This window comes from Raphanus sativus, chromosome 5, assembly GCF_000801105.2.
Source record: "Raphanus sativus cultivar WK10039 chromosome 5, ASM80110v3, whole genome shotgun sequence".
In the NCBI taxonomy this organism is placed as follows: domain Eukaryota; kingdom Viridiplantae; phylum Streptophyta; class Magnoliopsida; order Brassicales; family Brassicaceae; genus Raphanus; species Raphanus sativus.
This window is the reverse complement of record NC_079515.1, coordinates 1,736,331-1,798,857: the sequence shown is the minus strand read 5'-3', so window position 1 is coordinate 1,798,857 and position 62,527 is coordinate 1,736,331. Positions and strand designations below refer to the sequence as shown.

Genomic DNA, 62,527 nt, shown 5'->3' with positions numbered 1-62,527 from the left:
ACACGTACCCGTTAATGCGTATAGAATATACATGTAACTGTCTACATGGATGTATGAATATTGAAACTAACATCAACTTGCATACTTGGTTAATTTATGGCGGACTTGTCGAATCTGAAGATTATTTAATCCTAGAGTATTATTCCACGGTGACGTACGTTTACGGCCAACCGGCAGGAGGCTACGTACGCGGTACGGTTCGCGCATGAAAATGGTGGACAACTATTATGAACGTATGATAAATGTTATATGTTTTCTTAGTCCGTATAAAATTCTTACATTTGACTTACAAAAAACATATAAAATTAAGAACTCTTTTTAGCTACTGTTTTAAATAGACTTCCTTTAGGATATGTGCCCGATCTCACACCGACTTTCTCAGGATTGGCCTATATATATGCACGTTACATAACTTGTTAAACTATAATATATGTGTGGGTTGTATAAGTTGACTTCTGAAGTTTAGAGTTTCCTCGTTGGTGCCCATGCATGTTGCAAGCAATCAATGGAAAGAAAGATACATACAGATACTCATTGTCCACGCTATTTAAATATTTTAGATACTTGCATATACACCGTATTCAACTCTCTTTGTTTAGCTGCTGCACATGGTATCTCATTTTCAACTCCTTTGGTTGCGCCCAATATGAATCTCCAGACTAATAACTGAAATCGACATTAATGCAAAAGAAAAATTAAGCATCCTTATTGACCTTCGCCAATGTATTATTTTATTATATTGACTTATGATATATCTGTTTTTCAAGGAATATTATTATATGTTGAATTAGAAACTGCAATAAAAAGATTGGTTTATGTGCACCAAAAAAAGGATTGGTTTATTTGTGTGGCTATGAATAGGGGTGGACATTTTATCCGTGAAATTTGATTCGATTCGTTATCCGTTGCTATTCGATCCGAAAATTCCGAATATCCGTAAGCTTCCGAAGCAAAGCAAATATTAAAATTCAATATCCATTAAAATCGAAGCAAATCACAAATATTAAAATTTTGGGAAGCGAATATCCGATCCGATCCGTCAATATACAAATACATGTATATTTTGATTATATTTAAAGTTTTAAATGTATAAAATTATATAATTATTATTCTAACATATGATTTGATAGATTCTATTCACATTATTATTTTATATAATAAAAGTATTACATAAAAGGAAAAGAAAACATTTATGACAATTATAAAAATTTTCTTAAGTTTTGTGTTATTATAATTGTTAACTAAGTTTAAAATTTACAAAATATGTAGATTCACTATATCTTTTAATTTTTATCTTTTAAATCATGCAAAAAAATATTTTACAAAATAAATTTATATCGAATTTTTAAGATTATTTGTATTAATCAAAACAAATGAGATACCCGTAAGTATCCGCAAATATCCGCAAATATCTATTTATTTTCCGGATATCTGTTTTTCCGAATATCCGTATTTTTCCGAAGCAAAGCAAATCGAAAAATTAGATATCCGTAACATTCGAAGCAAATCACAAATAGCTTAAAAATCTGGATATCCGATCCGTGCCCATGCCTAGCTATGAATATATACTGGAGGCTTCTCTCACAATTTCATACCAAAAAAAAAAACGAATATAGCGACTTGTTCGAGGCCATTGTCAAATACGAAAGAAACTAGTGATATTTTATTTCTTATGATATTCATACGTTCAGTATTAGGAAAAGAGAAAAAAAAACATATACGTTCAGAACACATAATTAGACTGAACGCGTGAAGCTTAAAAATATATAGATTCCACCAAACCCTTACCAACAAAACTTAAAATATTAAATTCAATCCTTACCTATATTTTTTAATAATATTCACAAGAAGCTTCATCATCACCGTTCAAATCTTCCCCCTTTTGCACTTTTCTCCGTGATTATGTTATGTTTATGTTCAAGAAGCTTCATTATCTCAAATATTTTATTCCTTAAAAAATCAACAATATGTCATCAATGGAAACCTCAGTTTGTATATTCTTGTGGGTTCTTAGTTGTCAGTGAGTCAGGTGACTACGATTGGCTCGATTATATTAATCTGATAAATTTTTCTTATTATTATTAGCCTTTTCGATTCCAGCTTTGCTTCGCTTTAAAGCTTTGTTCATAAAAAAGGAAAATAAACTCATAATCCGTGATTCGAGCGATTTCTCATCGATTTTTTTCCTTCTTCTATTTGTCTTATTTGTCTCACAAATTCATCACCATATTCGATAGAACAATATCAGAAATTAAATTAAAGGGTAAGAGCATAACTTCCTTTTTAGGTTTTATTCCTTTGTAATGTTCGCCTGCAACTTATATACCTAAAAAATAAAAAGATGTGATTTTGATTACATCCCCATCTTTTTAACTGACTCGAATCTCTCTCGGTTTCTTAGTAATCGATCTGCATGTCATGTTCTAAGACCGATTCATCCGACCCCAGATTTTGCTTAAAGTGTCAATTTTTAAAGGTTTCTTATCTTGCATGTCACTCCTGAGTCTGATTACTGTCAAAGCTCTGTTTTTCGATTCATCAGAGCCCAGATTTTCAATAAAGTTTCGATTTTTAGGGTTATATAACTCTGCAATTGCATGCATGTTACTTTTTGGTATCTGAATAGTGTTAAAGCTCTGTTTTTTTTTTCGATTCATGCAGGTTTCTGATTGGAGAAGAAGGTGAAACTGAATCGATTCGTCTCTCTCTGTATCGGATGAATTATCCTTTGAGTTACAAGAATCTGAGACTCGTTTCAAAATCCATCGCTTTCAAATGTCTTGTACTCGTTGGTATTGCTCTGTTCTACAAAGCTCTGTTTCTCTCTTCCTCTCCCAGAAACGTTCTCTTGACTCGAGCTCGTCACACCTCAGATTCCTCCTCAACCGATGGAGTCAGGACAGATAAGTTTCTCGAGGTTCCTCAGATCGTATGGGGACTGAACAATCAGAAGATAGCTTTCGCCAGAGCTTGCTTGACTGCGAGAACCATGAACAGAACGCTTCTCATGCCTAGCTTGAGCGCTTCCTTGTTCTACAAGGAAGTAGACAAGCTTCTTCCGATTCCGTTTGATAAAGTGTTTCAGTTCGAAAGGTTCAACTCTCTGTGCAGTGGGTTTGTGAGGCTAGCTCGGTTCTCTGACGTTAGAAACAGAACACAAGTGTTTGAGTTAGAGAAAGGTAGTGGAAGAAGATGGACAGTGGAGAGAGACTTGGAACAGTTGAAACAATCTGTATCTAGGGATGAGTTTGAAGTGATCCGTGTCAAAGGGAAGAACCCCTTCTTGTGGCATGATCATTGGGCTGTTAAGGATTATGCTAAGGTCTTTGAGTGTATGGTTGTGGTTGATGAGATCTCAAGAGAAGCAGACAAAGTTGTGATGAAAATCAGAGAAGCAGGGGAGAATGCAGCAAGAGGACAGGGTCCTGTTCCTTTTGTTGCGGTTCATATGAGGATAGAGATAGATTGGATGATACATTGTAAGAAGCTAGAGCAGAGGCAAAAAGTTTCAGAGATTTGTAGTAGTAAAAGGGAGATTATGGAGAGAGTAGGGAACATTTCAGGTTTAAAGACTCCCACAGTTCTTTACCTAGCAGTAGCTGATAGCCTCTTAGAAGAGAAAGAAGAAGAATCATCGGTTTTAAAGGGTTGGAGGGAAGGGTTGATACCTTTTGAGAAGAAGAAGCTTGGGGTTAAAGAAGAGGTTTATGGAAAGTATTCGTATTTGATTCAGTCTGCTATAGATTACGAGGTGTGTCTAAGAGCGGATGTGTTTGTTGGTAATAGCTTTTCGACTTTCTCTAGTCTTATTGTTCTTGAGAGGACGCAGAAGGCGAGAAGGTTAGGGTTTGTGAGTTCTTGTGAAGATGGTGGAAACGTGTGGAGTTCGTATGCATATAACCTGGCTGGAGAATCAGAGGGAGTTCCAAGGAGATGGATGACGAATATGACTCATTCTAGCTTGCAAGCTATTAGCTATGGCTCAAACTCTGTTTCTTGTTCAAGTGAGTGAAGTTGATATGGAATTAGTTTTTGGTCTCTTATACAATTCGTTTATTTGTTGAGGTACAAAGCTGTGTAGATTTTAGATCTTTTGTTCTTCAGATTTGTCTTCTACTAGTAACTACTGTGTGAAAAAAGAGTAAGAACTCAAATCTTTTTTTTTTGTCACGAAAACTCAAATCTTTAGAAACAATTTTTTTACTTATTAGACAAGACATTCATGAACAAACAATCTCTTAATTCAAGTTTCAAGAATTACAATGGAATCTACAAGAAGTTTGGATATTTCTTCAGCTAAAGGTTTGCTATGTTTTTCTTGTTGCCGTTATAGTTAAAGAAACATTTCTGTGAATACAAAAATGTCATAATGACATACATAAGCATTTGACATAATATTTTGGAATCTAAGAATTGAATTTACTTGATACATCAATTAGAGATCCATTGATTAGTTTGCACCTCTTTTTCTTCTTTGATTCAATCTACGAAGTTCACAAATGAGGGTGCTCGGCTACAATTAAGATCTTTTGAAACAAGTTTTCGAAAATTTCTAGTTTTGAATTGATTGATATTGGAGTTTCAATCCATATATCTTGTGTAGTCTGCCAAAAAAAAAGTTTCATTTTAGTTTATGATTTACAAAATATTTTGAAGATTACTAATAAGAATAAAAATCTGTAAATGACAAGAAACATAGTTTCTGAAACTTGAAATGTGTGGAGTAATCATGGCTTCGAGTTCACTAAGATACACTATTTTGGACAACTATAACTATTAGTTTATTTGTGGGAGGGAAGGGGTATAAAGTTGTGTAGATCTTCTTCTTCAAATTGGTCTTCGTAATTATTGTGAGACAGAAGAAGATTAAGAAGTGAAATCTATAGAAATCAATTGTTACACCATACATTTATGAACAAACGATCTCTTCATTCAAATTTCAAGAATTCTAATGTGATCTACAAGTTTGGATATTTCTTCAGCTGAAGATTTAGCTATGTTTTTTATTGTTGTTGTTATTGTGGAAAAACATTTTTGTGAATCCACATCAACCTAATAATTTTAGAATCTAAGAACTGAACATAATTATTTTTGTATCTTTCATTGAATAAACAAATAATTACCTCCTCTAACTTGAGTTTCTATGAATTTGTATGCAGATGCTGTATTCTCTCACCTCAAGTCTTAAGGGCCACAATGTCTGTTTGATCTCCTATGGTCAAATTGGTTCATGTAAGTCATTCACCATGAGTAGAGAATTAGAGCAGGAAGCAATCCTCTACAAAGTGGTTGAAGACCTTCCGAAGGTCTAAGAACATTGCTTCTCCCAAGAGTCTTTTTGTGAGCATGATTGAAGTGCGCCAAGAATTAACAAAGGATCTTTTGGTACCAAATTCCAAAAGACTCCATATAAAAGAAAGGAATGTCATTGGTTTGCGATTTACGTAATGCTATTATTAGTTTTAATCAAAAATAAATATCTATACATTTGAAGAAGCATATGTTTTGAAACTTGAAAAATGTAGAGTAATTGTGGCTTCGATTTCACCAAGAACCATATTCAATGGATAATCACAAATTGTTTTAGAGATACCATGAAGTTTTCTAAAGTAATTATATACAAATTTTATAATCTTACAGTTTTTGGGCAATATTATTGTGAATTTGTTGTGTCAACACACAATAAAATAAATGTAGACTGTACTTGGGCTCAATATTTTTTTTCTCTGTTACCGTATGATTCATAAAAAAGTTCCAAACTTTATCTTTATATATGAAAATTTATGTACTATTTTCACTGTTACAATTTGATTTATAAACTATCAACTCAATGTATTGGTTTCACTGTTACGGTTTCGCAGTAATTGTTGTGCATCATGAATCTAAGTATAACCAAAACATAAACAATAAATCTTGAAATGACATAAATTCCTTAACATCTTCATACATATTCATTAAGATGTGGGAAAATCTTCACATATGACGTGTTACTGAAGCATTCAACACATCTAAAGAGTGTTTGAGTTGCAGATGTTATGATATAGTTCTAAGTGTATTCTAATGAATCTTGGGGCTCAGTGGGATTGAACTTCTTGTCATACGAGAATCTTACGCTCGGTGATTCTTCTAGCAAAATTGAAGGTACACATGGTGTCACTGAAGTTATAGTAAGTGGGAGAGACTTTGAAGATAATCTCAATCTTTCAACAATCTTCAAGCAGGTGGGTAAACTAAGAGTTTCTAAAGAACGAGATATATAGATGTTAAAAGGCAAACACAAAAAAAAACAAATGCATGATGAAATTAGTTGCATTCTTTGATTTTGGAGTTCATTATTTCAAGAGGTTGTATAGTGAAAGAAGTGGTTCAAAATAAGTCGAAAGAAAGATAAACTTAAGCCTTTCTCATGATGATGTTGCTTGTACTTTCTTCCGAGGGAATCATCAAAAGATACCATATAACATTAAATATGAGAGTTTTTTTGCTCTCCAAAACGAATTTTAAAACTTCAAATTTTAGGTTTCATTTTTTTTGGTCTTTACCATTACAGATCACATAGAGAAATAGTTTTGTGTGCTATTTTTCTTGTAATTTAATATTTAATTAGGTATTTCTATATAAAATTTTGTATTTTAGTGTAACATTTTATTAATTAACATTGATGTAATATTTTTATATATGTGCTAGTTATTTATAATTATTTTATGGATTTAAATTATTTATAATAAATACAAGGAATTTGCATAATATACACGCTTCTGAAGTTTTGATTTTGGAGAAAAACATCTTTAAACCTCAAATATAAAGATTTTGCAAATTGCAAAATGAACTTCAAAGCATGTTTGTTTTTGATCATCCCAAGTTCACCTGTGTTATAGCTTTGTCTGCTTGTTAGTTACGTTTAAGTTGAGAGAATTTGAATCTTGGTTGTTGGAATGAAACTCAAGTTATTGAGCACACTATGTGTCATCTTTTTTTTGATAAAATTTTAAATTTATTAATCATCTCAAAAAAAAATATGTACCTATGATTAGTCCAAAAACTGCTTTTTTCTACAAGAATTCTAGAAAGCTAAACTGCAGAAATATGAGCTGCGAGCCACCTGATCATCAGTCCATGTAGTCTCGGGTTTAAGGAGTACTTGGTAGATGTAATGCGGTTTCTGACTGTTTTGTCGATCATCTTTGCAAGCTGGCCGACCATCTTACTACTATTATTGTGCTTCCTCTCATTGCGCTCACGCCAGAAGAAGTAAATGGTGACTTGCAGAACCAATCTCAGGAGCCAAAAAAATTCCCTACTACCTTCACCCAAAGAGTGAATGTATAAGGACATGCAAAGAATAAGTGATCCCTAGTCTTGTCAGGCTCTCCACAGTAGAGGTAATGCTGCGGTTGACCACATCTGCTTGAGAACCAAACAATCTTACCCCACTATACTTTCTCCTTGTGCAACCTGATTTGATTCCAAGTTTTGTAGGAGATGAACTTGGTGCCATAGTCATTATCACCACAGTTCCATAATACTTCATCCCTTCCATCTGTTAGGGTTAATTAGGTGAAAAGCCTTTATCTCTGTTAACAATCTTTGAATATGTCTATCACGACACCGGCGGAATCTCCACTCCCCTTCTCTTAGAACATCACAAATCCATATGTCCCTTCTAATACCCAGCTTCTACGTGCCAATTTCACCAGTTGATTTTGTGTTTTTGCAGGTACGGTCCGTTCTGGATATGCACGACTTTGATATTCGTGGCAGCATCTATCGGCACATTTGTCACATACGTAGCACACAAATGGAAAGAAACAAGAATGGAACTACGATATCAATCTGGTGACTTGGTCCGCAGGAGTGTTCTAGGGCTATGTCACGATTATTCCTCTCGCCTTATATATCGTTCTGAAATACTTCTCTGCACCGTCAGGCTTAGTTCAACTCTTCTGTCTCTACGGCTATTCCCTGTTCATCTTCATCCCTTCATTGGTACCTAATCTTCTCCTTCGAAACATCTGAATATGAAGAAATGAGACTTTGACATCCTTTTTACTTGTTTGTCTCTCTGCAGTGCCTGTCGATTATTTCTGATAATCTGTAGATCCATCAATAAACGTTTTACTACTCAAATCTATCCAAAATTTTGTACTGTTTCCATTTCATTTATTTATTTTGTAGGAAACAGTGTAAGAATAATAAAAATCGATTTGTTTGCTTATGTGTGTGACTCAGAAGCTCACAACAATGTGAAAAGAAGAATAAAAGAAGAGAGCCTACAGATCTCTGACACGAGCAAAACATGTTTTGTTTACTTTTAACCAAATCGTAAGATTTGTACGGATACGGCGATCTTCACTGGAAAACACTGACAAATTCTTCTTCTACATTTACGTCAATAAACATATTCGATTTTTTTCTATCCCATTTTTGTAATTGAAATACAATTACAGATAAATGATTCTTCTTTCCAATAGGCTTTTTTTTTTCTTTGTTGTTTTTAAGTGCTTGGCTGTAATTGTAATGGCGAATTTTCAATACGGATAATTCTAAAAAAAATTAAAAAGGACAAGTAATTTGCTACTTGGCGTATATTCAGATTTTTCCTCTTCTCCACATTATTACCATCATGTGGTGGGTCTCAATCATCGAGACTTCCTTCCACCTTTTTCAAAAAAAAAAAATCTTTATTTTTTTAAATTTAATTAAAATTAATCTGTGTTTCTTTTGTGAACATGGACGTTGAATATGATAGCCAGATTCACACACTAATCTCATTGCCTCAATTATTTCTTTCTTCGTGGCGTGAGATTTGAGGTATGTGTTGTGGCGTTAGGTATCTTGTTACGTTTCTCAGTTTGTTCATCTTTTACATCTCAAGCAATCAATATCAATCACCTGCTCCTCTACGCTTTCTCACCAAAAAAAAAAGATTAGACATTTGGTGATATTTTATAGTTGGGGGAAAATTGATTTCTTTTTTGTCAGAGAGTGAATTGCAAATGAGAGCTCCAACAGAATTTTACTTTTGTTTATTTATTGCAAGTTAAAGCTTTGTTTTTATTTTGGCAGATGAATTGTGTTTGAATGTTTGGTGGTGGGTGTGGAGGAGATGGACCGGAGGAGCTGGTTATGGCGGAGGAAGTCTTCTGAGAAAAGTCCTGGAGAGACAGAGAGCACAGGCTCTCTCTCTTCTCATTCTGAAAGATTCTCAGACGATCAGGTAACTAACACCTTTCTCTCTTTTTTTTTCTTGGTCTCCCTGAATCCAAAGTTTTGAGATTTATGTAGTAAATGCATCTTTTTCTGATGAACTTGATAGATTTTTGTTATGGTAGAAATGTGATTGAAACTAGAAGAAGATTTAGTTTGTTCATGTTCACATTGGTACTTGTCTTTGTCATTTTGATCTGTTTGTTGTTGCAGTGTCTTTGTTTGATCGTTGACTCCACCATCTATCATTGGAGTTACTGTTTATGTTTGTATGTGACTAAAACTATGAGAGAGATTAATTGTTAATATGGTTTTGATGTGTGTTGGCATGTGAAACACACAGAGATCTCACTCACCGGAATTAATATCTAAACCTGTCACAAGAGAACAAGAAGAAGTTGAAGAAGAAGAAGAGGCAACGGCTGATATCAAGATTCTAACGGAGAGGCTCTCTGCAGCTCTTTTAAACGTCAGTTTAAAAGACGACCTCGCCAAGCAGCATGCCAAAGTTGCAGAGGAAGCTGTGGCGGGTTGGGAGAAGGCAGAGAACGAAGCCGCGGCTCTGAAGCAACAGCTTGATGCTTCTGTGAGCAAAGTCTCTGCTCTTGAGGATCGAAACACTCATCTCGACAGTGCACTCAAGGAATGCGTGAGGCAACTCTGGCAAGGAAGAGAAGAGCAGAACCAGAAGATCGAAGAAGCAGTAAACGAGAAACGCTCAGAGTGGGAAGCTGCAAAATCTGAACTCGAATCCCGAATAGAGGAGCTTCAGGACAGACTTGGAACTGCTTCGGTTCAGGAAGAAGATCTTTACCCGAAACTAGAGGCGTTGGAGAAAGAGAACTCGGCTTTGAAGGTACAACTACTCTCGAAATCAGAAGAGGTCAAGATAAGAACTCTTGAGAGGGACTTGAGCACTCAGGCTGCTGAATCCGCCAGTAAGCAGCAGCTTGAAGGGATTAAAAAGTTGACTAAACTCGAAGCGGAGTGCAGGAAACTGAGAGTCATGGTTCAGAGATCTGTCAACAAGTCTTCTGTAGATAATCAGTCAGACTACTCAGGGAGATTCTCTTTTAGTGATAATGAAGTGCAGAGTCCTACACAGAGATCTGTTGGGAAGAGTTCAATGGCTCCTTCAGTAGATATCGGTTTAATGGATGATTTTCTTGAGATGGAAAAGCTAGCTGCTCGGCAACCTTCTGAACCGGGAAGAAAACACTCAGAGAGTAAACCTGATGCACAATCAAGGCAGCTAAAACATGAACTTGAAACCTCACTTCAGAGAGTTTCTGAGTTAGAGGAAAAAGTAGAGATGGTAGAGGTGGAGAAACTGCAGCTGGAGATGGCTTTGAATGAGTCCAAAGAGCAAGTGGAGACACTGCAGAGTCGAGTGATGGAGACAGAGGAGAAGCTGAAGAAACTGGAACCAAAAGCTCAAGGTCTAGAGCTGTCTTTGGATGAATCTAGAAAGCAGATTCATGATCTTCAAAGACAGCTAAACAGAACACAAGTGGATATGTCAAAACTAGAGACTACGAGAGCAGAAAACAATGATCTAGAGCTGTTGTTGAGTGAATCCGGAAGTCAAATTCAGGATCTTCAAAAGCAGCTAAACAAAGCACAAGTGAATCTATCAGAGCTAGAGACTATGAGAGCAGAAAAGCTGGAGCTGACCATATGTTTAAACGGGACACAGAAGCAGCTAGAGACATCGCAAAGTCGGCTAAAGGAAACAGAGAGAAAGTTAACAGAGCTTCAAACTCTTCTGCGTCTAACAAAGGATGCAAGAGAAGCTGCTGAGGTTGGTGTAAAAGCTGCAAACGCGAAAGCAGAAGCTGTTGAGTCAAGACTCAGAGACGTGGAAGCAGAAGCGGAATCTTTGGTCTTGAAGATCGAATCATTGGAAGAGAGTATAGAAAAGGAACGCGTGTTATCAGCAAAACACATTTCAAAGTGCGAAGAGCTGCAAGATGAGATCTCAAAACTAAAACACGAACTTGAGTATCATGGTGAAGCAGAGCATGAGCCTAATCATGTGAGAGCTTTTGATGATGATTATACGCTGAAGCAGGTAAGACTCTCTTGTCATCTATATGCAAATAATATTACATAACACCTTCTATGTACACGTATGTTATGAAACTCTTTTGTGGCAATTACAGGAGAAGGAACTAGCAGTGGCTGCCTCAAAATTTGCAGAGTGCCAGAGAACTATTGCTTCACTGGGTCAGAGATTACAGTCACTTGCTACATTTGATGATTTCTTGATTGAACCTTGAGGAGAAGCTCTCTGATCAGATTATTGATCATTCCCAAGAATGGTAATAAGAGTCAATAGCCATTGAAATCAGAATGATGAGCAGTTGAATCTCTCTGCTAAAGAAACTTGGAATCATATCCAAGAATACAAGTGTAGAGGACACATGAACAACGGGGAAGGCTAAGCCAAAAGAGGGTTGAGATACATATGTCAATAGAACACTAAGGGAAAGAAAATGGATATAGTTTTTTTTCTTTCATTTTATTTTTATAAATTATTATCCATTCAATCTCTATGGTTTAAGATCATATCAAATATCAGCAGAACTAAGTACAAATTACAATCTAATACGTAAAAGTAAATATATAATAAACTGTGAAAAGTATTTTCATTTTGCTTTTGCATATATTAATACATTCCATTTCTTTCCTATTTTAATCAAAATCTAAAAATTGATTCCTGAATATGTTGTGTTATTTTAAACAAGAAAATAATATAACAATGGAGCAATCTTCATAATTAAGCTGTATTCATAAGCTTTAAATAAATTACTAACGATTTTTTATGCATCTATGAATGTTTTTTTCCAACTAATAAGTTCCAAATAAGCATTTTGTGTTTTTGTTGTGACAGGCTAGCTTTCATGCAAGTTTGTATATATCTCTAAATCAGACTATCCCAAATAATTAAGCTGATGTTCGCCACGTGGACTCCTTCGTGGCTGCACCGTTGAAGTAACTTCCGCATGTCAACCAGTCTAAGATGCAACGTGGTACATCATTCAACATGCTTCATGGCTTTAAACTCGTTCATTTGCTTATTTGTTTGGATCAATTTTCTCGGTCACCAAACACACAAACAACACTTTCCCCTGTAAAATTTCTAATCAAGTGAAAAAGAAAAGAACGACGAGAGATGGCTAGTGGGTTTCCGCCGCAGAAGCAAGAGAAACAACCAGGGGTACAACATGCTATGGATCCAACTCCTCAGTGCTTTAGCCCTAACTACAAACCATCCAACAAACTCCATGTAATTACCCTTTGTATCTATGTTTACATAACATATATTTAGTTTTGTTTTGTGTTTAAGTCAATGTTTTTAAAATTGTATGTTGACAAAACAAAATTATATAAGCAAAAGCTATACAAAAACTAGGTTTACATTTGTTTTGGCACTACGAAATCTAATATCTTATAAAATTAGAACCGTTAGTGTTAACAAGTGTATGCTTGTATGACAAGGTTCGTTTTGAATTTATGGCAGGGAAAAGTGGCGCTAGTGACCGGAGGAGACTCAGGGATAGGTCAAGCAGTGTGTCACTTCTACGCGCTTGAAGGAGCGAGCGTGGCCTTCACGTACGTGAAAGGCCGAGAGGACAAAGACGCAGACCAAACGCTGCGTCTGCTTCACGAGGCTAAGACGAGGGAAGCTAAAGACCCGATCATGATCGCCGTGGATCTAGGGTTCGAAGAGAACTGCAAGAGGACCGTTGACGAAGTTGTCAACGCCTTTGGACGCATCGATGTGCTTGTGAACTGCGCAGCTGAGCAGCACGAGGTTTCCATTGAGGAGATCGAGGAGGCTAGGCTTGAGAGAGTGTTCCGCACCAACATCTTCTCTCAGTTTTTCTTGGTCAAGTAAGTGATTACATGAAACATTAAAAGAGGTTTGGTAATGATCCGACCGTACTGAGGAATGAATACCTTCTCTCACCTATTAAAAAGCAAATTAATTTTGTATCATAAATTCAATAAAGTTGCAGTAATAATAACTCAATAAATCCAACTTACTTTTTGAAAACAATTTATTGTTGTTAAAATAATATAAAATTTATAGAACAAATAAAATTATAGCTTGGTAAACAAATTTACAATTTACAGTTAGATAGGCCAATAGCAAATTTATGAAACACATAAAAATTCTATATTTCTGAAATAATTTACAAAAAAAATTCTAGTCATGAAAGGGAGGGTTCTAGTTATGAAACTGAGAGAGTATATGTATATATAGGTATGCGGTGAAGCACATGAAGGAAGGAAGCAGTATCATCAACACGACGTCGGTTGTTGCATACAAAGGTAGCTCGAGCTTGCTAGAGTACGCCTCTACAAAAGGAGCTATTGTTTCCTTCACACGTGCGTTGGCTCTTCAGCTCGCATCAAAGGGCATACGTGTCAACGGAGTAGCTCCAGGCCCGGTGTGGACTCCACTCATAACAGCTTCCTTCTCTGAAGAAGCGATCAAACAGTTCGGGTCAGAGACGCCGATGAAAAGAGCCGCTCAGCCTGTGGAAGTTGCTCCTTCTTACGTCTTCTTGGCTTGTGAACATTTCTCTTCTTACTACACCGGCCAGATCCTCCATCCAAACGGTAAGTTTCTAATTATTACCAGTTTGTACATTTTCTAAGTCCATTACAGTTCTCTGCTTCTGTCTAGGTGTATATATATACTAGTCTTTATTGTATTGTGACTAGCGTAACGCAAACGCGATTTTGTGCAGGTGGTACCATCGTGAACGCTTGAGCTTGTCGAAGGCGCTGTCTCTGTTAGTGTGGATGGTATATGCGTCTAGAAAGTTGGTACAAAGAAACACTACAGTTTATATAAAGTAATGTAGTAAAATGTTATGTTTGTTGTATGATGAATAATGTAAAATAATATATGAATAAATGTTGTGTTTGGTTTTGTGAGGGCAAAAAACGTTAACTTTACACACAAGTAATCAGTTTTGCACACTTGAAGCCTATTGAGTTGTGTGTTTCTTTACACATTACAAGTGATGAGTACTTTTTTTTTTTACCTTAGTCGGTGTCTTCCTCAAAAAGGAACAAGTTGGGAGTTCTTCTGTTCTCTTCTTCTACTCCTGCTTCATTGGCTACACCGATCTCTCTTGACTTGTTCTTATCTAATCTCTGCTTATAAACTGCGTCGTAAGCCTCCATGTTTAGCCCCGACGCTAGGAAGAGTTCTAACTCGTCAACAAACCGGTCTGTTCTCGCCAGTAAGAAAGGACGAGCCGCCTCTGCGATGACCGATTTGAACGGTTCTTGGAAGGCCTCTCCGCTTCTTTTTGCTTCTTGCTTGTGTCTCTGTTCGGTTCTGAAAGGAAGGAAAGAAAAAGCTTAACTGTGGGTTTCATTTACATCCTAAAGACGAACATAAACGTTGTTTGCAAGAGATAATAATTACACTTCTACTTTGATCAGTTAAGCCATAAAGCAAATCAATCAAAAGACGCTTAGATCCAAGAGTTTTACCTTTTGCAGAAAGAATCCATTACACCGACCAGATGATGCAGAACGATATCAACATCTTCCTCCTGAGCAAGGAGGACAGTTGTCAACAACTGAGCAAAAAGATAAAAGCACAAAAAAAAAAAGATCCATCAAAAGAAACTGCAAGCGTACCTGCATCAGAGCTTGAAGCTCCCTTCTCAACCAGAACTCAAGCCACCGATTTCGCTGGAGTAACTTCTTCAGTTTCCAAAACCGAGGAACATCAAACACATCCGCCAAGAAACCTGGTTTATAGTACCAAAAAAAAGAAACAGGAAAACTTAAACTTTCTTCATGGACCAGCTGGACACAGTTTACACCAGTCATACATATTATAAAGCTACACACACCTGATTCGGTGTAGTAACATTGCAATCTATACCTCTGTTCCTTTGTTAGGACAAAGCTGCACAAACAATAATGTAGATAAGCTCTTTGCTTTTACTGTCAATAAGATTTTAAGCTTTGATATCAAGGAACCTACCCATCTGTAATATTAGGATCAACATAATGCCGGTCAAAAGAGTGCCCGTCGAAGTTGTATATGATTGAGATGTTATCCCTCTGCACATTATCATACTCATTCCTCTTAAGTAATCAAGTGTTTGAACCTATACTACTTAATTAAAAAAAAAAGCGTTATCAAGAAAGCAGCAAACCTTACAGAGAGGACACTTAACAGAAGACAAAGGCTTTGTGACCTTGCTGGAAACAACTTTGATCCATTGTTTGATACATCTGAAACAAAACTTGTCTGCAGAAAAAGACAAAAGGAACAGACTTTTTCAATCTACTTTTATAGCTAACACATTCCTAAACCATAAACATATGTCTTAACCAATAAAACCAGATTAGGACAAGAGAGAGGCGTACGGAAACATGTATCAAGATATGATTCTTGGAGTATGGGTCCGAGGCAAATTGGACATGGATCTCCTACGTCGATTGAACTGCTCCCGACGTCGATCTCCTTCGCCGCCATTCCTCACGTCTCTCTCTCTCTCCAGAGTGTTAACCGCCGACGTTATGTAACAGAGCTACCTTTTATTAATGTTATTTTCTGGAAATTGCAAGTTTAACCTCCAACTATTTTAAAATCTAAAAATTAAACCTGTAACTCTTAAACATTTCAATTTCACCCAATTTTATAAAGGAGCTTTGATGAGTTTGTTCCAGTGATGAAGAAGCACTACAAACTAATTCTCTCCCACCTGGAGAACTGCAGAACACTGGTGGAGCTGAACCAACTCCACGGCCTCATGATCAAATCCTCTGTTATCAAAAACGTCATTCCTCTAAGCCGTCTCATAGACTTCTGCACCAGCTCCCCAGAGACCATGAATCTCACCTACGCGTCGTCAATTTTCCAAACAATCGATTCTCCGAGCGTGTACATATGGAACGCTATGATCAGAGGCTACTCAAACAGCCCAAACTCAGATAAAGCGTTGACCTTTTACAAACAAATGCTTCGTGAAGGGTACTCTCCGGATCACTTCACGTTTCCTTATGTCCTTAAAGCGTGTTCTGTGTCGAGAGATGTTAAGTTCGGGGGATGTGTTCATGGGTTTGTCGTGAAGACAGGGTTTGAATCGAACATGTATGCTTCCACTTGTTTGCTTCATATGTACATGTGCTGTGGTGAAGTGGCGTGTGGTTTGAGGGTTTTTGAAGGTGTGCCGAAGTGGAACGTTGTTGCTTGGGGGAGTTTGGTGTCTGGGTTTGTGAATAACAATCTGTTTAGTGAAGCTATTGAGGTGTTTGGTGAGATGGAGAGTCATGGTGTGGAGGCGAATGAGATGATAATGGTGGATCTTCTGGTTGCTTGTGGGAGGTGTAAAGATATTGAGAGAGGGAGATGGTTTCATGGGCTTCTTAAAGAGTTAGGCTTTGATCCGTTTCTTCAGTCGGGAGGTGGTTTTAATGTGATCTTGGCGACGAGTCTCGTCGATATGTATGGGAAATGCGGAGACTTGGGGACCGCGAGGTATCTGTTCGACGAAATGCCTGAGAGAAGCTTGGTTTCTTGGAATTCGATTATTACAGGGTATAGTCAGAACGGTGATGCGGAGGAAGCGATGCGTTTGTTTTCGGATATGGTTTCTTTGGGTGTCTCTCCTGATAAAGTAACGTTTTTGAGTATCATAAGAGTTTCCATGAGACAAGGATGTTTACAATGGGGGCAAACGGTTCACGGTTATGTGTTGAAAACCGGGTTTGTGAAGGATGCTTCTGTGGTCTGTGCGCTTGTGAATATGTATGGTAAAACGGGTGATGCAGAGAGCGGGAAGAGAGCGTTTGAAGATCTGGAGGAGAAAGATACGATAGCTTGGACGGTTGTGATCATCGGGTTAGCGAGTCACGGGCACGGGAACGAAGCGTTGAGTGTGTTCCAGAGAATGGTAGAGGAAGGTAATGCTAAACCCGATGGAATCACGTTTGTGGGGGTGTTGTATGCGTGCAGCCACGTAGGTTTGGTGGAGGAAGGACGGAGATACTTTGCGGAGATGAGAGATGTTTACGGCATAGAACCAACGGTTGAACACTACGGATGTATGGTTGATATCTTGAGCCGTGCTGGTTGTTTTGAAGAGGCAGAGAGATTGGTAAAGACTATGCCGGTTCAACCCAATGCTAATGTTTGGGGTGCGTTGTTGAATGGTTGTGAGATTCATGAGAACTTCGATCTAGCTGATCGAATAAGATGTGTAGCAAATGAATCAGAAGAACTCGGTAGCGGAATCTATGTGCTTTTATCTAATATTTACGCTAGAGCTGGACGGTGGAGTGATGTGAAGCTGGTTAGAGAATCAATGAACAGCAAAAGAATAGCTAAAGAGTTAGGTCATAGTTCTGTTGAAACAACGTTCTAAACTCTCATGGTCATGTTTTTATTCTTTCTATTTAGAAAAAAATCCAATAGTAGTTATACAGAATAAAAGAGACGAAATTCAAAAACTCTTAGAAGCTTTCTTCAGTCTTTTCATCATTTGTATGCATCTGGCAAACTGTAACCAGGCATGACGATCTTGTCAGCAAACATCTTGCCGGTCTTGGGCATGACATGCCAATGTAACGTCAAGTTGAACTCTTTTCCACGAAGGTTATGTCCCTGAAAGATCCGCAATCAACTCAACACTCTGGTTTTGAATAAGTAAAGAAGCGGTAAGACTTGGTGGGGGGTTTGTTTTAGTGGTGGTACCTGATCAATGAAACGGTACTTGTTTGAGGTTTGAATGCGGAACTTGGCATGTTCCTTGTCAGGGATAATAGCATCCCATAGAGAAACCTGCAGAAGAAATGAAAATATCATCTCAAGTCGATCCATAGCTTGTCCCTAAACTTTATGAGGCTTTGCATTGAAAACAAAGTGTGGACTATAATAATAAACCTGATTCAGGGAGTTCATTGGGGTTTCGTATTCAGCTGCCACGAAAGCGAAAACCTGCAAGCATTTTTCATAAAGGAAATATCCAGCAAAAGCATACAAGTAATAGTAAAAAGGAGAAGGACTCTTTTAAGTGTTTTGAGATGTTATTTAAAACCTGTTTGGTGTTCCAAGTAAAGAGTGACTGCAAGTCTGCACTTATGTCCAATGTCAAGCTAACCTGCATCACATGTAAACCGCTCTGCTTGAGTGATAACAAGAAACCAGATTCGAAAGCTTAAAGACTCATGAACTACTACTACACTTGGAAGTAACTTGAGCAATCCACAAACACAGGTGAGCCTTAGGTAAAGATCGAAACTTTACCTCATCATTGCCATAAGATTGCTTCTTAAGCCGATTGATGTTAAGTATCTGCAATCACAGGACCAAACCAATATCCATTGAAACAAACAAACTTCAGACATTTTCAATTTAAGTTCCTCACATCAAAACAAAACGAAGTTTTCAATTCAGAATCAAAGTATTCATTTGCAGATCCATACATAAAACCTTAGGAAAACGAAAATTTTCCATTACCTGGATCTCAGCAGAGGGATTCTGGTTGCTGAATTTGTCAGAGAAAGAAGCGATTGCGCAGATGAAGGCGAGGGCCGTGACGGAGAACGTGAGCAGAGCATTTGCTCTGTATCCAAATGAATGCATCTCTGAGCCCTTTTTCTCTACAATTACTTCTGTGTGATTGTCGATCACCGGAGTGCGGAGGAGGAAGTAACAGAAGATGAATGAAGACGACGACGAGCGTTTTATTTTATTTTGTTTCATATACTACCATTTAGTCCTCTAAATTGCTGTAATGTGATTGGCCAAGACACGTATTAATTTGTAAACCGGAATTCGTACACCGAAATTTGGTTCTATGAATCTTTTCTATTCCGGTTCAAACTCGGTCTAAGAATATTCATTCAATGAATTTTGACTATTACAAGTCTTATCAGTTATCACACACAAAATTCTACATTTGACTTTGCCCATATACAAGGAAACATTTCCTTACATAATAATAATTACTAGTAAACATCAAATTATTATGGTTGACTGTAGATAAGTTGACTGATTAAACCGGAATTTAGTTTATTAGGCCCAATGGGTTACCCAAAATATCAATTTCATTTAAAAGCCCGCCTTTGAGAGAAACTCGCAAAAGTTTTTTAAGATAAGGACCCAACGTTTTCTGCTGCCAAATTATTTGAAGTGGTTTCTCAGTTCACATACTAGTCTCACTTTTGGCGAACACTATTTGATAGAAACACGAAAACCTAATTCTGAAAGATTTTATCCACGCTTCCATATAAAAGAAAACAACATAATCAACTCATAAATCTCTCACGGATTTGGTATGTACGGTGTGGACATAAAGCTAGTGGCACACTATAGAAGTTAGTGCTCTTGTACCCTACTATAGAGGGCGGCTGCAAAATCCTTTTCACACGAAGGAAAACAAAGCTAAATAAATATCTCACACTTTGCTACCATCTTCGAGATATTATAAACATCATTCCACTAACAAAATTAAAGCACATTTTGTTTCCAATCCTCAAGAGAGTTTTTAAAAGAAAAGGACATTCCCAAAAAAAAAAACATAAATACTTCTAAGACAAACATATTCATATCCGTTTTTTTCTCTAATTATAAAATTAGATACGATCACATTATACTACAACTACCTGGATTCTCATCGCTGAACATATGAGTATAAGAATCCGAATGTGGAGGCGGCATTGGCGGTGGATGAGCATAGTTCACTGCCGGATAAGGACGAGAGTACATCATTGGATGGTACATATCTCCACCGTGACCACCACCGTATCCTCCATGAGCTGCAGCTTGTTGTTGTTGCTGCTGTTGATGCATCATCATTTGCATGTACTGTTGTTGGTTCATTTGATGACTTGCCTGAGGTTGTGGTGGGTAATAACCTCCACCTCCACTCATTGGTAAGCCTTGAACCGGCGGGTAAGAGCCGCCTTGATGTCCCATCATACCCATCTGACCACCTTGATGTCCCATCATACCCATCGGACCTCCTTGACCCATCATACCACCCTGACCCATCATGCCCATCGGACCTCCTTGACCCATTGGGCCACCCATTCCCTTAGCACTATGATTGCCCTTGTTACCTCCTCCTCCTCCGCCTGCTTTGTGGTGCTTAATGAGCTCATCAATATCATGGGACCCATGGCCTCCTCCTCCTTTTGACCCACCACCACCACCACCCTTTTTAGGCCCATTATCATAATGATGAACTCCCCCACCACCGGAGGATTTGACCTTATCACCCCCACCACCGCCTTCTTTCTTACCACCTCCCTTCTTCTTCTCATCTCCTTTGCCACTTTTACCATTTTTGAAAAACCCTAGAAGGCCACCACCACCACCACTTTTGGCATCTGTTTTTCCATTTTTGTCCCCACCTCCTTTACTCTTTTTCCCTTCTTTATCACCTTTCTCACCTCCTCCTTTACCTCCTTTCTTCCCATCTTTTCCCATTTTACCCTCACCCATTCCCTTCATTTGTACCGGTATCTCAAACCCCCCACCGCCACCTTTCTTCCCCTCTCCTCCACCGCCACCGCCACCCCCGGCTTTGAAAGCATTCATCATCATCATCATCTCATTAGGTCCCTTAGGTCCTCCACCACCACCCATTTGAGGCATCATCTTGTTAGGCATCATCATCATCTTGTTAGGAGGCATGTGATGATCACCACCTCCTCCATGTCCTCCCACATCATCATCGTCCTCCTCATCATCGAACTCATCGTCGTCATAATCATCCTCACTGAACTCATCATCATAATCATCATCACTGAACTCACCGTCCTCCTCTTCCGCAAACTTAACAGACTTCTTCTGCTGATCCTTAGACGCCACAGGAGGCATCATCATCTTCATATCTTTCCCGCCATGACCACCACCACCACCACCAGCTTGAGCAGCCTTCATCATCATAATCTGTTGAATCTGCTGTGGTGTCAACTGCATCGGTTGACCTCCATGTCCATGATTCTGACCACCACCACCACCACCACCACCGTTAGGTTTCCCCTTAGCTTGGTTGCTCTCTTTTCCACCTTTTCCATTCATACCGAGATTACCAAACTGCCCATTCAGATTAGGAAACCCTTTTCCTCCTCCTCCACCACCACCGCCTCCGCCTATGATCTCGGCGTGTTTCCCTGATTTGCTCAGTTTCTTAACGAGGATAGCTGGGTCAACGTTTCCTGTGACAGTGACCTTCCCCTGTTCCACATCTGCTTTTACAGAGTACACACCTGTTATCAAACACAATTAACAAACCCATGTCAGAACCGCGGTAAATCTCAAAACTTTGAACTTTATATGGTTTAAATTTAGTAACTTTTATGTCTAAACGAAATTGAGAATGGTTAATGTAATTTTTTGAAACATTAACATTTAAAAAAAAAAAGTAGCCCAGTTGATAAATCTTGGGACTTTTGGACCTCATTTGAAAAACAAGAAGTTAAAAATCATTTTCAAAAGAGATCTCTTTTCAAAACCTTTGTATAAAGCTGGAAACTTCAAAATTTTTAACAGATCCATATGGCTTCTGAGAGAGAAACTCACTTCATATGGTCTCAAACAGACACTAGCTTCACCAAATTAACAATTCAAATGACCATACAAAGCTACTACCTCTCAAAGAAATGGGGCCAAGAAAGAAGAACACACACCTTCGATTTTCTGCAACTGTTTCCTCACTTTATGCTTACAGCCTTCACAGTGTACGTTCACTTTCAGAACACATGTCTGCCAGAAAAAAAACAAATCCCAGTAAACAGAATTAGCACAGTTATATACTCCAATCCTGGAGGGAGAGAGACAAGAAGAGAAGGAGACGTATACCTGAAGCTTCGTAACATCTTGTTTATTCATAGTTTCTCTTAGATTTGTGGGTTTTTTCACAATCTGTGTAGAGAGAGAGAGAGAGAGTTTCAGCTCTTCTTTTCTCCTATGTGAAGAGAAGAGATGGTAGTAGATAGATATGATAAGAAGAGGGGTATTATAATGTAATAAAGTCGGTTGTTGCTGTGTTTTAAGGACAGAGATGGAAAGAGAGGGACACTAATAAAACACGCTCAATACTTGTGTTTTGTTTTCTTTTATCTCTCTGTTTCAGGAGGGTTTCTTATTATTTATTTGGTCTGTAGAGAGAGAGAGGGCGGTGGCACAGGTAGCAAGGATATATCTTTCATTTTGATTTGCAAAATATCTTCTTTTTTTTTTCCTTCAATTAACATTTTAATATTGTTTTTGATTTTAAAAATTTTAAAGTGTCATGCTTTTTCTGGTACAGAGTAGAGGGAAAGAAGCAGAAGAAGAAGCTTAAAGGCAGCTTCTTTCACTTTGTCAGCAGAATTAAGTACAGCCTCGCTTCGTCTGTATTCATTCATCTTCCTGAATACGATTTGATTAACACACAAATTCGAATATCTTAAGGTTTTTTTTTTTTTTACAAAGACGAATATCTTAAGGTTCCTTACCTACATTCTTAGCTGTATTCGTTTTTTTCCTAATGAAAATTTGCTTTTGTGGTTTAGATGTAAACCGACTTTATTAAGAGTCAATAATCTAGGTGTCATGTTGTTACCATGCAGTGGTTTTATCTGCTGTTCTAAAATCAACTTTTAATTCACATTTTGTCAATATGTTTTTATTTTTACACATGTACTAATTTTTAATGATTTTTCCATAAATCAGTAATAAGGAATACGTGTTAAGTAACAACAAGTTTTAAACCTTAAAAATTCTCTTAATGGTCATAGCGTATATCATTTGCTTGCAAATTAATTTGACTACAATAATTTAGATATGACACTGATATTTAACAACAGAATTTCAGGATCATAATAATGGTTTTGTGATCAATGATTTTAATGAATCGTTGACAAGAGTGTTAAGGATCCAATCGCAAGCGAGAATAGCGCCTTTGTCAACAAAATGGATTTGTTTAACAACATCACACACGCAAACAATGCAACCATTGAATTCAGACATTATTCTATGACTCCTATATTGGTAAGTTATGCGATCTAGATCTTACCTTCTCTACTAATATACCTCATGCAGAAATGTTTCTCATGAACTGTTTGATTGTTTATATCTATGATTTGTGTTTTTAGTCAAAAAAAAACTTGGCTGAGACAATAAGTTAAAAATCACATATGTCAATACTCAATATAATTTAGTGGTACCAAAAGATTGAAAAACCTGATTATAAATCGAGAGAAAGCCAGCAATAAATTATTTGATTATAATTTTTATATGTAGTAGGAAACCGAATCAAACAACTTACAACTCTATACTTTCAGTTTGTTTTTGGTACTAAAACATTTATATTAGAAAATTTAAACTTAAAATATAAATAAAATTACGAAATTAAGGAGAAAATCTATTTTATTTGATAGTTATCTCAAAATACTCTGGATTTTCATTCATAAATATTATAATGCTCTAAATACTTTTGAGTAGAGTTTTAAATATTTAACATAATCATTCAATACAGAAATTTTCATTTTTTGTAAAGATATTCAAGTTGATAATCCATGGTACTCCTCCACAACCCGGAAATTTATAAATGGAAAACTAAAAATAACTTGATTTGACAACTTTTGTTGTGGACGATGCTCGATAAGTTTATATAAATAAGAGAAATACACATTCAATATATCTGTTATTTGATATGTATATATAATAATATAAGAAGAAGAAGCGAAAAGAGACAATAATTTGATGAGTTTTAATGGGTCATGGAGACAGGTAGGTCGCTTCCACTCTTTGCTGTGGATAGAGCTCTCTAGGGCCAGCTTTCAACCACCAATTAGTTTTTTTTTTTTGGGGTAAAAACCACCAATTAGTTCGGAATCAATAAATATTAATGATGTATTTTAATTATCTACTTGTAATATACTGAGGTTCTGAGTTAAAAATAAAATATCACTTAATTGCTAATGCATGTGATATTGTGATTGTGACGCATGTGCACCACTTCAGCGAGAGTATCACAATATAGTAAGCAGTTTTTTCAAACATATCTATAAAAGTCGTGTACATAAACATGAAGGGAAAACACTATTACTAGTTTTGCGATTTTTATTTTAAATCACATCGTGCATCTTTACATTTCGCGTAACTCTGACTATTTTAGTTAATTTTATCGCTGTGCTAGCTTACTAAGCACATACAATAGCTTTGCTAACACGTGTAGGTACGTGATAAGTAATTTTAAAAGGGAAAACCGAAAAGGATTAAACTCACCAGATTTAACTATTTAAGTAAATGAAAGTTTAAAGTGATTCATGGTTCGACCTTAACTAATGTTTAGATGTGACAATACTCTGCTATGGACCTAGCAGTTAGAGCATCTTCAATAAGCCCCTCATTTTTAATGGGGTCCACCCTTAAGATAAATGAATGAAGGGATAGTTCTCCAACAATCACCCTCAAATTTATTTTTAGAAAAATTCACAATTTACACTTTAGTCCTAAATACTATTAATAATTAACTATAATCATTAAACTTTCAAAAATAAAAATAACATACTATTTGAATCATATTAAAATAAAATATTTTTGAGAAAAAATATATAATTAAATATAACTATAAGTAGTATAAAAAATATTAATAAAATAATTTTAATCAAGATAGTTTTAAGAAAATATAACGATAAGTACTAAAATATGATATATAAAAAGTTATTCATGCTACTATCAAATATATATAATTGTAGAGACTGAAGTGAAAAATAAATAGTGTTTTAAGGGTTTCAACAGTACCCTTCAAATTTGAGGGTCTATTGTTCATCCCCTTATAATTTGAAAGGATAAGAGTTTGTTAGAGTGCAAAAGCCTTAAAAAAATGAGAGGATAAAAGTATGTTGGAGATGCTGGTAGACACACTAAGCTTATATAGATCGAACCGTGTACGGTGTTGCTGGTCGGTCCATGACAACCTAGAGGTCAATGATTTTTCTCCAACCAAAGAAGTCAAACTAAAACACAGAAAAAGCTGTAAGAAAAATCGAAGAAGAGATTAAATTGTTTTGAGAGGTTTGAGCAATCATTTTCAGTGGTACATTAGACCCTTCTTTTTCTAGATATAGCTATTATTAAATTTCTTTGTTGTTTTATCGTCTTCTATATACTACCAAAATTAAAACCAACCTCGTGAAGAACATTGCTGTCAGCTTAAGTTATCTTTGTCAGTTTGCGTATTTACACGCTGTTGATCAATAGATTTTACTCTGATTGTTTAGATTATGTGCTCTTAAACGAAAAAATTAGAATTCGTTAAGCAGAGTGTATGGGTAATTAACTTTGCATGTAAGACTCCATTTAAAAAGATAGACAAATCCAAGCTTGTACTATTCTTGAATAAAAAATGTATTAACAGTTGGAAACGAAGACAAAAATGATACAGAATAATGCCATCGTCATGTTATAGAAAATATATAATCATAGCTCTGTTCCCACAAGATTTCTACAGTTGAATTTCTTTATGTAAGGAGAAACTAGGCTTTACTTTTCTTTTATCTTTTGCATAAAATTATCATAAAAATTATATTTTTATTTGCTTTTAGTACCACTACTATACACATTTGACTAATCAATAAAATCGGAAATTGTTTGGACTCATTATAAGATGTGGGGTATTTTTGAAGCACATGCCAATGAGTGTCCAAATCAAACTGTTTCTTTTTTTTGGCTTTTTTGGACGCTGGACCTAATCTATGTTCTCATCTATTCAATTCAATCAATTGTAGTAAATATTTATTCTCTTCATTTACTTTTGAATAAACTGCTATGTTTTGAAAGTATATGTGTCTTCATGGTTTGTGTTTGTATCGATAGCCTCATAGGTTTAGCTTCTAACAAAAGTAAGGGAATATCCTACCAGCCCAGTGTGTGTGTGACAAAAGCGAAACAAAAACACACGCACAGCTTAGCCACCGCGGCTGCTAAGTGCTATATATCTTCTTTTTTTGTAACAGGAGTGCTATATGGCTATATATCTTCTTGATTGGTAACAAAGAGCAATCCATACATCAACGAAAACATATTCGTTTCCGTTTTAAAAGATCTTTATTCAAACCTTTCACGAATCACGACGTTATAGGACAATCATTAACAATTGAAAACAACGTTAAACAAAATTCCCAAGCATGTCACGTTAGGAGGCAAAATTCAACTGAGCATGTGTGAAACTGAAAAGTAATTGGCCTATAAGAAATAGAAGAAAATATATGACAAGAATTGTTTTTAGGAAAGAGTGACCATATAATCTCTATTTTCTCTACTTTTAAATTGGACATTAATTAAGATGACTATAAATAACCGAAGATTTTTCTAACTGCAATCTCCAAAGTACCTGAATTTGAAAAGAAGAAGAAAAAAAAGATATTTTCAGAATAATTTTTGAACTATTTGGCAGCAATTTGATTTCCCTGCCATCAGCTTTTATCTTATCTTGTACGAGCCTGCTTACATATCAACTGTCTGCAGGTTTTAAATCTTCTGACTACTAATCGAAGTAGAATATCAATTTTATTTGTGCATAGTTTTCGTTTTTAAATGTTCTGCCGTTCTACGATATTTACCAGCTAGAGCTGTAACTATGATGACAACTGACATCCAAAACAATTACGTAACTTTATGTCTCTTTCGTATTCTAAAATATAGTTTTGAACATGTTCATTGTTTGAATTGGAGTAGCTCATATCAGCCGAGAACAAAATACAATACTTTCTAATAAAAACTGATATGAACATTATATAATAACATTCCCATGAAAATAGGGAATTGTATACTGACCAACAAAAAGACCAAACATAAGAACTAAAAGTATCACGTGTTAGGTTTGATTTTGAAAGTCAAGTGACGAATGAGAAGATACGTGCGTGAGAATGCAAACGAAGTTTGTTAGTAGTCGAGGTGGTAGAACAAGTTAGAAAAAGCAACTTTGTCAACACCTTTGAGTTCATTTTTCAAACTCTCTCGAAATGAAACTGAAGACGTGAAACACATGTATTGAAACATTTGCGTCTCACTCAATAGAAGTTATCTTTTTCTTATAGTTCGAAAAAAAATTTATAACATGTTGGTAAAGTTTTTGTTAATTGATTACTCTACAATACAATATCTCTATGGAGATCGACATCACATAAGAATTACCGGTCATTGGTACTGACAAAGACCAAAGATATTATATTTTGATGAAACCATCTATAAATTTACACTCAGTTTGTAACAGATTAACATCTATGGTACAACAATAGAAAGCACGAGAGCGATAGTCAATAAATAAAGATGTACTGTAAGGATGTCCACAGCTGGAGTCTTTGGACTTCATATCCAAATTTGGGTCACGAACTTACGTACATGAATCATGACATCTATCAATGTGCTATATATATTATTTAAAGAAAGTTTTGTAGTGTTTGGTTAGGTACAATTGCAATCAACTTTGTATGCATGTACATATATGTGCAATAGACATATATACCCTTAATTGCCAGGACACCTACCCTTACATAAACATAAAGGACAAATCACTAAAATATATACAACATATGACCCATTCTTGTTGATGATAAGATTGGGATTTTAGTGGTTCTTGTTGGGTTGACCAAAAAAAAAAGTGGTTCTTGTTGGTTTTTTTTTTCATCTTGGGTTAGTTTTGATAGTGTTTCTATTTCATGTAGTAACTTCACAGGACATGAACGTAACTGCAATATAGATTAACAATTTTATAATCAAGAAAAAATGTTGTGCAAATTATATATTAAAAACCTAAAAGAGTTAAAACCATAAAAATGGTTGGCAACGAGCAATGGCATGAAAGTTAGGTGATACGAAAAGTTAATATAGTACGTATGTCGCTTCAATTGAAATATCAGAAAATTTATTATTCTTAATCAAGTTCACAGAATTTTTAAATAACTATGGTGGACGTTAGAACAAACTGGTTATAACACACGAATCAAAGCCTCGTGTTTCATCGAGCTTTGAGTAAAAATCTCGAAATTTTATGGGTCAAGTCCATAAGAAAAATAGAGTATTGGGGCATGGTCGATAATAGTGCAAAGTGAGCAAATCCCAAGGATCAAGAAAAGAAAAAGAGAAGTTAGAGAATGCTTTATTGGGTTTGCAAAGGAGGAATGAAGCAGATTGAAAACAGCTAAAAGTTAGAGAATGCTTTATTGGGTTTGCTAAGGAGCAATGAAGCAGATTGAAAACATCTGCTGTCGTCCCAAAAAGAGGGAAGCCAGATTCCAAAAACTGCATCTACAGTGTTTACATACCATACACATTCATGTATGTACTGTTATGTAATAATTTTATAACTTCTGAATAGGTTCATGCTATTAATATCACTTTTGCTTCTGTCACCCTCATGTTCCAACATCCTCAGTAACTTCACTTTTTATATATACAGTTCCCATATATAAAAATATATATGCACACACATTAAGATCATGAGATGTTGCTTTGGAAGAAAATTCAACTTTTACTTTTTCAGGTTAATTTATTTACCTGTTTACCCAATGTCTCTCACGACCGGTTTACTTACACTTCAATTATTCTCTGCCTTTTTCTTTTACCAGTCCTTTGCAACTTTACTTCTTCTTCTTTTTTTGGGCTTATTGCAAAAGTGACTCAAAACTTGAATTCAAACAGAAAACTAACCTTTTCTTTTGACTCATTTTTTTTTTGAGTTTTTAACCCCACATCTGCATTTTATCTACGAAAATGCCATTAACCCTTTTTTTTTTTTTTTTCGAAAATGGCTTCTTTACTGTCTCAACCTCATTTTCTTCAAGTATTTACAATATTGCCACTGCCATGAATAGTGGGAACAACCTTGTACGAACTGTTTGGAGCTTTTAATGCCCTTTAATGCACGTAAATCTCTTTACACTCTCTCTGTTTCAATTGTTATGAACTAAAAACAACATTTCTTTCACTTTCTCTCCATATTCATCCAAAAAACTGAAGCTTTTGATTCAAAATTGTTTGGAGCCATATTTCTTTCGTTTTGACTTACGGTTGCTTTCGTTTGAGGTTCTGGGTGGTTGGAGAAGACCCTGTGTGCAAACAAAGTCATCTCACCTAGTTGAAGGTACGAATTTGAATTTTTTTCAAAATCTGTTCGCGTAGAAGACTTACAAGTAAGTCATCTGTATGTAGAAGACTTACTGATGAGTCTTCTGGTCAAACGGACGACTTAAACTAAGTCGTCCAGCTTTGTTTGGTGAAAAAAACAGTCCAGACGACTTATATATAAGTCGTCTACGAGAAACAGGCTAGTTTTGCATTTGACCGAATCGTGTCAGATCTTTGACTATTTCTGGACGACTTATAATTCAGTCGTCTCTCGGAAAGTTAAAATTTCAATATTTTATTAAACTAGACGACTTACGTGTAAGTCGTCTTAGGTTAGTTTTGTAGTTGAAAAATAAAACTTCATAATTTAATTTTTACCAGACGACATAATATAAAGTCGTCCCGTCAGAAGACTTAATTTAAAGTCGTCCGGGGAAAGCAAAGTCGTCCAGAATTTTTCCCAATTAAGTCGTCCAAACCTTGCTTATCCCGGACGACCTTAAATTAAGTCGTCTAGCTGGACGACTTTTAGTTAAGTCGTCTGGAGAAAGTTAAATTTCAAGTTTTATTTTTCAATTACAAAACTAACCTGGGACGACTTACGTGTAAGTCGTCTAGTTTGAATAAAATATTGAAATTTTTACTTTCCAGAGACGACTGATTTATAAGTCGTCCAGAAATAGTCAAAGATCTGACACGATTCGGTCAAATGCAAAACTAGCCCGTTTTTCGTAGACGACTTATATATAAGTCGTCTGAATTTTTTTTTTTAACAAACAAAGCCGGACGACTTAGAATTAAGTCGTCCCTTTTAATTTTCAATTGCAAAAGTGACCTCTTTAGACGACTTACCTTTAAGTCTTCTGGACGACTTAAATCTAAGTCGTCTGCGATAATGTTTGTTGAACTTCTTCATTTTCTCTATGTTTACTAATGTGTTTTATTTTGAATATTTGCAGATGATTTTTAAGTTACATGCAGTGTATGGAGAATGGTTGTTGAGAGATTTCCGTTGGGATTTTGTGGTTGATGATCTCAAAGGAGCAAGATTGTTTTTATTGAATGAAGATTCAACACATGCTGAACTTGTTGCAATGGCTCAAGAAGATTATAACCTGGACATGAGATCAGTGACTGTGGAGATTAGCTACTCATTACCAGCAGAAATGATGATGACTCCAAGCAGTCCTCCCATTCATGTTACAAGTGATAGACAAGTTCGAAACTTGCTCGAGATACTCAAAACGCATAGAGTATGTCTTTGTGTATCAAGCCGCAGCAAGGTGGAAACGGTTTCAGAGAAAAGAGAAGAAGCTGGTGATAATGATGAAGCTGGTGAATGGGAAGAAGATGTTGGTGATAATGATGAAGCTGGTGAATGGGAAGAAGATGTTGGTGATAATGATGAGGCTGATGAATGTTTTGAAGATGTTGGTGATAATGAGTCTGTTGAAGATGAAAATCAAGATGGGGAGGAGGAAAATGGGGAGGAGGAAAATGGGGAGGAGGATGCTGATAACACTATTGTTGGTGAAACGGATCAGAATGGTGGGGATTACAGTCTTTATGGAAAGGTTCTAGATGAGGACGAGGAAGATGATGATAATATTTGTTTTGAAGAAATTGAAAAGACATATGCTAAGACAAATGCTATTGAAGGAGGAAAATCGGATTGTACCAGCATCTATGTCAACCAGAGTTTTGTTAGCAAGGATGCACTGCTTTCAGAGCTGCGGTTGACAGCAGTGAGGGGTAGGTTTTCTTTCAGAATATACAAATCAACAAAAACTCTCCTTGTGGCAATATGTCGGGTTAGCGGTTGTGGATGGAAGATCAGAGCGAGTGTGAAACATGGGTCAAACACGTTTTGGGTAACAAAGTATGTGGAAAAACATTTATGCTCAATTGGAGACCGAATCGCTCAGCGGAGACACTGTACTCCAAAGTATGTTGGTAGTCTTTTCATTGATCGTGTTGGGATCATTGATGGGATAACTCCACAGCATATCACTGATGCAATGAAGAACATGTTTGGCATGACGCTTGATTACACCACTTCATACAGAGCACTGTTATATGCACAGAAATTGGTGAGAGGATCAGCAGAAGAAGGGTATTCGCGTCTGCCTTCATATCTCGAGCAAATCTCCATTGCAAATCCTGATTCTATCACGGCTATAGAACTTGATTCTGAGAAAAGATTTAAGTATCTATTTCTCTCTTTTGGAGCTTCTATCAAAGGTTTTAAGTATCAGAGAAGGGTCATTGTGGTGGATGGAACTCACCTAAGTGGAAAGTATGGAGGTGTTATGTTAGTTGCAGCCGCACAAGATGGCAATTTTCAGATATTCCCATTGGCTTTTGGGATCGTGGATGCTGAAGATGAACCTTCTTGGGAATGGTTTTTCACAAAATTGGCTAGTTGTATATCTCATGACAAGCCTCTGGTGATAGTCTCTGACCGGCACGCGGCCATTAAAAGTGCGTGTGAGAAGGTGTTTCCTTGGGCAACCCGAGGAATATGTTATTATCACCTTCAAGATAACATTGTCAAAAAGTTTAAAGGGAAACATCTCATGTACTTGGTGAAAGGGGCTGCTTATGCGCACACGGTTCACGATTTTAACCGGTACATGGCTGAGATACGGAGTGCAAACCCGGAACTTGCAACGTATTTGGAGAAGGCCGACGCCAAGCTATGGTCAAGGGTTTATTGTAAGGGGAACAGGTTCAACATAAAAACAAGCAACATCGCTGAATCTATTAATTCCGCACTGAAGCGAGCAAGAGGATTTCCGATTCCGTTCCTGCTGGAGTTCATAAGGCAGAAGTTAGGAAAATGGTATTGGAAAAGGAGACAAGATGCTTTGAGTCTCCCAACTGTACATAGCCGGGGTGTTGAATACTTGCTTGCTGTTCGATCAGAGATAGCGGATACGATGACGGTCGAACCAATTGATGGATGGCGTTTCTTTGTCAAAGGTGGCAAAATGGACTGTGCGGTTGATTTGGAACATGTAAAGTGTGGTTGTGGTGTCTATGGAGTGGAGAAAATACCTTGCTCTCATGCTATAGCAGCTGGAACACATGCTGGTGTGCATATCGACACACTTGTATGTCCACTTTACTCAAAGAATCATCTGTATGCAGGATACTCAGAGAATATATATCCTATCGTGTCACAACATATTGAGGAACGAGAATGCTTTCCTCCAAACGTAAAGCGTGGTCCGGGGAGACAGAAGAAATCAAGATGGCAATCTTGGTTGGAGCTATCTAGGATGAGGGGACACAAACCCAGGAAGAAACACAGGGCACGGAGATGCTCAAACTGCAAGGAAACTGGCCATACGAAACCACAATGTACACAACCAGTTGACTAGTTGTCCAGACGACCTAAATATAAGTCGTCCAGTCTTGATTACCCGTCCAGACGACTAATTTCTAAGTCGTCCAGTGTTTCGTCTACCTTCTACGAAGTCGTCCAGTGTATTAGACTACCTTCTACTATCCCTTCAAGTGTATTTTTTTAGACGACCTTTTACGAAGTCGTCCAGTGTATTTAAGTCGTCCAGTGTATTTAAGTCGTCCAGTGTTTAGACTACCTTCTACTATCCCTTCAAGTGTATTTTTTTTTAGACGACCTTTTACGAAGTCGTCCAGTGTATTTTATTTTTAGACTACCTTATTTTTTTTAGACGACCTTATTTGTAAGTCGTCCAGTGTATTTTATTTTTAGACTACCTTATTTTTTTTAGACGACCTTATTTGTAAGTCGTCCAGCTGGAAAACCTTCCAGACGACTTATTTGTAAGTCGTCCAGCTGGAAAACCTTCCAGACGACTTATTTGTAAGTCGTCCAGCTGGAAAACCTTCCAGACGACTTATTTGTAAGTCGTCCAGCTGGAAAACCTTCCAGACGACTTATTTGTAAGTTAGAAAATCTATACAAGTTAGAAAATCAAATAAATCATACATGCCCACAAACATACAAATAGATTTGTGTAAACAAATAGTTCAAATATACAAATAGATTTGTGTATACAAATAGTTCAAATATACAAATTGATTTGTGTATCTATACAAGTTAAAAAATCTATACAAGTTAAAAAATCTATACAAGTTAAAAAATCTATACAAATTGATTTGTGTATCTAATCATACATGCCTACAAACATACCACCATCCTCATTATCTTTCAGATGCTGATCAACAAGCTCCGTCCATATAGCCAAAGCCATAGTATCCCTCATAGTCTTCGCATTGGACCTAGCAAAGTCTTTAGGGCTAAAGGGGACCCCAAGAGCATGACATTCAATGTACTTTGCAGCGTACACGCCACAATCACCATTGTTGGCCGTGGGTACATCTTTGAGGAGTCTCTCATAAGTGTATCGCTCCAACCCATGCATCTGGTCTCCGCACTCCACAATCAGATAAGGGACCATCTCGAGAAAAGGCTCCATTATCTCATCCCATCTTTCTGGTATGGTAGTTGAAGGTATGCTGTCCCAGACGACTATGTGCCTCTTAGGGATCGATATCCAAATAGCCACCCAATGTTTGTTGTCCAAGTTCAGTGGCGCATAGATATCATCAATGTCCTCCCCCCACTTCTTGTTTGATTGGCAAAATGAAGGCATTGATCCGTCATACAAACTCGCCGCCCCACTAGGTAGCATTTTTCCTAAACCATTGTGATCAGACGACGATGTTTTGAAGACCAGATACTGTTCTCTCCAAGACTGGGTAAAGTTGTGATCCAGGAAGCACATTCGCTCGCTCCGGAAACATTGTGGGTTCTCCTTATACCTCTGCCTCAGCACATTCATCCAAGCATCTATATGCTGCATATAAAATAATACAAGTTAGAACCTTCCAGACGACTTACAAATAAGTCGTCTGGAAGGTTTTCCAGCTGGACGACTTACAAATAAGTCGTCTGGAAGGTTTTCCAGCTCGAAAACCTTCCAGACGACTTATTTGTAAGTCGTCCAGCTGGAAAACCTTCCAGACGACTTATATATTTACAAATCTATACAAAGACAAGTTACCAGACGACTTATTTGTAAGTCTTCTGGAAGGTTTTCCAGCTGGACGACTTACAAATAAGTCGTCCAGCTGGAAAACCTTCCAGACGACTTATATATTTACAAATCTATACAAAGACAAGTTACCAGACGACTTAAAGATAAGCAGAAGACTTACTACGTCTTCCAGCCATGCTTTGGATGTCCGGAGTTTTTGATACCACCAAGTTGGTGATGTACGTGGTTTGTCCTCTTCCTTAGTGAAATAATCACTGCAAACAAAAAAGCAATCAGTTTTGGTAGACTAAATCAAGCTATTATGGGTAAAGCAATCACTTACGGATCAGTTTTCAACCAATCAGCGAGCTCCTTCATCTTAGGTCTGTTTAGTGTGGGAAATGGATTATACTTTCCCACTCTAAGGAGTTTCCTTCTCTCTGCCGTATAAGGAGATATCTGCGTGGGAGCAGGTTTCTTCGTTCGTTCACTCCTTGCACGCACAGAAGCAGTGGGAGCTGTTTGGTCCAATACAACCAGGCTCGGTTCTGAAGCTGAAGCTGGATCGGTGGAAGCGAAGCTCGGTTGTTGATCGTTGGAAGCGAAGCTCGGTTGGTCAGTGGAAGTGAGAGGAACAATCTCTTTGGAGGTGACACCATCTGCTTTATCCTCCGGCAAGATCTTATATACCGAGATCGCCTCATCTGCTGTATCCTCCGGCAACAATCTCTGCAATAAAAGAGAACAAGTTAACCCTGGACGACTTAAATAAAAGTTGGGAGAGGATTTGGTTCCAGCTGGAGTTCAGACGACTTATTTGTAAGTCTTCTGGAAGGTTTTCCAGCTGGACGACTTACAAATAAGTCGTCTGGAAGGTTTTCCAGCTGGAAAACCTTCCAGACGACTTATTTGTAAGTCGTCCAGCTGGAAAACCTTCCAGACGACTTATATATTTACAAATCTATACAAAGACCAGACGACTTAAAGATTTGATATTAACCTCTTTGGGCAGAGGAGAAGGCTGTTTCTTTTGTGGAGAAGGCTTTTTCGTTTGAGGAGCAGGCTGTTTCGTCTGAGGAGCAGGCTGTTTAGTTTGAGGAGCAGGCTGTTTCGTTTGAGGAGCAGGCTGTTTAGTTTGAGGAGCAGGCTGTTTAGTTTGAGGAGCAGGCTGTTTCGCCTTTTGAGGAGTAGGCTTTGCCTTTTGAGGAGCAGGCTGTCTGGTGGGAGGAGTAGGATGATTGGTTTGAAGTGGAGGCTGATCCTTTTGAGGAGTAGTCTGTTTGTTACTAGCCCCGGTTTCTGGGGCTTGTGGGGTAGGGTGTTTTTTACTAACCCCGGTTTCTGAGGCTTGAGGGGTAGCCTGATTGGTGACACCAACCTTCTTCTCCACAGCTTCCAATCTATCGGAGATCTTCCTAATCTCCCTGATGCACTTCTTAAACCCCTCTTTCATCATGTCACCTAAGTCCTTGAACATGTTTTCTAACTCCTCTCTGGTCACCCAACTAGCCTCTTCTCTAGCCTCTTCTGTAGCCTCTTCTGTAGCCTCTGTAGGAGCCTCTTCTCTAGCCTCTTCTGTAGCCTCTGTAGGAGCCTCTTCTCTAGCCTCTTTAGGAGCCTCTTTAGGAGCCTCTTTACGAGCTTTCTTCCGAGGTCTCTGATTGTCTTCCTCCACCTCCTCCACAACCATCTCTTTGGCTCTTTTCGATGGAGTCACAAACTTGGGTTTTGTACCAGTGACTTCCCAGCAATCCATGGTCCACTTCCACGGTCTCCGATCATACATCACTTTAATGATGTTCTCCGCGGGCACGTCATCAACCTCAGAGTCCCATTTTGGCCACATTTCACTAATGTCCTTCTCAACAAAGTTGATCACGCGGGTCTGCAGTAAATAGAAGAAGAATCGAGTTAGATATTTGAAACAAATACTAAATAGACGACTTAATTATAAGTCGTCAACTAAGTCGTCCAGCTGGACGACCTTCCAGACGACTTATTATAAGTCGTCTACTAAGTCGTCCAGCTGGACGACCTTCCAGACGACTTATAATAAGTCGTCTACTAAGTCGTCCAGCTGGAAGACCTTCCAGACGACTTATAATAAGTCGTCTACTAAGTCGTCCAGCTGGAAGACCTTCCAGACGACTTATAATAAGTCGTCTACTAAGTCGTCCAGCTGGAAGACCTTCCAGACGACTTATAATAAGTCGTCTACTAAGTCGTCCAGCTGGAAGACCTTCCAGACGACTTATAATAAGTCGTCTACTAAGTCGTCCAGCTGGAAGACCTTCCGGACGACTTAATTAAGTGAAGATGGAAAGGTACCTGACTCAAGATAGCAGCTTTCATGAATCTGCGGCCTCTGCTGCCGTCGTAAGCCAGAATCGGTGGAGACGGACTGTTTGCTCTGGGTAGACCAATACTAGCACCCAATCCCGGAATAGCTTCGTACGCCCAGACCTGAAGAACTTGTATAAAGCCATCCACGGTGTAACAGCCAGTAATATCTTTGTTCCACAAAGAGTCCATCAGCACCTTAAACGCGACTCTCCCCCATGGATAATTCTCAAACCTTTCTAAATCCATCACTAGCCTTGCGAGAGTAGCTCGTGTAGCGCTTGAGAACTTTTTCCCTTCAATGAATCCAGTGAAGATGGAAAGGTACGCGAGTCGCTTGCGATCTTCCCTGGACCAATCCCCGCATCTCTTCAGTGCTGCTATTATCTGATCAGTACTTGGCCCAGCTTCCCGATGAACTCCCATCATCTCCCAGAAAGAAACCATCTGTGGGGTAACTTCACATTCTGGTGTCTCAAGGTCCTCGATGTAGTCGCAGTTTAGACCAGTGATGTTTTCAAACTCTAACAGTGAAAACCTCGCAGGTTCTGGACCAACGAGACACCACATCTCGTACTTCTTCTTAATGTCCAGCTTTAAACCGAGCAAGTGGTGAACCAGCCTTGAAGCCCAACCAAATCCCTGCTCCTTGAACTTGATGAAAACTCCCAATCTCGACTCCTTGAGCTCTTCAAATTCAGCATCAGTGAGAGCTTCCCTAAGAGCAGTATGCAACTTCGTGTTATCCGTATGATACGAAATGCTATTGTGGGGTTCTGGCTCTTCCCCTAATGTGTATAACCTACGGGGGAGTTCTGGAATATCCATCCTTTTTGTCTGCAAAATAATCAAAGACAACAATAGAAGTCAGAACACAAGCTAAATCAATCACGCCTTAATTGTTACTCCAGACGACTTAGTAGACGACTTAAATATAAGTCGTCTAGAAAGTCGTCCAACTGGACGACTTAGTTGACGACTTAGTTGACGACTTATATTTAAGTCGTCTGGAAAGTCTTCCAAATGGACGTACTAAGTCGTCCAGGTTGAAGACTTTCCAGACGACTTACTTACAAGTCTTCCAGTAGAAAAATTTCAAGCGGACCTGATTAGTCGCAGAAGGAGTTCGAGTACTCGTCATTGTGGTTATAGATCTGAAAAAATAAACGTGAAACGGTGAGAATGAGTAAATTGAAAGAGACAACGTTTTATGTTCATCTTTTCCACGAGTTTGATGACTTACCGGCGTTAGGGTTTACAGAGAAACGGCGCTACGGTTTACAGAGAAGAAGCGGCGGCGCTAGGGTTAGAAGAAGCGGCGGCGCTAGGGTTTAGAAGAAACGGCGGTGCTAGCTAGTGTTTAGAGTAAGCGGCGGTGAGAACGTTGGTGAGCACGGTGGCGAGGGCGACGGTTTGTTCGGAAATAGTGGAAGCGGGGGCGCTAGGGTTTAGAGGAATCGGCGGCGCTAGGGTTAGAAGAAGCTGCGGCGACAACGGTGAGAATGAAGTGAGATAGATAGCCGACGTTGAGAACGATGGTTGTTCGGAAATAGTGGGAATTCGAATCGCCTTTGATATCGCCGGTGAGAGAGAACTGTTAGGGTTTCTGTTCGCGGAAAATGAAAAAAAAAAAAAAAAATCACCTTATATATTGGGTAAATAATCCGGTTAGCTTTAAAAGTACATTGGTAAACTTTAAGGTTTGGTCCGGTTTAGACGACTTATTCTGGCTGATAATGTACATCAGACGACCTAATATTTAGTCGTCTGGGAACAGAAGACTAAATATTAAGTCGTCCAATACCCTAAAATGAACCCCTAAACTAAAATGACTAAATTAACTTACTAACCACGTTATAAAATCAAATTATACTTCAATAGTGTTTACTATACACAGAAACGAACACGCCTAGGTAATTTTAAAAATTTTCAAAAACGGTTTTAATGCTTTCCAAAATCTAACCCTAAGAACACATACAATACTACAACATATGTTGATGAAACATAAACTAAAGAATATCATGACTCACTACTTTCACTCATCTGGGCTGAAAACAATTGAAATTTGTTATATATTAATTTATATCTCTTAAGACATATGTTAATTACATAATTCCAATTTTTCACTTATCAAAATATTTTTTACAAAATTTTTAAATTATGTTTAAGAATAACTGTCCAGACGACTTAACTTAAAGTCGTCTGGACGACTTATTTTCAAGTCGTCTGTTTACAGACGACTTGCGAGGGGTAGAAACGTAAAAAAAAATCCGTTTTTTTGTTTGTTCACAAGGAGATAGTTGTAATTTCAATAGCCTTTTAAGTTACTTTTGCCTTTGACCCAAGTTGGGGTACTCTTTTGGGTTTGACTCCAAGTTTTGAGTCACAATTGGTAATTCTCCCGTTGATTGCAATCTAAAACCATTTACACCGAAAGAGTTTCTTTTTAAATGTTTAGAAAAAGAAAAGAAAATTAAAGAGGGAAGAGTGGTGCACAAAGTTCAAATGTTTGTGTCTATGATCGACAAGACATCGTCTCAATCATTTCAGACATGTCAACAAAACTACAATTCTAAAATATGAAATTGCAAAAAGCTGTTAAACGGTCGTATTGCATGCATTAAACACGCACTAAACCAAACCTAATTCTTGTCTATAAACTGAATCTAAACTCAAAACCAAACTAATAATAAACCTATCGTACATTCTTAATTCACTCGTGAAAAGTGTTGCCACATCGCGACATCTAATCATTTCAAGCTTCAAGCTAGTTCTCATCTTTCAATATTAATTTTTTTTGTGTGCGCTTTATATAATAAGACTTTAATAGCCCAGAAAAATTAATACAATTCGTAAAAGCTAAAACAAAATTAGTAACAATCGTAAGAAATAAATACAGAGGCTTCAGTAACTAGCAGTTACAAGACCCAACAAACAAATACAAAGCTAAACAATATGTTACATTTCTAGAAACATAGTCACCGTTTGCAAATGGCCTTGGCCAGTGATCAAAACTTTGTGTTAATCTTTGTGGGTTTCTTCAGCATCTGACTCTGTTGCTGTTTCTTTCTCCTTTTGTTTCTCTTTTTTCTTGCAGAGCCTATCAGAGTATCTAGCAAAAACGGCCGAGAGCGCAGTCTTCACAGTTTTCTCAGGCTCAACCTTCTTCATGCGTTTCCTTGAGTCTTCCTCCACAAAATCCTCGTCTGCTTCAACAACACGTTCCTCCGAGTTCCCACCCTTATGAACTTCAGTTTGCGGGACTGTTGGTTCTATAACAGACGGGTAGCTCGAAGCTGCACGCTTGAAAGGTTCGTGGAATGTATCGTACAACCTTTTCACCTGAGGTTTTTTAAAGTCATTCTCAGATCAAGACCAGTTCTTATGTCACAAGAATCATGGAGAAAGGAAAGGAAAAAAATGTACCTTGCGTTCGCCAATCCCGGGACAACGAGCTAAATCTTCCATTGATGCATCCATTATATGAGCAAGAGACTGCATTAAAAATCATGAGCTTAAGTTGAATCATATAAAAAAAAAAAAATTCACAATAACAAAGACTAACTAACCCCAAATGTAGAACCAAGTGTGACTACATCGCTCTTATTCACATGTCTGATGCTTGTAAGCGAATGGTTCAGCTGCAAACAACATTTACACCATGAGAATTAATAAAAGTTCGGAAAAAAATTAATAGCGCAGCTTAACAGAGTTTCCATACACGTGAGAGATAGTCTGTATCCATCTGGCCTTGGATGAGATCCGCAGGTTTGTTTTCATATACTTTTATCGTCTCCAAATAACGAGCACATTCCGTCAAGCTGCAAGAAGTTTCACTCAGAACGTTTGTTGTAGCGTACAACGAGAGAAGCAGAGTGATTGAGGTTGATATATATACCTCCAGGCGCACAGTAGTGTGCAATCATGGAGGAGAGAGGTTTTGGTGACTTCAAGCAACGGTTTCACCGAATCTTCCTGTTTCCAAGAAACCATAAGAACAGCCTCCTACGCTATGGGAACTATAGATTTCTTTTAAAACTTACAACGTCGACGTGGCAAAGAACGACACGGAGCTTGAAGTTCCTCTGTAGTTCCCTAATGCGGAAGTAGAGATAATCCGGGTGGAGTAGATGATACCGCAAGCTGCAGAGAGAGAGGGAATCAGCAAAGCGTTGACACTTTCTTAGAACTTGAGTAATGAAAACAAAACGAGGTTCTTCACCTTAGATAGAGAGCGCAAGTGGTTTGACCAAGTAAGTAGTCAGGAATGATATCTGAGTAAACCCATTTCACGTTCCTGATATGTTTAAGAAGCGGGTTGCCTTTCTGCCAAAACAATGTTCATTCTGGACAGATTAAAATTCAGATGAGTATCAAAGAACACAGAGGTTTAAAGTCAACCTCACCTGTCTATTGCTAACGAGAATTGCGTTACGTGGTTGCGTTGTGTTTGAAGGTAGAGAGCCAGTAGTAGCTACAGGAGCAGAAGATGAAGATGAAGCTACATCGGTTTGATGCGTTTGGCTACGATCAAAAGCAACATACACCACAACACATATACAAGTTTAAGTATGCGAGTAACAATGCAATCATTATTAAAGAAACAGAGGATGATTGATGGAAATTAACATTAAAGTGTTCGACTTTTCAACGGTAATCAATCTTCAGAACACTTCGATCGAAAAAAAACAGAGGATGACTGATGGTAATAAACATTAAAGTTTTCGACTTTACAATGGCAATCAATCTTCAGAACACTTTGATCAAACAAAACAGAGGATAACTGCTGGAAATAAACGTTAAATTTTTTGACTTTTCAACGGTAATCAATCTTCAGAACACTTTGATGATAAAAAAACAGAGGCTACAAAGTCTATACTTTGATCTTTTTTTCTCAGGACAATCCGTACAAAACTACCTTGTACTGGGCACTTGAGAAGCGCTGGGCTGCTGCGACGGAGGAGGAGGAGGAGGAGGAGGAGGAGAGTAGACGTCGGAGGATTTGACGAAAGCGAAAGCTTGAGAGAAAGTCTGGGAAGGTTTGAAGAGAGACGGTGGCGTGGACTTAGTCTGTGAGCTTTCCAATACTTCCTGGTACGATGGAACACCAATTACGATCTGGGTTTTGGGTTTGTTACCAATCTGTTGTGGCGTCCCTTGTGATTTCTCTCCGTCGTCGTCGTCTTCGTTCGCCATGACTGATTGTATCTCTCGAGTTTTTTTTTCTCTCCTTCTCAACTTCCCATGGAGGAAGACAGGCTTTGTTGGGCTTTAGTTGTAGAAGCCCAAAACCAAAAGCCCAAAGCCCACTAAATGATAAGCTCTAAATTAATGTCAGTTTTGCTTGACCGCTGATGGTTTTACACTTAAAACGTTACTTTTACAATGCTTATTAAGATGAAAGAGAAAGTAAGCGGATGAAAAACTTGACTGGTTTGGTTATTTCAAATAATAAATTACACAAACTTGGTCGTCACACATTAATTGTGTTTGTTTGTCGTTTATTAATAAACTATGTCAAGTTTGCACCTAACCAAATGGATTACGGGCGGTGAAGGCAGGAGACACGGTTGATTATTAATCATATATACATACATAATGTTGGGAGGAGTTCTAATAAATTGCATGTCTTGCGCATAGGTTACATGTGAAAGATAGCATTGTGCTCTAAACTAGGAATATTTTATCATGTCCTTCTGGATTAAAGTGTGTCTCATGATTATTCCTACGCGGATGAGATCTGTGATCCGACATGGAGAGATAGTGACGGTCGATAAATTTTCATTTATATATCAAGTTATTTGTGTGGAACTCTGTAATAGAATATCATTATCTATCTCATGTAACGTTTATTAAAAATTGAATGGTTCTTGTAATTCCAAACCAAGTGGGTCTTATGTTAGTCTTCTGTGTTAACTTAACTAGGAAGTAATTGTTATAAACCAGCCAAATACATAATATCGATATTTATAATATATGATACTTGTATCTCCGTCAGTACTGTTTTATGTACAAGAATCAAGAGAGCTTGCTCAAAAGAAAAAAAGTAACAGAGCTATAGTGGATTGGAAGCAAATCAACAGACAAAACTATATTCGATTCGCTTTAAGATAGCTTATATGCTTTGTCTAAGAATAAGACCTTTTTGTTTTTCAACAACCCCCACTACACCGCACCTCACCACCGTCGTCTATTGTTCTCTCCTACTCCTTTCTAAAGCTATTTTATACATTTTTTTTTTTGTAACACAAGCTATTTTATACATTATTTTCGAAAAAGTAGATTTTTTCTGGATTTGACTTTGATTAATATAATGATAAAAGTTAAGGAAAATGTACTGCGTTTTTGACTTTTTTTTTATCACACAACACACAAAATTTGAAAATATGTGAAAATAAAATAGTACTCACTGCTACAAATAAAATCAACTAAACCGGTAATCTCTCCGAACCGCTAGTTGAGCCACCTGTACCGGACGGTTTAACCGAATTTCCTTCCCTGTCCTTATTGACTCCTCCTCTTGGCCCCTGTACCGAAGAGTTCCTCCACAGAAACGACGCGTTTCTAAGAATAGCCCACCGGTCTGACCGTACCGAATCACCGGTTGAATTCGATAGAGCATTGGCTCGAACGCTACCGGTTCCACCTAGCTTAATCGAACCATCATCTCGGCTCCTCCACAGAAACGACGAAGTTTTACGGTACAACCATCGATCAGACCGAGCCTTTGACCGGTCAATCGGTTTGCCTCTACTTGAACCGAGAAAACTATTCGAACGGTTTAGCTTCCAATTCGCCAACATCTTCTTCCTCGCATCTTCCGGTAACCTGAGAGTAAACCGTTCGGTACAGTCTCCCGGTTGAACCACGGAATGTCCCGTCGTATGCGATCTCGAGAACTTGGCTCGTTTAAGATCCACCGGTACTCCAGGCAATCTCCTCGAATCAATATCACTGGTAACCGACTGTTCTTGTACCGGAACCGGTTCAGGATTCACCACCACCTGCTGTGACTCAACATCCTGTTCGACCTCTTTAGCAACTTGCACGGCGAGATTCGCCCTGCAAACAGGACAAGTCACGTGCGCCTCAAGCCATGCGCCGATGCAGTGAGGGTGAAACACGTGATCGCATTTGGGAAGCAAACGCAGCGTTTCGTCGTCTTCGAACTCGTTCAGACAGATGGCACACTCCAGCTCCCCTTTACCAAGCTTCTGCGTCTTCACCTCGGAGTACACGAACGTCGGGAAAGCCTCCACCGCCGAAACGTCGAGTCCACGTGCCGCCGCCGCGGCGCTGAATACTACTCTGGTTCTAGCTCCACCAGCCGGCGAAACGCCGGCGTCGGGTATGGCGGAGTAGTGGCGGAAGTAGATGGAGAAGAAGCCCATGAAGAAGAGAGCAGCGATGAGGATCACGATGATCACTGCCATGGCTGGACTTATCTTTCCGTAGGTGTACACTTCATTTCTCCCATCGGGCTGTGCTTGACCCGCTACTAGCTCCGCCGCTGATAATATACACAAGAAAATAAGTGGCAACACGCAGGGGAAAGCGTGATCAGTTCTTCTCATGATTCTTTTGTACCACCAAGTTTTTTTTTCTCTCTTTAGGTTCTGTGTTTGTTGTTTGTGTTTGAGGAAGAAGAGAGTTTATTTATTATTATAGCGTGAAAAAGTTATTTGAAGCTGCGAAGATGGGATGTGTTACGGTGATGTCAGCGATGGGTTCATCCCTGAGTTCCACGTGGTAGGAAGAAGCTTCGTCCATTCACTGAACATGATTTTTTAATGTAGTGTTATTCGTATATATAATCATCAATCATATGAAACTTGAAACTCAAACTATTCATAGCATATTTGCACATTTTTTGGGGATTATGTACAATAAATTACTGTTAATGCTTAAAATCACATTTTAACCTACATCTATGATTTAATCATTTGAAGAGTTAACTATATATTTTTTTATATCTTTTTTTCATTTTATTCGATGTCGCAGAATGAACTTATTTGTTTAGAATGCAAGTTTCAACCTATGGAATCTCTTTTGCGTAGGGATGCCGGAATAAAGACAGACTCGTTTTCATAAATTATTGGGTGTTACTTATAGAAAGCTCTTTCCATTTAGATTTTTATTGACGCGTATCTTGTAATTTTAAAAGAGCCAGAAATCTACTTGCCACTCAAGTAAAAAGAAACGAAAAAGACTTGGACGACAAAGCTGGTAAAGGATCAGGTTCCACAATTAACAAAGCCAAAATTTATAGACCGTTAGCAAGTTATACCTTCACAATTTTTTTTAACAAAATAAATTAATTAAACCACAAATAGCAAGCTATACCTTCACAATTTTTTTTTAACAAAATAAATTAATTAAACCACAAAAGCTCTGGTGGTGGCTTTATATATGGTAAGACTTCTCATGATAGGTCAAACAAGAAGCGCTGACTTCAATTTAAATTAAACTATCTCATGACCCGCTCGACCGAGCGGGTGTCAATTTTTTTTAATCTTTGTTCGTAATAAATGGTTCATCTGATTGCTGTGTGTACTAATTTTAAATTTTGAGAAATAAAAATGTGTACTAATGTGTTTAAATAAATAATGTGTACTAATGTGTTTAAATAAACAATGTGTTTTGATTTTGATTTGTACATTACAAAGTTTAATTTTTTAAAACAATTATTACATAATTTCAAAGTGAATTTTATCTCTGAAATCTAATATATTTGTGTGTGTAATGGTCCAAAGCATTTTTGATATATATTATATTTCAGTTTTCATTGTTTTAAGTACTATTGTATAGAAAAGTGAATACTATACATTACAAAGACTATGAATCCTTATTGTTGTTTTTTTATAAAAACTTTATTGTTTGTTAAAGTTTTAAATTTCAATAGTTTACGTTTTGTGATAGTTCTATTTCTCTCTCTTCTGATGATAGATCTGATGTTTGTAAGAGTAGTTTAGTGTTTAGCCATAACCTTGATAGATCGTCGACATGCAATTCCAGAACTGGTATCATATTTTTTTTTTGTTCTTCTCTTAATAAAACACTCAGATAAATGCTCCGGGTTATGAAGACAGCTGAGAACGAAGATATCATCTTTTCGAAGGACACGAAGATATCCACTTTTCAACTGGTAAATCACGTTGCATACGATAAATCTGGTTCATTTGGCACGCAGCTACAATCTTTACACCCTATAAAACAGAAAAAAACTTGTGTTTATAAACCAATAGAATAGAAATAAACTTATAAAAGTTGAAACAAATGTAAGTACAGATTCATCTGCGAGGATGCACTCAAATGTGTCACCTCCAAAACCGGTGTTTTGTTTCCAACAATGAAGAACTTTTACTCAAATTTTCCAATTGTTTCTTAAAGGTTTCACACCATCTATCATAACTAAAGTGCTATGTTTCGACATTGTGTTTAATTGGGAGTTTTTGTGAATGTTGTATGGTGAATAGGACATCGAGTATTTATGGACAAATTTTTGTGAGGTCAAAAAGAATATTTCACATTCAATTAAATCAACCATAATAAATACAAAATATCACAAGTTGATCGACTCCTAGATTTTAGCTTGGGTAAAATATACTCGGAGAAGGGGATTTTCCATAACTGATTATTTTAACAACTTGGAAAAATGATTTTTCTATAAAAGAATATTGACTGTATTTTTAAAGGAAAGGAATATTAGCTAATCAATTACATTAACCATAGTAATATAGCAGAACATCGATTTTATTGTTTCCTAGATTTTAGGTTTGATAGAATAAACTTGGAGAATAATATTTTCCATAACCGATGTTTAAAACTTGCGATATTATTAAATCCGATATAGCAGGCATGTTAAATCAATTTGGAGAAGTGGTTTTTCATAACCGATTTTTAAAACTTGCGATATTAGTAAATCCGGTATTGTAGGTATGTTAAATCAAATTGGAGAAGTGGTTTTGCTATAAAATATTATTTAATGTATATTTTAGAACTGAGAGATTCGATTTTTAAAGGAACAATATGGACCAATCTTTAGATGATTTTTTTTCCATATTGCAATATATAATTGGAATATGGAAAAATGGATGATTAAATATAATTGCAATGTGGACCAATCTTAAGTAGCTGGATGAGTGTGCGCATCATAGTTTTATTACGAATACTATGTCTAATTTGTATATGGCAGGGATTATGGTTGCACATTTGAGTTGATCAGATATATTAGTATCCAATTTCTATGTATGTGACGATTCATATGTATATGATCATGGCAGGGATTATGGTACGTATTTCAGAGGAATGGTATCTATATAGTATTCCAGAGGAATGATATCTATATATCTATATATTATATCTAAAAGTAAGATTTAGTTTCAGAGTAATGGTACGTATTATATTCTTAGTATATAAATCGAGATGTAATAATGGTACGTATTAAATCCACGTATAGTTACATGTGGAAGCCTTATAAGGTATGTATTATAAATAAGAGATTAGATGTTTAATTTAAATATAAGAGGTCCACCTTTAAAATTTACCTAGAAAAAGTTGTAATGTTTCTGTTTTAATAAGATAGATTATTCAGACTGAGTTGTCACTAAGGACTTTCAAGAAGTAAAGATAGTACTCACTTCTTTACTATACCAGTCGAGAAACTTAACTACCTACGTGTTTGTACACAGTCTTGATAAAATCTGAAAAGAAATAAACCTTTTCCCTTCAAAACCATGTGAATTATGCTAAGTTGAATGCTTTTTTTGTGACTATGTTTCCTCGTGTTCAAATCCTAAACCACGGTAAAGCCCAACTGAACCATGTGAAAGATGGAAACTTTTTAATATTATTTGTATTTGCTAAGCTCATGATTAAATCATAAACAATAATGTTTGGTTTAATAATAATACGCTCAGATAGATGCATTTAGCAACTTCATTTTTTTGCAGGGTTCTTGGTATATGTGGGTATTAGTACAGACGAAGCCTTATTCTTGTAACAAAAGAGAATAGGATATAGGAGTGTGATTAAAGATCCATTTGTTTTATGGTTAAGTAAGGTCCCTGAATATTTCATCAAGAACTTTAGCTATGAGTTAAAAATAAGAGATCCCTATATACAAAGATTTTATGAAAATAATACTGTTTAAACTTAGTCAATGATAAATCAGGTGCAGAACAATAGAGGATGCTAAATTTCAAAAGTTACTAAAGACTGCGTACGTACCGAGCTAAAAACTGATTTCGAAACATACGGAGAAGGACATGTGGGCTTGTTAGGATTAATGGGCATAACAAGCACGTCCATTATAGACACTATGTCGAGTCTTTCACGTCACTCTCGCATGATGGTAAACAAATGAAATAGTTTCGGTGATAAAACTAGAAAATAAGCCTTTAGATTCAAGTCATATTATTGCAGATTCATAATGTGCATCATGTCTTGTCAGTCCATCACTACACAAAAAATAATGACTTAATCAGAACAACTGATCTAATATAACTACTATTTCTCGACTACTCGTTTAGCAAGAAAAAAAAAACATTAAGTTCCCACCCTTCAAATTATTTTCAGTTAATTATGGAGGTATGTATAGACTTTGTATCAAGTTATATATAATACGTTCCCTATATAAATGAGATATACTTAGTTGTACATTGATAATACTCACATTTTTCTTGGAAAATGAATTCATAGTACTGAACAAAGTCGTCTCTAAGTCTAACCACACATAGTGAGATTAATGTGACTCCATAAACCCCCAAATTTTCTGTAAAAAGGTGTCACGGGAGGAACACAATCATTTTGTTTCTTTCCATATTTCCAAGCAAACTCCGTTCTACTTTTATTAAACTATATACAGTACATGAGTACGTTTATCTAACTTATACATACAAATGCATGTGTATCCTACTAGTATATATATATATATATATAAGTATAATATGTATGAAGGAGAAGAACCAACAATACATTGAGCCATGGAAACCCTTTCTCGCTCTATCTTCACGTTGTTATCAGTAACCATCTTTCATGCTATTCTTCCTGTCACCAGTTCTTTTCCTATTTCTCCTGATTTTCCGGCGGTTTTCAACTTTGGAGACTCTAACTCCGACACCGGAGAACTCAGCTCTGGTCTTGGCTTCCGTCTCCAACCTTCATATGGACAATCCTACTTCTTCAAACCTCCATCGTCCGGAAGATTCTGTAATGGACGTCTCATCGTGGACTTTCTTAGTAATTATTCTTTTCCAAAATCATTATTCTTTAATTTTTTTTTGTATTTTTGTACTGCACACAGTTTTCTACTTATAAAATTCTGATTATACGATTGTTTGTATAATTTTATGTAGTGGAAGCTATTAACCGGCCTTATTTGAGGCCTTATTTGGATACGGTGAGCACACAAAGTTACCGGAGAGGCTGCAATTTTGCGGCGGGTGGATCAACGATTCAGAAGGCAAATGCTGCATCCATTAGCCCTTTTGGTCTTGGTGTTCAAGTCTCTCAGTTCGTCACATTTAAATCCAAAGTCCTACAATTGTTACAGCAAGGTAATTAAATAATTAAACAAGTGATAATATATCCAATATTAATCAACATTGTCTATAGACATGTTTGAATCATGTAGATATACCAATGATTTTATATTCTTTTTTCAGATGAAGATCTCGAAAAATACTTACCGTCCGAATATTATTTCAAAAATGGATTGTATATGTTTGATATCGGACAAAATGATCTCGCTGGCGCATTTTACAACAAGACACTAGATCAAGTTGTTGGTCTCATTCCTACAATCATAGATATATTTCAAGATGGAATAAAGGTCAGCATTTACATGACGAGTCTTTGCTTTCAGTCTTAATAAAACAAAACAAAAATTATGTAACTTTTGTTTTGTTTGCTAGAGATTATACGCAGAAGGTGCAAGAAACTTTTGGATACACAACACAGGACCACTTGGGTGTATAGCTCAGGTTGTGTCACTATTTGGGAGAGACAAATCAAAACTTGATGAGTTAGGTTGTGTCAGTGACCATAACCAAGCTGCTAAGCTCTTCAATTCACAGCTTCATGGTCTTTTCAGACAACTCCCTCAACAATATCCTGACTCTCATTTCACATACGTTGATATCTTCTCGATCAAATCCGACCTCATCCTGAATCACTCCAATTACGGTCTATATTAAGTATAGTATTTATTTAGATGAATAGCTGCTAGCTAGCTAGAGGTGCCATTTAACCTCTCTTCTTTTTTGGTATGATAACAGGTTTTGATCATTCGATATTGGTATGTTGTGGAACCGGAGGACCACCACTGAACTACAATGATCAAGTTAACTGCGGTTCTACGGGGAAATCATCAGATGGTACAATAATAACAGCCAGAGCTTGTAATGATAGTTCCAAATATGTCAACTGGGATGGAATTCATTACACTGAAGCTGCAAACCGGTTTGTTGCACAGCACATTGTCTCCGGTAGATATTCTGAGACGGCCTTGTCATGGAATCTTTAGAACTACTTTATTACATGGACGCATATCTGATATAGTTTTATGTAAACTGAATATTTATCAAATGCTTCTAGAGGCTTTTGGTGTAAAACAGAGCATTCCTTAAAATAACCTTCACAAAAAACAAATGCTTTGACATAATAAAAGGATCTTCTTCAAAGTTCCTGTAATGTTTCTGTGTATCTATAGACCACACACAGGTTTGTACAACACTTTCCCACAAACCAAAAGCTACAAAACTTCATCAGTAAGTGGTATACAAATTTTCAAAATCAAATCTCAAATCTTTTGTTCTGTAAACTCATCAGCTGCATTGTCCATTGCATAACTCCTCCTCATTGATATCTTCTGAGTTCGTTAGCAGATTGTTTTCCACCTCCTCATGTTGTTGTTCTTCTTCTTCAGTGGCCGCCTCGGTCTCACATTCTTTATCAGAATCAGCCAGATGATCAAAGAAATCACCAAAATACCATTTACAATCTTCTTTCCACTCGCCTTTATGCGCGTTAACACGCCATTTCTGATCCGCGATCATCTCTGGAGACAAACCCCATTTCTCCAACTCTTCCTCAGTGTGATGAATCGCCAAGCTGTAGTCACCGCCCTGTCCTAGCTCCATAACTCTGATCTCGCTGTTCCCTGGATTGTTCAGTGCCTCAAACTGTTCCACGGTCCACTTGAACCATTTCATCAGAAAGACACGCGATGTTAAACCGTGTGAGACTATCACAAAGTTTAACTCATGTGATGGGTTGATATGTAGTCTGTTCATGTCGATGTCTCTCCATAGAGACTCGAGAAAACCTTTTAAAAGCAACAACAAAAAAAGACCAAACTAAAATCATTACAGTAATATATGAAACTCAAACTGTGGTCGGAAACCTAACATAACATGAAACATAAACAGCAACACATCTAAAGATTATCATTAGATCAGATCATTTAACCAAACAGGGTTAAGAAAGACATACTGGAGACACGATCAAACACGTCGGCGGCGGATTCACCCTCCGGGAACCGGTAGAAGAACCGGCCAAACCTCTCTCTGTCCTCTTTCGTCTCTCTCATCCTCTCCTCGACCTGGAAATTCCCAAAGTCCTGTTCCCTGATCCGACATTCCTCTCGAACGCCGATCACGCGGCGACGCGAGAACGACCGTCCGATCTCCCGGAGCGTAGATCGCGTCCGATCGTACGGCGAAACGTAGAAGTACACGCGCCACTCCGGCGAAGAAGGGTTCGATGATGAGATCAAGGCGTGGAGACGAGCTCCGGCTTCTTGCGCCTGAAGCAAACCGGATTCCGTTAGCTGGATCTTGGGATCCGGCGTCGTCGTGTACGCAGCCGTGTCGAGGTTACCTTCGGATTCGCCGTGACGTACGAGGATGATCCGCTTCGGAAGCAGTTTGTTGTCCGGACTCATGGATGATGATGGAAACAATTTTCTAGGGTTTTTTTTTGTTAATCTCTAAGAAGACTTTATCTGCAATACCTTCTTGCTCAAGCTTCTTAGCACAAACGAGTTTCAATTTCCTCGAAAGTGAATTTGCACGTTATTTTAAGCCAGTTAAGTCAAACAATTAATATTGTAAATCATAAAATTATCTATTCGTTTTGTTTTATTCAGAGAAGTGGACATATGAATTATTTTTGTCGGTTTATACAGAAAGATTAATAATGTTTCACACACTAATCAAATACTATGTTCTCCACGCCTTCTCCACTACAACTAATCATATGTTTTTGGTTATTTTAAGACTGACATTTAAAGGTCAATCTAGAGAGATCCTACGTGACATTTACCACCATTTTTTCTTTTTAAAGTTGCTGATACAAAGATATTTTTTTTATTTCCAGCATATATTATCTTTATAGTTTAATGGAATTGTTAGCAAATAAATCATGATTATGTGATCATATATATTCCCTCTGTTTCAGAAAAACATGTTTTAGAGTTTTTTTACAATTTTAAAGAAAATACAGAAAATTTTAAATATATTATTTTTCGTATTTAACTATTTTCTGCGATTTTTAACCGATCAAAATTCAGTAAATATATTAATATCTTTGAAATTAATAATTCAGTATTATTACATAAATTAAAAATGTAAAATATGAAATTTTTAGAAACAAAAGAAATTTTAAAACATAGATATTTTGAAACCGAAGGAATTTAACGTGGATTTAAAATTATGGGCCATATTTCAGTATAACACCAAGTGGTTCGTTGAGCGAAATTGATTCGGTTACCCCAACTAGTTACAAGATTTTTAGCCCACAAAAGCTTGTTGGTACAATGAGTCCTTTATGGGCTTTATCTTATTTTTCGGCCTGCGTAAATGTAAACTCAACTTATTTGACAATCACCAGATATCCTTTTGTTTCCTGACAACCCAAATTCGCTATTTTTAAAAGCTTCCTTTTGGCCCATTTCTTTAGATAGCATCGAATTATAAGCAAAAAAGAAAGTTGGCTGAAACTCTGCATCGAATGATGGCAATGTTCCAAGCAGTGTGGAACACTAGGTCGCTACTCCAAACTACTAATATATATATATATATATATATATACTGAATAATTTTACAGACCACCGCGACAGATGATTCATGATTCTCGCGTTCTGTCATATTACTGGTACGATATTGACAATCATTTTTAAATCAACAGACAACAAGTAACTTCAGTCAATTATTATATATTACTTGTGGTATAACTGAAATTTCCCCATGAAATTAGCTTATTACATCATTTCTATAATATTGTTTAAAAGTCAGTTTATTACTAGTCGTTCTTACGTTGATTCTTAAAATAGTTAATTACAATGATACTATTAATAAATATAAAAATATAATTAGTGTCATTGTTACAATTTTCTTTTATTTTTTTGAAAAAACTGTTCTTTCAATTTTTTCTTTGCTTTTCTTTTTTATATTGGTTTTCAATTCACATACATAAAAAGGTAATATTTATAAAATATAAAATGTGGTCATATTATATATTTTTTTCGTAAAAAGGAATTTTCATAAATAATAGGATTTCTATTTAAAAATATATAATACCCCTTTAAAACATAATCCGAAACAACATAATGGATTTTTTTTAGATAAGTTTTCAAAATTAGATAATAGTTTTAAAATATATTTCTGTTAAATTCGTTTCCACATAACATATCTAGAAAATGAAATGTTACAAAACGTAATATTATATATAATTTATTTCCTAATAAGGAAATTAAAATAAAGAAAAACATAATATTAAAAATAAATTATTTTTTAAACACTAGTTAAAGAAAATTGTAAATATTAAAATTACTAAATTTAAGTTTTCTATAAACCAATATTTTTAGTAAAATATATAAGAAAAATCTTTTAATTAACATATATTAATAGCTTTGACGACAAAAAAATTAATAGATTTAATGAACTAAAAATATTATACATAGTTACATAACTAAGATAACATAAATTGAAATATTTTATTAATATGATATTTTCTTAATATTTTCGTTTAATTGTAAAATTTATTTTATGTATAATTTTTATAAAGATGAATAAAAGACAGAAATTATTTACAAAATATAATAGATTTTATGTTTGGTTTGATTATTCAACTCCAAACCTATCAATACTTCATCTTTTTTTCTATAAAATTTTAAAATATTAATCTTAATATATATAGATTTCAACCAATCTTAATCTAAGCAATTCCAAACAGATATTATTATTATTATAGTAATTAACAACACTTTATTATAATAACTAACAACATTAATCTTAGTCTATTTAAAAGTTAATTGGGTTTAACACCAAAAAAATCATACAATCTAAAGTACACTTAATAAAAGTAACTAAACCAATCATGCATGATAACTGTACTGATATAGCTCTGTATTCAGAAAAATAAATAAAAACCATATAGCTAATTTTTTAATATTTGTTACTGTTTAATATTTAATTAGATGACGATGAATATAAAAATCACAAAAAATAACAATTATAAAAATAAAATGAGCATTTGTGTCTAGTCCTAATCGCAAGTAAAAGAAAAGATAAATTTGAACAACTATTTAATATATCATGTAATAAATAACGAGTAATATGGCAAAATGGGGCAAAAACGAGGCAAATAAAAATTCAAATAGTAAAAATAATTTTGATATTTGGTACTTGACTTGGTCTTACAAGTAATAAAAAATTTCGATTTGTTATTTATCTTAACAACACTGAATATTTGAATTTTCAAGATATGTATAAATTAAATAACTAGTTTAAGACGAGTAATGAGTAATAATGTCCAGCCCTAATCCAAAAATGATCCTACAAAGAGAAATTTTGCTGTGGATGAATGCAGTTTACAAAAAGAAAATTGATGTGGATACAAAACCAAGTTTTAATTGTGTTTTATTTATGGTAAATTTTTAGTTATGTTTACTAAACCGGGTCCACTACTTATGAAGAACCGCAAAAGGAACCAATGTTCACAAATGGACAACCTCAGCAGTAACTTCTATGCACTGATGGGATCCCTGCAATGATATGTATCCCCTATATATTAATCCTGGAACATTACAACATGTTTTGTAGCCACGTGTCATCACTAGGATGATTCTCAGAAATCATTAGAAAAATATGTTGGTCCATATAAATATATATTATACTTTTTATTAAACTAATTATCATATTAATTAATAGTCTTAAATTCTTTCCTTAAATAAAAGCTACGTAAGTTTATTTCCTTAAATAAAAGATACGAAATTACCTAATATGATTAACGTATATATGATAATTAATGATTACAAATCAAAAAAATTTGATAAAAAAAATTGTATCCTCTACATTTTATTTTAATTAATATTATAAAAAAATCACTTAAACATATTTTAAAAAATAGATTTTTCATATATGTTATATTTTGAATTTTTTAAAACGTCTATAAATTACCAAAAATTGTAAGATGTTATTAAGATGATATTTTTTAGAACAGAACATGATCCGAAACGAAATATTTCGGATATCGAATATATCGAAACCAGATTTATATACTTAAATATATTAAATTTTTTTAGAATTTAATATCTACAAGAATATTAAAAATATATAAAATGTTATTAAGTTGTCCAAAATACTTGAAAATATTTACAAATAGTTAAAAATACATGATTAAAATAGTTAAATGATATTCAAAATACCAATACTTCAAATATCTATTGATTTCTTATCCGAATATTGAAGCTAACCAAATTTTATGTTAAGTTTAAGTATTTTAGCTTGCATTATACACATTTATATGTTATAAATAATTTTTTTTTATATTTTGAGAAATTTAAAGTATATACGAATTTTATTTTTTTAAAAAATAAAATGAGTTATCTAAGTCCAAATCCAAACCGAACCCGCAGATCCGAACCGGATCGAACTCACAAAAAATCGAAATATAACTGAACCGAACTAAACTAAACTGAACCAAATGGTATCCGAATGTCCACCCCAAATCAAATGTAAAAAAAAATCTTGATAACAAGATGCATTCTAATTGTAATATTTCAATACAACATATTTTAAAAAACTCACCCCGCGCATGGCACGGATTATCATCTAGTTTATATATTATCTTAGATGAAGATTATATTAAGAATTCTTATCACATTGTGTGGACAAAAAGAATCGGCTACTGAGAATGCACAAATTTTAATATAGTTACATAAAATGTGATAGATGGGTGAATTAACCATATGAAAACGTAACGTGGGTCTCACACATGTCTCATTCGTCCACCATGCTTTAATGTTTATCTATACACCGTCGTCAACAGTCATTCGTGTCAACAAATTCTTATAGGACGCTCCTACCATATGATCTGGTACAAAATAATTGATATATAAAATACGACAACCAATGCAATAATTGAAGTTATATTTTAGTGTTTTTCCTTCCTCCTCCTATTATACACACATTATCTTCCTTCTGATCTGTTTCTTTATTTTTTGTTGGCCTTCTGATTTGTTTGATAATGTGTGTTCTGAATTTGATTGACAGCAAATTAGATTGGAGGAACCCAGCTTATCTTTTCTCAGCGGAAAAGAAAGAATCCAGCTTCTCTTTTTTCTAAAGGAGGAGTCCGTTCCCTTCCATCGGAAAAGGAATTTTTTTTTTTTGTATCAGCTATCCATTTTAACAAAATATTATGTTTTTTCTTTTGTAAAAATAACAGTATGTTATTAAGAGGAATTAACATTATTTTTGTTTGGTTTTGTTATCAAAAGATAAATTAATATTTAACGTATATTTATCCTGTCAATAGTTTGGATAAGTATATAATATAACTATTTCGAACTGTAAGTTGATAAAGGAAAAAAAAAAGAAATAATGTCCTTATTTAAATTTTATTTCTTTGTTTTGGTACAACTAAATTATCTATAAAGTTTTATTCTTTTTTGTTATTTATTGGATTAGTTCATAAACATAGAGTTTTTTACACAAGCTGGAAAGAAACACATTTCTTCTAGAGCCAATAGCCGAAAAGGATCACAATTCTTCGGGAACCAAGTGAAACAACAAAGATGGAAAAACGAAAAGATGGAAAAGTAAACTTAAGCCGAGAATCTCATTGAAGAAACCTGAAGCATATATCCTGATGATGTCATTGTAGAAAAATATAGTTTTATTTTCTAATATGTTTTAATCGTGACAATCTTTTTGAGAAATATAATACTTTATCTCCTATTTTGTCGTCACTATACCTACGGACCTACCAAATATTATTAGTAATGAATAAAAATCATAGAGGAAAATAACAAAAGAAAGCTTGTATTCAGCACATATAATGAGCTAAATTCACTTTGATGCACCCAAATCTGCCCCCTACCTTCTCGATAAAAAGTACAGACAAACCCAAATTTATTCTGTACTAAAAAGTAATATTACGGTTTGGGTAACAAAAACGAGACGTGTTACAAGCACACTTGTGCTATGAGAAAAAACAAGCACAGTTGTGCTAATCAAAAATTTGAAACCCGCAAGTGACCCCACACACCCACATCTCTCTTTATCTTTTTCTCTACGTCTCTCACTCTTATCTGTTTATATCATCAACACACAAGAAAATTTCTTGGGGATGTTGTGAAAAGAAACTAAAAAAATAAGAAAATCTCTGGAAAGAAGGAAAGAGAGAGGAGAGACTAATCTGTGAGAATGGTGGTCGAAGAAGATAGAAGAAGCATGGAGGAAGGACTTATTCAGCAAAGGCATCAAAACGACAGAGATGATCCTCGTGTTACCACTTGTGTAATCCTCAGCACTTTTGTCGCTGTTTGTAGCTCCTTCAGCTTTGGCTCTGCTGTGAGTTTCTGTCTCTATTTAATCTCAATTATTATTTTTACCAATAATTTCTTGTCTGCTAATCAAATCTAAATCTATATGTTCTTTTATTCTTAATTTCTTTTACTTTTAATCAAATCTAAATCTACAATATTTTCTTGTAGGGTGGTTATACTTCAGGCGCTGAGTCTCAGATCATGGAAGAGTTAGACCTTTCTATTGCAGAAGTATGTATCTTCTCTCACTCTTTTAAAACGCCTTTATTACAACAAAATACCCGATTAGTTGGGCACAAAAGTAAGTTGAGTTAATAATTACTTGTAATTTTCCTGGCATGATTAGTAAACTATAGACCTCAAGCCATAAACCAGGTAGGTAACTAAGATTATCATATTGATATCTAAGTACAGTATAATCATCAAGAACACTATATAGCAAACAAAATAACTATGAGGATCTTCCAAAGTCTCCAAAATTCTTGAGGGGTAATTCAGTAATTTTTTACTTATTAATATTTTCCAGTTTTCAGCCTTTGGGTCCTTCCTGAATTTAGGAGCTGCACTGGGAGCCTTTTGCAGCGGTCAACTGGCAATGACCCTCGGCAGACGACGCGTAATTACTTACTATCTTAACATTTTTCTTAAATCATATACTATTAGTTTCTCAAACTATTTTCTTGGTGATCAATGATTAAAAGACAATGTGGGCCTGCGACTTGCTCTGCATTTTTGGTTGGCTGTCCATTGCTTTCGCAAAGGTGTATTATCCGCAACAAAAAAACAACTTTAGTTTCATGGTTTATAAGTATTACACATCTAAATTAGATCTTGTGATTATGCGGAAACGAAAAGGATGCCTTCTGGCTGGACGCAGGAAGAATTTCATTGGGCATAGGAGTCGGCTTGATTAGCTACGTGGTAACTGAGAAGTTGTTAAATATTAATTTCATTTCTTATTTGATTTATTTTAGTTCACATTTTCATAACACCATTGTTAATATCCGAACAAGGTGCCTGTCTATATTGCGGAAATCACTCCAAAACATGTTCGTGGTGCATTTACTTCTTCGAACCAGGTAACAACACGAGATTATATATTTGAATATTAAGAACAAAAGTCTACGGTTCCGAAGTCTGCTTAAATATAGTTAAGTTTCACATTTTTATTGTAACTAACTAACCAATACAGTATTTGTTTTTGGTTTTATAGCTTTTTCAAAGCTGTGGACTGTCCTTTATTTATTTCTTTGGGACTGTTATTAATTGGCGGATCCTGGCTATTATAGGTAACGAAAAATATTGTTGCAAGATATTTACAATTTTTTTAGAAAATTGCATAATAAACAAAGGTGGCAACCCACCGACACTTTAAACTCTCTAACTATTTCATAAACAGTTTAAACATCAAAGTTGATTTTTTGGCGTATAAAACCCTGGATCTCACAATAATTTCAGCACCAGTGCACCACCATTTTAGGAGATGGAAGAGTTAACTCCATTAACAAAAAAATAGTATTGGTGTCGGAATTTTTAACTTTCCGACAAAAATAAAATGGTGTTGTTTGACTTAATGAATTTTAACACATAGAATTAAAATTAAAGCAATTAGACCAAATCGATTTGGGAGAAATTAGAAATTATAGGTTTTTCTCTTCGAAATACAAGAATCAAAGATAACAGTGAGATATCTCTCTATTTTAGATGTTTCTTTATTTCACTGTCGCTTTTGAATTCTATATCTCTTAGAAAAAGAACTGTAATTTCTAAATTCTGCCGAATCGATTGGTCGTCTTTTTTTTTAAAAAATTTTTTAATTTTTTTTTTAAATTTAGATCCACATTTATAATTCATTAATTCAAAATGACACATTTTTATTTTTATTGGAAAGTTAAAAATCGCGACACCGGCATCTACAGTTTCGTTAACACAGTTGATGATTCTGTCTCCTAGAAAATAGCGGCGTGAATATTATTGCCGGATCCAAAGTTTTATATGTCAAAGAAGTTTAAAATGCCTATGAAATATCTCAAGATTTTAAAATATCAATGGTTAACACATTAAATGTTTATTATGCGATTTTTCTCAATTTTTTATAACAATAATACTTTATTCCAATCCCACTCCATAATTTACTGCAAAATGAAGTGGAAAGTAGAGTGATGAAGAAACAAAAATCTCATTACTCAATATTTGGAATAGTTATTTTTTTTGTTTCTTCATTACTCCATTTCCCACTCCATTTTGCAGTAAATTATGGAGTGGGGTTGGAGATACTCTTAGCATGGTATTTTTTGTTATTTCAAAATTTCAGTATTACATTAAGACCACACTAATCTAGTTAATTCTACTTTTCCTGCTCAGGTGCTCTCCCATTATTCATTCAAGTGATCGGTATATACTTTATACCGGAATCACCAAGATGGCTGGTTGGTATTTTCCTAAAATATGTTTATTTGACTATAAACATTCAAATCTTTTTATTCAATTATCTACAATTTACTTTATTTATCGTTGGCTTTTTCAGGCTAAAGTCGGCTCAGGTAAAGAAGTAGAACACTCTCTGCATCAGCTTAGAGGGAGAGACGCTGATGTTTCGGCTGAATCAGCTGAAATTCAAGTATGCTTTATAAATATTAGCTACTTTAATATTATCAATATACTTTCTTTATAAGCAACCATTATTATATGCTTGTTATATTTATGTTCAGGTTATGACTAAAAGGATTGAAGAAGATTCAAAGTCGAGTTTCTATGACATGTTTCAGAAGAAGTATAGAAGAACTCTTGTGGTACGGTAACATACATGGAAATACAGTGGATAAATCTATGTAATAATTTTGCAATTGATGAAAATAATAAACTGTACCACTTCTATTTATTTGTTTACAGATTGGAATTGGTTTAATGTTGATACAACAATTATCTGGAGCTTCTGGAGTCACGTATTATTCAAATACTATATTTAGAAAAGCTGGTTAGAATATCGAACTCTGACTTTTGTTTAGTTATGATTACTTATGAATAATTATTTGTTACTTTCACACAAGCAATGAATCTTAGTACTAATATTTAATAAAATACTGATATATCCAAAAAGTTCTTATCTACAGGATTTTCAGAGACAATTGGGTCCATGATATTTGGTGTGTTCGTGGTGCGTGCCATATACTGTACTGCCTTCCTTTAAGAAATCCTTTAATCTATTTAGGTTATACCCTTTATGCTGTCTTCTCTACTCTTTGTAGATCCCGAAAGCCTCGCTGGCTGTAATTTTTGTGGATAGATGGGGAAGACGACCACTCCTATTGGTTAGAACAAATATCCGGTTAAAATTATAGATAGTTAATTCTTACCATTTTCTTTCTACCATATCCATATACACATATAAATAATTGTAGGTTTCTGCTGCTGGAGTTTCCATTGCGTCCTTGCTTATTGGGGTCTGCTTCACGTTACAGGTTACTCTTGTTTTGTTTTATGTTCGATTAATGTGATGACTATCGTTATTACATTCTTCTGCTTATAGTATATTTAAAAAACATTTCTTAAAGATTTTGGTGTTTGTTCTGGGGATGGACAGGAAATGAATATTATTCCTGAACTGACTGGTGTGTTCATCTTCATATTCATTCTGGTATAACCATTCATTTCATTTATATTCGTTTTTAGTATATCTTCGGTAGGAATCTGTGGTAACAAAATTTTTGATCTTTGTCTAGGCCTACTTTGGATGTTTTGCCATCGGTGTGGGAGGGCTGCCCTGGGTCATTATGTCCGAGGTATATAAGTAATATTTATTTATAGAATCAACGTGAAATGGTAGTCATTTATCAAGAAAAAACTTTTGTCATGTTTCTGCAGATTTTTCCAATCAATATTAAAGTTTCAGCGGGGACAATAGTAGCATTAACCTCATGGACCAGTGGGTGGTTCGTGAGTTACGCTTTCAACTTTATGTTTGAATGGAGCGCACAAGGTCCTTATCTTCTCTACTATTTTTTCAATTGATTTTAATAAGGCTTTACCAAAAATACAGTATATTAAGAGTCACCTAACCTTTTGAAAACAAATCCAAACATAAAATTAAGAGCAAAATAGGTAGTTGAGGTTTTTTTGTTTCTTCTGTTCATATCAACTTATTTTATTTGAAATTGTGACTTCTTTTGTCTTCTTAGTTAAATTTTAATTTCGATGATACTTACTTTTTTGTTTATGATAATAAATAGGAACATTTTACATCTTTGGGGTTGTCGGAGGGGCATCATTGGTTTTTATTTGGTTTCTCGTCCCGGAAACCAAAGGACAGTCACTGGAAGAATTACAAGCTTCGCTTACGGGGACAACTTAAACACATATTTATGTCGTAATTGCTATTAAATTTGTTTTTAGCAACCTTATAGTGATCCAAGTGGCTTTATACAAAATATTTTGCTTGTACTTATTACAAGCATAATGCTTGATAGTATACCCTCTTCTTCTAAAAAGGGTACAACTTGTATTGTTAATTACAAAGTTCATTTTTGTGAAAGGGTTTGTAATAACAAATTTAATCGTGCATAACTTAGAGTATCCTCATGATGAATTATTTTATATGTCGTACGAATAAAAACAAAACACGAAAAATGCCTAGTGATATGCTTGATCAATGGAACAGAATTTGTGGAGTCAAGTAAGAGCATCTCAAAAAAAAAAAAACTCTATATCTGAAGTTTTAAAGTGTTATTTTCAAAAAAAAATTTAAACCCAGCTTTAAAATTATTTTTAATTTATTATATAGTCCTTATATTTGTCATAAATAATGTTGATTCATATTTTTTTTTATAAATAACTAGAACATATATAAAACATATTACAACAATATTAATTAATAGAATTTTATACTACAGTAAAATTATAAATAAAAATATTAACTAAATATTAAAATACAAGAAAATACCACATCATTCCTTAAAATTATTTCAATAATGCTTCTTTGGTTACAAAAAAATTGTTTGGATAATATTTTAG

At 35.9% G+C, this 62,527-nt stretch overlaps 13 protein-coding genes and 1 long non-coding RNA gene across 18 annotated transcripts; 8 read left to right on the top strand and 6 right to left on the bottom strand.

Annotated features, from left to right (window-relative positions):
* The first annotated feature begins 1,875 nt into the window (after nucleotides 1-1,875).
* On the top strand, nucleotides 1,876-4,165 carry LOC108861271 (O-fucosyltransferase 23). 2 transcript variants are annotated; one of them, XM_018635106.2, is made up of 2 exons: nucleotides 1,876-2,263; nucleotides 2,662-4,165. In XM_018635106.2, exon 2 carries the CDS (start codon nucleotides 2,717-2,719, stop codon nucleotides 4,010-4,012), a length of 1,296 nt encoding a protein of 431 aa, XP_018490608.2. In that variant the 5' UTR covers nucleotides 1,876-2,263; nucleotides 2,662-2,716; the 3' UTR covers nucleotides 4,013-4,165. The 2 variants fall into 2 exon arrangements, with proteins under 2 accessions (XP_018490608.2, XP_018490609.2); XM_018635107.2 differs by lacking the exon at nucleotides 1,876-2,263 and adding an exon at nucleotides 2,284-2,476.
* A 4,488-nt stretch (nucleotides 4,166-8,653) lies between these two features.
* Nucleotides 8,654-11,858, top strand: LOC108863123 (filament-like plant protein 3). The gene is made up of 4 exons (XM_018637441.2): nucleotides 8,654-8,811; nucleotides 9,067-9,217; nucleotides 9,551-11,278; nucleotides 11,370-11,858. The coding sequence occupies exons 2-4, from the start codon at nucleotides 9,107-9,109 to the stop codon at nucleotides 11,484-11,486; spliced, it is 1,956 nt and encodes a 651-aa protein (XP_018492943.1). The 5' UTR covers nucleotides 8,654-8,811; nucleotides 9,067-9,106; the 3' UTR covers nucleotides 11,487-11,858.
* Nucleotides 11,859-12,287: 429 nt separating this feature from the next.
* LOC108862114 (glucose and ribitol dehydrogenase homolog 2) lies at nucleotides 12,288-14,152 on the top strand. Its single transcript, XM_018636151.2, has 4 exons — nucleotides 12,288-12,496; nucleotides 12,731-13,104; nucleotides 13,478-13,836; nucleotides 13,968-14,152. Exons 1-4 carry the CDS (start codon nucleotides 12,383-12,385, stop codon nucleotides 13,988-13,990), a joined length of 870 nt encoding a protein of 289 aa, XP_018491653.1. The 5' UTR covers nucleotides 12,288-12,382; the 3' UTR covers nucleotides 13,991-14,152.
* Nucleotides 14,130-15,778, bottom strand: LOC108862115 (uncharacterized). The gene is made up of 7 exons (XM_018636152.2): nucleotides 15,616-15,778; nucleotides 15,402-15,496; nucleotides 15,227-15,306; nucleotides 15,093-15,148; nucleotides 14,875-14,987; nucleotides 14,725-14,786; nucleotides 14,130-14,566 (listed from the first exon to the last, which is right to left on the bottom strand). Exons 1-7 carry the CDS (start codon nucleotides 15,722-15,724, stop codon nucleotides 14,269-14,271), a joined length of 813 nt encoding a protein of 270 aa, XP_018491654.1. The 5' UTR covers nucleotides 15,725-15,778; the 3' UTR covers nucleotides 14,130-14,268.
* A 15-nt stretch (nucleotides 15,779-15,793) lies between these two features.
* On the top strand, nucleotides 15,794-17,833 carry LOC108862113 (putative pentatricopeptide repeat-containing protein At3g05240). Its single transcript, XM_018636149.2, has one exon. The coding sequence runs from the start codon at nucleotides 15,921-15,923 to the stop codon at nucleotides 17,613-17,615; it is 1,695 nt and encodes a 564-aa protein (XP_018491651.1). The 5' UTR covers nucleotides 15,794-15,920; the 3' UTR covers nucleotides 17,616-17,833.
* LOC108862116 (signal peptidase complex subunit 3A) lies at nucleotides 17,557-18,948 on the bottom strand. Its single transcript, XM_018636153.2, has 6 exons — nucleotides 18,710-18,948; nucleotides 18,497-18,544; nucleotides 18,288-18,350; nucleotides 18,134-18,187; nucleotides 17,945-18,031; nucleotides 17,557-17,854 (listed from the first exon to the last, which is right to left on the bottom strand). The coding sequence occupies exons 1-6, from the start codon at nucleotides 18,833-18,835 to the stop codon at nucleotides 17,729-17,731; spliced, it is 504 nt and encodes a 167-aa protein (XP_018491655.1). The 5' UTR covers nucleotides 18,836-18,948; the 3' UTR covers nucleotides 17,557-17,728.
* Nucleotides 18,949-19,674: 726 nt separating this feature from the next.
* Nucleotides 19,675-22,195, bottom strand: LOC108862112 (heavy metal-associated isoprenylated plant protein 34). The gene is made up of 3 exons (XM_018636147.2): nucleotides 22,061-22,195; nucleotides 21,889-21,964; nucleotides 19,675-21,468 (listed from the first exon to the last, which is right to left on the bottom strand). Exons 1-3 carry the CDS (start codon nucleotides 22,088-22,090, stop codon nucleotides 19,838-19,840), a joined length of 1,737 nt encoding a protein of 578 aa, XP_018491649.1. The 5' UTR covers nucleotides 22,091-22,195; the 3' UTR covers nucleotides 19,675-19,837.
* LOC130494818 (uncharacterized) lies at nucleotides 21,371-24,164 on the top strand. Of its 2 annotated transcripts, none has more exons than XR_008934259.1 (3): nucleotides 21,371-21,509; nucleotides 21,752-22,388; nucleotides 22,512-24,164. It is a non-coding gene; the product is annotated as an uncharacterized LOC130494818 (long non-coding RNA). The 2 variants fall into 2 exon arrangements; XR_008934260.1 differs by having other exon boundaries at nucleotides 21,752-22,654; nucleotides 22,690-24,164.
* A 4,679-nt stretch (nucleotides 24,165-28,843) lies between these two features.
* Nucleotides 28,844-33,074, top strand: LOC130512896 (uncharacterized). 2 transcript variants are annotated; one of them, XM_057011365.1, is made up of 3 exons: nucleotides 28,844-29,116; nucleotides 29,276-29,333; nucleotides 30,277-33,074. In XM_057011365.1, the coding sequence occupies exon 3, from the start codon at nucleotides 30,277-30,279 to the stop codon at nucleotides 32,698-32,700; it is 2,424 nt and encodes an 807-aa protein (XP_056867345.1). In that variant the 5' UTR covers nucleotides 28,844-29,116; nucleotides 29,276-29,333; the 3' UTR covers nucleotides 32,701-33,074. The 2 variants fall into 2 exon arrangements, with proteins under 2 accessions (XP_056867345.1, XP_056867344.1); XM_057011364.1 differs by having other exon boundaries at nucleotides 28,844-29,333.
* A 6,463-nt stretch (nucleotides 33,075-39,537) lies between these two features.
* Nucleotides 39,538-41,916, bottom strand: LOC108857167 (DNA excision repair protein ERCC-1). The gene is made up of 9 exons (XM_018631113.2): nucleotides 41,603-41,916; nucleotides 41,091-41,208; nucleotides 40,907-41,010; nucleotides 40,728-40,827; nucleotides 40,583-40,659; nucleotides 40,406-40,505; nucleotides 40,254-40,325; nucleotides 40,111-40,179; nucleotides 39,538-40,026 (listed from the first exon to the last, which is right to left on the bottom strand). Exons 1-9 carry the CDS (start codon nucleotides 41,878-41,880, stop codon nucleotides 39,706-39,708), a joined length of 1,239 nt encoding a protein of 412 aa, XP_018486615.2. The 5' UTR covers nucleotides 41,881-41,916; the 3' UTR covers nucleotides 39,538-39,705.
* Nucleotides 41,917-42,957: 1,041 nt separating this feature from the next.
* Nucleotides 42,958-44,446, bottom strand: LOC108861284 (E3 ubiquitin-protein ligase ATL6). Its single transcript, XM_018635122.2, has one exon. The coding sequence runs from the start codon at nucleotides 44,256-44,258 to the stop codon at nucleotides 43,113-43,115; it is 1,146 nt and encodes a 381-aa protein (XP_018490624.2). The 5' UTR covers nucleotides 44,259-44,446; the 3' UTR covers nucleotides 42,958-43,112.
* A 4,157-nt stretch (nucleotides 44,447-48,603) lies between these two features.
* Nucleotides 48,604-50,297, top strand: LOC108805388 (GDSL esterase/lipase At3g05180). Its single transcript, XM_018577425.2, has 5 exons — nucleotides 48,604-48,924; nucleotides 49,041-49,241; nucleotides 49,350-49,516; nucleotides 49,599-49,869; nucleotides 49,962-50,297. The coding sequence occupies exons 1-5, from the start codon at nucleotides 48,669-48,671 to the stop codon at nucleotides 50,207-50,209; spliced, it is 1,143 nt and encodes a 380-aa protein (XP_018432927.1). The 5' UTR covers nucleotides 48,604-48,668; the 3' UTR covers nucleotides 50,210-50,297.
* A 7-nt stretch (nucleotides 50,298-50,304) lies between these two features.
* On the bottom strand, nucleotides 50,305-51,757 carry LOC108805390 (phosphoglycerate mutase-like protein AT74). Its single transcript, XM_018577426.2, has 2 exons — nucleotides 51,178-51,757; nucleotides 50,305-51,010 (listed from the first exon to the last, which is right to left on the bottom strand). The coding sequence occupies exons 1-2, from the start codon at nucleotides 51,626-51,628 to the stop codon at nucleotides 50,511-50,513; spliced, it is 951 nt and encodes a 316-aa protein (XP_018432928.2). The 5' UTR covers nucleotides 51,629-51,757; the 3' UTR covers nucleotides 50,305-50,510.
* Nucleotides 51,758-57,229: 5,472 nt separating this feature from the next.
* On the top strand, nucleotides 57,230-62,091 carry LOC108863404 (sugar transporter ERD6-like 11). 2 transcript variants are annotated; one of them, XM_018637818.2, is made up of 18 exons: nucleotides 57,230-57,542; nucleotides 57,686-57,748; nucleotides 58,044-58,133; nucleotides 58,219-58,278; nucleotides 58,373-58,438; nucleotides 58,531-58,596; nucleotides 58,731-58,806; nucleotides 59,882-59,946; nucleotides 60,045-60,137; nucleotides 60,229-60,309; nucleotides 60,410-60,494; nucleotides 60,631-60,674; nucleotides 60,766-60,828; nucleotides 60,919-60,978; nucleotides 61,101-61,154; nucleotides 61,240-61,299; nucleotides 61,382-61,496; nucleotides 61,747-62,091. In XM_018637818.2, the coding sequence occupies exons 1-18, from the start codon at nucleotides 57,396-57,398 to the stop codon at nucleotides 61,866-61,868; spliced, it is 1,410 nt and encodes a 469-aa protein (XP_018493320.1). In that variant the 5' UTR covers nucleotides 57,230-57,395; the 3' UTR covers nucleotides 61,869-62,091. The 2 variants fall into 2 exon arrangements, with proteins under 2 accessions (XP_018493320.1, XP_056841944.1); XM_056985964.1 differs by having other exon boundaries at nucleotides 57,479-57,542; nucleotides 58,051-58,133.
* Nucleotides 62,092-62,527: the final 436 nt, after the last annotated feature.

Coding starts and splice junctions, on each gene's coding strand:
- LOC108861271 (XM_018635106.2), top strand. CDS start 2,717: ATGAATTATCCTTTGAGTTACAAGAATCTGAGACTCGTTTCAAAATCC.
- LOC108863123 (XM_018637441.2), top strand. CDS start 9,107: ATGGACCGGAGGAGCTGGTTATGGCGGAGGAAGTCTTCTGAGAAAAGT. Junction 9,218..9,550: donor AAAGATTCTCAGACGATCAG/GTAACTAACACC, acceptor TGAAACACACAG/AGATCTCACTCACCGGAATT. Junction 11,279..11,369: donor ATGATTATACGCTGAAGCAG/GTAAGACTCTCT, acceptor TGGCAATTACAG/GAGAAGGAACTAGCAGTGGC.
- LOC108862114 (XM_018636151.2), top strand. CDS start 12,383: ATGGCTAGTGGGTTTCCGCCGCAGAAGCAAGAGAAACAACCAGGGGTA. Junction 12,497..12,730: donor AACCATCCAACAAACTCCAT/GTAATTACCCTT, acceptor AATTTATGGCAG/GGAAAAGTGGCGCTAGTGAC. Junction 13,837..13,967: donor CCAGATCCTCCATCCAAACG/GTAAGTTTCTAA, acceptor GATTTTGTGCAG/GTGGTACCATCGTGAACGCT.
- LOC108862115 (XM_018636152.2), bottom strand. CDS start 15,724: ATGGCGGCGAAGGAGATCGACGTCGGGAGCAGTTCAATCGACGTAGGA. Junction 14,787..14,874: donor AGCTTCAAGCTCTGATGCAG/GTACGCTTGCAG, acceptor CTCCTTGCTCAG/GAGGAAGATGTTGATATCGT. Junction 14,567..14,724: donor ATGGATTCTTTCTGCAAAAG/GTAAAACTCTTG, acceptor CCTTCCTTTCAG/AACCGAACAGAGACACAAGC.
- LOC108862113 (XM_018636149.2), top strand. CDS start 15,921: ATGAAGAAGCACTACAAACTAATTCTCTCCCACCTGGAGAACTGCAGA.
- LOC108862116 (XM_018636153.2), bottom strand. CDS start 18,835: ATGCATTCATTTGGATACAGAGCAAATGCTCTGCTCACGTTCTCCGTC. Junction 18,188..18,287: donor TTACTTGGAACACCAAACAG/GTTTTAAATAAC, acceptor AAATGCTTGCAG/GTTTTCGCTTTCGTGGCAGC. Junction 18,032..18,133: donor CAATGAACTCCCTGAATCAG/GTTTATTATTAT, acceptor TTTCTTCTGCAG/GTTTCTCTATGGGATGCTAT.
- LOC108862112 (XM_018636147.2), bottom strand. CDS start 22,090: ATGAATAAACAAGATGTTACGAAGCTTCAG. Junction 21,965..22,060: donor AAGATGTTACGAAGCTTCAG/GTATACGTCTCC, acceptor TTTTTCTGGCAG/ACATGTGTTCTGAAAGTGAA. Junction 21,469..21,888: donor ACAGTTGCAGAAAATCGAAG/GTGTGTGTTCTT, acceptor GTTTGATAACAG/GTGTGTACTCTGTAAAAGCA.
- LOC130512896 (XM_057011365.1), top strand. CDS start 30,277: ATGATTTTTAAGTTACATGCAGTGTATGGAGAATGGTTGTTGAGAGAT.
- LOC108857167 (XM_018631113.2), bottom strand. CDS start 41,880: ATGGCGAACGAAGACGACGACGACGGAGAGAAATCACAAGGGACGCCA. Junction 40,828..40,906: donor ACTTGCGCTCTCTATCTAAG/GTGAAGAACCTC, acceptor CTCTCTCTGCAG/CTTGCGGTATCATCTACTCC. Junction 40,660..40,727: donor TTCTTTGCCACGTCGACGTT/GTAAGTTTTAAA, acceptor TCTTGGAAACAG/GAAGATTCGGTGAAACCGTT.
- LOC108861284 (XM_018635122.2), bottom strand. CDS start 44,258: ATGAGAAGAACTGATCACGCTTTCCCCTGCGTGTTGCCACTTATTTTC.
- LOC108805388 (XM_018577425.2), top strand. CDS start 48,669: ATGGAAACCCTTTCTCGCTCTATCTTCACGTTGTTATCAGTAACCATC. Junction 49,517..49,598: donor TATTTCAAGATGGAATAAAG/GTCAGCATTTAC, acceptor TTTGTTTGCTAG/AGATTATACGCAGAAGGTGC. Junction 49,870..49,961: donor CCTGAATCACTCCAATTACG/GTCTATATTAAG, acceptor GTATGATAACAG/GTTTTGATCATTCGATATTG.
- LOC108805390 (XM_018577426.2), bottom strand. CDS start 51,628: ATGAGTCCGGACAACAAACTGCTTCCGAAGCGGATCATCCTCGTACGT. Junction 51,011..51,177: donor CGTGTTTGATCGTGTCTCCA/GTATGTCTTTCT, acceptor TGCTTTTAAAAG/GTTTTCTCGAGTCTCTATGG.
- LOC108863404 (XM_018637818.2), top strand. CDS start 57,396: ATGGTGGTCGAAGAAGATAGAAGAAGCATGGAGGAAGGACTTATTCAG. Junction 58,134..58,218: donor TGACCCTCGGCAGACGACGC/GTAATTACTTAC, acceptor AATGATTAAAAG/ACAATGTGGGCCTGCGACTT. Junction 60,675..60,765: donor TGATATTTGGTGTGTTCGTG/GTGCGTGCCATA, acceptor TACTCTTTGTAG/ATCCCGAAAGCCTCGCTGGC.